The sequence below is a fragment of the Solanum pennellii genome, chromosome 4 (genome assembly GCF_001406875.1).
Source record: "Solanum pennellii chromosome 4, SPENNV200".
In the NCBI taxonomy this organism is placed as follows: Eukaryota; Viridiplantae; Streptophyta; class Magnoliopsida; order Solanales; family Solanaceae; genus Solanum; species Solanum pennellii.
Genome location: NC_028640.1, coordinates 7,863,879 through 7,935,967, shown reverse-complemented (window position 1 = coordinate 7,935,967; position 72,089 = coordinate 7,863,879). Strand labels below are relative to the sequence as shown.

The 72,089-nt window shown below is 31.3% G+C and overlaps 6 protein-coding genes across 9 annotated transcripts; 2 read left to right on the top strand and 4 right to left on the bottom strand.

Annotated features, from left to right (window-relative positions):
- Positions 1-12,289: 12,289 nt before the first annotated feature.
- Positions 12,290-13,601, bottom strand: LOC107015966 (protein GAST1-like). The gene is made up of 4 exons (XM_015216424.2): positions 13,449-13,601; positions 13,207-13,266; positions 13,076-13,109; positions 12,290-12,654 (listed from the first exon to the last, which is right to left on the bottom strand). Exons 1-4 carry the CDS (start codon positions 13,515-13,517, stop codon positions 12,473-12,475), a joined length of 345 nt encoding a protein of 114 aa, XP_015071910.1. The 5' UTR covers positions 13,518-13,601; the 3' UTR covers positions 12,290-12,472.
- Positions 13,602-15,783: 2,182 nt separating this feature from the next.
- LOC107018066 (zinc finger CCCH domain-containing protein 49-like) lies at positions 15,784-21,057 on the bottom strand. The gene is made up of 5 exons (XM_015218430.2): positions 20,900-21,057; positions 20,648-20,766; positions 18,863-19,132; positions 18,182-18,405; positions 15,784-16,809 (listed from the first exon to the last, which is right to left on the bottom strand). The coding sequence occupies exons 2-5, from the start codon at positions 20,750-20,752 to the stop codon at positions 15,966-15,968; spliced, it is 1,443 nt and encodes a 480-aa protein (XP_015073916.1). The 5' UTR covers positions 20,753-20,766; positions 20,900-21,057; the 3' UTR covers positions 15,784-15,965.
- A 17,929-nt stretch (positions 21,058-38,986) lies between these two features.
- LOC107015711 lies at positions 38,987-45,667 on the top strand. 2 transcript variants are annotated; one of them, XM_015216068.2, is made up of 9 exons: positions 38,987-39,438; positions 40,831-41,223; positions 41,321-41,461; positions 41,543-41,646; positions 41,736-41,957; positions 42,133-42,627; positions 43,775-44,187; positions 44,744-44,837; positions 45,242-45,667. In XM_015216068.2, exons 1-9 carry the CDS (start codon positions 39,229-39,231, stop codon positions 45,375-45,377), a joined length of 2,208 nt encoding a protein of 735 aa, XP_015071554.1. In that variant the 5' UTR covers positions 38,987-39,228; the 3' UTR covers positions 45,378-45,667. The 2 variants fall into 2 exon arrangements, with proteins under 2 accessions (XP_015071554.1, XP_015071555.1); XM_015216069.2 differs by having other exon boundaries at positions 40,831-41,227; positions 41,325-41,461.
- Positions 45,668-50,007: 4,340 nt separating this feature from the next.
- LOC107018091 (protein EARLY RESPONSIVE TO DEHYDRATION 15) lies at positions 50,008-52,201 on the top strand. Of its 2 annotated transcripts, XM_015218464.2 has the most exons (4): positions 50,100-50,155; positions 50,327-50,420; positions 51,290-51,654; positions 51,757-52,201. In XM_015218464.2, the coding sequence occupies exons 3-4, from the start codon at positions 51,312-51,314 to the stop codon at positions 51,900-51,902; spliced, it is 489 nt and encodes a 162-aa protein (XP_015073950.1). In that variant the 5' UTR covers positions 50,100-50,155; positions 50,327-50,420; positions 51,290-51,311; the 3' UTR covers positions 51,903-52,201. The 2 variants fall into 2 exon arrangements, with proteins under 2 accessions (XP_015073949.1, XP_015073950.1); XM_015218463.2 differs by lacking the exon at positions 50,327-50,420 and having other exon boundaries at positions 50,008-50,155.
- A 4,546-nt stretch (positions 52,202-56,747) lies between these two features.
- Positions 56,748-61,349, bottom strand: LOC107015728 (54S ribosomal protein L22, mitochondrial-like). 2 transcript variants are annotated; one of them, XM_027916795.1, is made up of 8 exons: positions 61,253-61,283; positions 61,064-61,152; positions 59,866-60,036; positions 59,574-59,656; positions 58,827-58,982; positions 57,621-57,731; positions 57,311-57,377; positions 56,748-57,227 (listed from the first exon to the last, which is right to left on the bottom strand). In XM_027916795.1, exons 3-8 carry the CDS (start codon positions 59,981-59,983, stop codon positions 56,947-56,949), a joined length of 816 nt encoding a protein of 271 aa, XP_027772596.1. In that variant the 5' UTR covers positions 59,984-60,036; positions 61,064-61,152; positions 61,253-61,283; the 3' UTR covers positions 56,748-56,946. The 2 variants fall into 2 exon arrangements, with proteins under 2 accessions (XP_027772596.1, XP_015071592.1); XM_015216106.2 differs by lacking the exon at positions 61,064-61,152 and having other exon boundaries at positions 61,253-61,349.
- Positions 61,350-64,923: 3,574 nt separating this feature from the next.
- On the bottom strand, positions 64,924-66,366 carry LOC107017456 (probable F-box protein At5g04010). The gene is made up of 2 exons (XM_015217678.2): positions 65,912-66,366; positions 64,924-65,465 (listed from the first exon to the last, which is right to left on the bottom strand). The coding sequence occupies exons 1-2, from the start codon at positions 66,364-66,366 to the stop codon at positions 65,096-65,098; spliced, it is 825 nt and encodes a 274-aa protein (XP_015073164.1). The 3' UTR covers positions 64,924-65,095.
- Positions 66,367-72,089: the final 5,723 nt, after the last annotated feature.

The window sequence follows — 72,089 nt, the reverse complement described above, 5'->3', positions numbered from 1 at the left end:
GAACATAGGAAACCAGGAGGTATGACTCAAGAGATCGATATTCCTACTTGGAAGTGGGATGTGATTAATACGAATTTCATCACAGGGTTACCTCGTACTCGCAGACAGCATGACTCAATTTGGGCGATAGTTGATAGGATGACTAAGTCTTCTCGCTTTTTGGCGGTCAAGACTACATATTCGGCAGAAGACTAAGCCAAGCCTTACCTTACTGAAATTGTGAGGTTGCATGGGGTTCCTTTGTCTATCATCTCAGATAGAGGTCCTCAGTTTACCTCTCATTTCTGAAAGTCATTTCAAAAAGGTCTTGGTACTCAAGTTAACCTTAGTACAGCATTTCATCCACAGACGGATGGGCAGGAAGAGCGTACCATTAAGACCTTAGAAGATATGTTGAGATATTGTGTGATCGATTTCAAAGGTAGTTGGGATAATCACCTTCCTCTTATTGAGTTTGCCTACAATAATAGCTAGCATTCCAGCATTCAGATGGCCCCTTATGAGGCTTTATATGGGCGTAGATATAGATCTCTTGTTGGTTGGTTTGAAGTAGGTGAAGCAACTTTGATAGGGCCAGATTCAGTCTTTTATGTTATGGATAAAGTGCAATTCATTAGAGATAGACTTAAGACAGCCCAAAGTCGTCAGAAATCTTATGCAGATGTAGGAGAAGGGAACTAGAGTTCCAAGTTGATGATTGGGTTTTTCTGAAAGTCTCACCTATGAAAGGGGTGATGAGATTTGGAAAGAAAGGAAAGTTCATTTGTAGATATGTAGGCCCCTACAAGATCTTGAAAAGGATTGGCAAGGTGGCATATGAGTTAGAGTTGCCAGCAAAATTAGGAGCAGTGCATCCGGTTTTCCACATCTCACTATTGAAGAAGTGTGTGGGTGACCCAACCTCTATAGTGCCATTAGAGAGTGTGGTGGTGAAAGATAATATTTCTTATGAGGATGTACCAGTTGGAACATAGCATTCCAAGTGAATCCACTAGCTAGTCTTCCTATAGGAGCACATAGTTAAGGAACTAGGAGATTTGCTAGAAACTCTTTTATGCATATTGCGTTGTAGTCTCCATCTCATGTCTCTCATCCAGGTTTACCCCCTAGACGTAACCTGCGCCGATGTCCTTTTGAAGGACTAAGACTAGCCTCTTAGTTTCATGTAATTACATTCATAGGTTGACAAATGCAGAAAAATTTAAAAACTTTTATTATCTCTACTACGAGGTTTACACAGACCTCTACATACACATAATATATATTCATATCGAGTATACATAGACACTTCATATAGGAAGGATACATAGCCTTCTACTTTTATTGCATATATATATATATAGAAATAGTCTCAACAATTGTCTCTCTCACACAATCTAAACGAATATCAAAATATGGGCAATATCCTTCACGTCAATTCAACAAGACCATATAGGTCATACGAAAGTACAATATTCAAATAACAAGGAAAGAAATGATGGATTCAATAAGCTCATAACAAAATCCAAAGTTAGAAGATGGCATTGCCCCCGAAAGTTGAGGACCTACCCCAGTTGGATGAAAGGAAGAATCCAAGCTTTCAACAATATCACCTTTCAAACTCTTCAACGACCGGAATCTAATATGTTTGGGACAAGGGAAGAAAATGGGGTTAGTACTCCACATGTAATAAGTATGAGATCTTATGAACATAAACAAGCAAAACATGCAAAAAGGAACTATTTATCAAAGCATGCTATTCTACCCCTTTAAGGGGCTTAATGCAATCTCAAGTAAGTCATATTAATCAGAACCTCTTTTCTCTTCTTAGGTTCAGGCAACAGAATTTTAATAAGGCACTTCCACATTTTTAAATATTTCAAATTAGGTCTGTAATCTTTCCACAATTCACAATGAGTTTTATCAGTTCTTTTATGAGGAATTCTATATTCTGTAATTGACATGCAGATAATATAGCTTCACCCCATAATTATCAAGAGCATTAGAATTAATTATCATGAAATTTATCATTGCTTTCAAAGTTCTGTTTTTCTTTTTTTCTTTTCACTTACTCCATTAGACTTGAGTGAACAAGGCGGGATTATTTCATGAATAATTTATTCTTTTTCACATAAAACATTTAAAGATATATATTTTCTACCTCTATCAGATCTTATTCTCTTGATTTTTGTACTAAGTTGATTTTCAATCTCAGACTTATAAGCAATAATAACATCAAATTCATCATCTTTATTACTAAGAAAATATAACTTAGTTAATCTGAAAAATCATCAATAAAAGTCACATAATATCTTTTCTCACCTATAGTCATAATTTGTTTCAAATCACCCGAATCAGTGTGGATGAAAGATAATAATTCAGTTTGTCTACTTACTGAAAAACACGACTTTTTAGTTTTAGTTTCAACACATATTTCACATTTATCACAATTATTTAAATCTAAATCATGTATTAAATCAAGAGATTACATATTCTTTATATATGAGACATCAACATGTCCCAATCTAGAATGCCATAATGAAATGGGCTTAATAATATAAGCAGAAATAGATACAATTTTACTGAAATTATCATAAATATTAAGCACAAATAAATCATAGTTACAAAACTCATTTCCCATAAAAATATTATTATAGTCAATATGATCTCATCACCTTCAAAAGAAATTTTCATTCCACATTTTCCTTATAATCCCACAGAAATCAAATTAATTCAGATATTTAGGAACATGCAGTACATCACTCAATGCCAAAATTTTACTAGATGTAAGTTTGAGAAGAATTTTTTTTTTCCAAGAATTTTAGTTGTCCTTGAGTTACCAAGATAAATCTTCTCCTTTCTCAACTTGGGTGTATGTGACAAAATCATTTTTATTTACACAAATGTGTCTAGTAGAACCAGAGTTTATCACCTAGTTTCTCACATTAGTCATAACATTTGTTTCTGAAATGACTGCAATAATCATGTCATCCATTTCAGCCAAACTTATTTTTTACTTAGCAAATTGACATTTTTTTTAAATATTCTTTTGCATTGAGGCGTATTTTTCATGAAGGTTTTATTATTTGCATTGAACTTGTAACCATGACTATTACATACCTGTGATTTTTTTTATCATAAGCCTCCGGCAAAATGACTTAAACAATATCAGTCAGGGTAGCAGCAACATCAGTAACTTCAATACCATCAGTAATTCAAGACACATATTTTATGCCATAACTTCTTAGATTGATAGGAAAATAATTGAAACTTAACATAATTGTTATAAATTCATTGAATGAGTGGATAGTCCATAAAGTAAGTACATGAAGAACCATCCATATTCACTAGGTTTATGAACCTTTTTGGATAATAATGTATCTATTTATTATGATACTTAATATGGTGACTTTTGGAGTGATTTCTCAACCTATAAATAGGGTTGATCATTCACTGTTGTATGATATACAGATGTGACTAATATACACTTGAATAAGAAGAAAATTCCTCTTTTTCTATATACTTCTATAGTCTTCTTCTCTTTATAATTATATTCTTATGAGCTTGATTTTATAACAATGATAATATATAATTTTATTATTTAGCAAAATAGTAATCCTGAAAATAGATAATTATTACTACGCTGATACTATTAAATAATAGTGTATAAAATTAATACTTGAATCATGTTGAACATTATCCTAAGAAACTATTCAACAGTGTGAAATGTTTCCCAAGAATTAAACAAACACTTCCCTATGCCAAAATGCGATGATCATATGTGTTTTATTGTCAACTTACAAATTGGTGTTTGTAAGGTTGTTTGCTCGAGTTGTTAAATTAAGAGCACAGTTTCAAACTATGAAATTATATTGATAATGCTGGTTGATTTAGCAGAAATTGTATGCCTCTAATTATAGTTAAATCATGGTTATGAGAACAAAACTCCCAAATAAGATTTGGTATGAGATAAGTAACATGTATCAACACATGTATGCATCAAGCCAACAAGGTTTCCCCATTAAAATTGGTTCAAGGTCAGGAACCAAATAATTTTCATCTAAAAGGTTAAATGTGCGGTTATGATCTAATTTCTCCACCACGCACAAAGATGAATTCCCAAATAAGGTTGGGATGAATGATAGATTTGCTACCATTAGGGGGAGAGATGACTGACAACTGAAAATTATGTGTCAGGTTAATGATGAATTAACTAGATCCTCGCTAAATAAATATGTGAACTTAAAGTTCAAAGAATAATTCATTTGCATAATTTTGCAAATCAATTGCCAGATGAATGTACTGACCCTATGAAATAATTCAGCTGCAAATGCTCCAATGTGAAGTCCTTGAAAGACAAAGTCTATGATACGCCGGAAGCGTAATGGACCAATCGGTTCCAAATATAAAATTTATTGAATAAGGAAGGAGCAAATGATCAATATCGTCATGATAATGAGGCAAGTGCTATAAAACAGCACATTGACATAACACTTCGTAAAACCTTGGAAAAGGTTCAGGTACCTGAAAATGAAGAAAAATGAAGAGATCTCGATAAGTTATGTCTTGTTGGAATTGATATCAAATAATCGTCGACGGTATCTTTGATATAAGGTAGCACTCAATGATATAAATTGTGATGAGGATCTTGAATTCAAATCTGTCATAGAGTGGGACAAATAAATGATTGGCCAAGTAAAATTCTTCTTGATGATGAAACTCCATATCTTGGTGCAATCAGGGTTGCTAACAATATTACCAGATATTTGTTTTGCAGTAAATTTACTGGCAAGATTCAGTTTCTCCCAGATAAAAAGACATTGAAATGGTGTTGAGCACATGATTGAATATCCTCGAAGGACCATAGTTATGGGTTATTCTATTCCGAGGAATCCAAGACAAAATTGATTGGTTACGCAGATGCAGAATATTTATCTGATCCGCAATAAAGCTCTATCTCAAGCACGCTATGTGTTTGCATGTGAAGGCACAATAATATCCTGGCGATCAATGAAGCAAATGTTGCTATGCAGAAATAAAAGTCCTCCATGAAGCAAGTCGAAAGTGCGTCTGGTTGAGATAAATGACACACCATATTCAGGAAATGTGTGGTTTTTCTTTGAAAAAGAATATATCAACCACAATGTACGAAGATTGGAGACATCATCACAAGAAATTAAGTTATGTTTTAATCAGGGAGAGTATAATACGTGTTGCACTCTTTTTCCCTTGACCGAGGTTTTTTTCCACTGGGTTTTCCTGGCAAGGTTTTTAATGAGGCAACAAATAGTGCGTATCAAAAGATATGTGTACTCTTTTTCCTTCACTAGAATTTTTTCTCACAGGGTTTTTCCTAGTAAGGTTTTAACGAGGGCACAATATTTATGGACATCCAAGGGGGAGTGTTATAAATCCATTGAATGAGTGGATAGTCCATAAAGTAAGTACATAACAATCATCCATATTCACTAGGTTTCATGAACCTTTTTGGATAAGAATGTATCTATTTATATGATACTTAATATGGTGACTTTTGGAGTGATTTCTCAACCTATAAATAGGGTTGATCATTTACTGTTGTATGATATACAGATGAGACTAATATACACTTGAATAAGAAGAAAATTCCTCTTTTTCTATATACTTCTCTAGTCTTCTTCTCTTTATAATTATATTCTTATGAGCTTGATTTTATAACAATGATAATATATAATTTTATTATTTAGCAAAATAGTAATCCTGAAAATAGATAATTATTACTACGTTGATACTATTAAATAATAGTGTATAAAATTAATACTTGAATCATGTTGAACATTATCCTAAGAAACTATTCAACAGTGTGAAATGTTTTCCAAGAATTAAACAAACACTTCCCTATACCAAAATAATTATAATTAAAACAACCATAAAAAGAGAAATGGTGAAAACGAGAGATTCATAAATAAGGCAGAATGTTTGTCAATTTCTATGTATTCCTAAAGCTAAAAGAACAAAAGAGTAGTATTTAAAGAGTTAGAAAGAAATGGCATCATGAGCCACTTGTCCAAACTCTTCCATGCAAAGTGAACATGTATGTAAAGGTGTAAGATGGACAAAAAATCTTGGCTTAATAAAAGTAATTGTCATTTCTCCGAGAAATAATTTTAAAATATTTTAATTATTTAGCTTTGTAAATATATTTAATAAAAGAATCTTTTGAAATAAAAATATTTGTTTGCTGTTAGTTATGAACCAAATTCAACTTAATATGAATATCAAGGTCACACAAGTAGTTAGGTGGACAAGAGTTGTTCGATTGAGAACAAGCAATAAGGCCGGATTAATTTGAAATCCGAACTGAGTAGTGGGTGTGAGAACAGTTTTATCAAAATGAGATAGTTATATGTGATTCAGGGTTAATGCATATCGAAGAAAAATTGTTGTTCTTTCTTCTTCTTCTAGAGTTTACGCTTCTCATTCTTATTTCTATCATTAGTTACTTGTTGTTTCCATTGTTATTCATAATAGTTTAGGTATTACAATTACTACTCTAAAGTTATAATCGGGTTTCAGTTATGAACAATTCAGGTTAGCTACTGATTGCACCAAGATATGGAGTTAGAGAGCCTGAACAATATATAAGAGCAGAGTACCATAAATGGTGTCTAATGGTATAGTCAAATATCATGTTAGCTACTGATTATTTAACAATAAATTAACTAAATATCATAGTTGATTCATGTTATTTTATAAAATCTAGAAGATTTGCATTTGTCATATTTCTCAATAATTATTGTTATTATATATCTTAAAATAAGTTGTGACATGAATAAAAGGCGTTTAACATCCCTCGCTCTAGTGACTTGTTCAATTAGTTTAGTAAGTATAACATGTATTACAAAGTGCAAGAATATTATATAGTATACACAATTAAATAAAAATGTTTGATGACAAATTTAATTTGGTAAAGAAATAGATACTAGTCAAAATCATGCCTGCCTTTAGCCAACTATCCAGAAGCAATGGTTTTTCACTTGGACAAGTGTCACAAATTAAAGCCAATTAAAAATTATGGAGTACTTGTTCTTCCCTAATACTAATTAGTATGTGGATTAATTATTCGAATAATCTAGGTATACACTTCGAATATTGACTCAAACCATGATTAAGCAATGTTTATAAAAAAAATTTTATATAATATATACACAATAGTGACTTAATATTAATTTGTTTGATTTTCTCTTTTCTTTTTCTTTTATTTCTCTCTACTATTTATTACTTATTTATATCCTCCACACCAATCAATAGCCAATTAGCCATTGACTCTTCAAAAATCCCAACTTTTTTAGTGCCTATAAATATAAGTGCACAACCCATCCAATTCTTTAAAACAAAACAAAACAAAAACATTAAAAAAAAAACTAAGTGATATTAACACTTTTCATGGCTGGCCTTCAATACAATTTCTTCCCAACAGATCTCCTTTATCCCCTCCAAAAAACAAAGAAAGACATCAACACTTCCCAACAAAACTCTCTTCTAATCAAAACCAAAAAGAATAGTGATAATGAAGTTTTAGATGATTCGAAATCATATAATAACTCCACCAATAACACGAACAACAATAATAATGTCCTTATAGCCAATTCCTCTTTTGCCTTGACTCCTATTATAAAACACGAGGAAAATCAAGATTACGATCAAAATCAAGACTTCTGATTTCAATTATAAGATCTTGACTCATATGGTAAATTTTAGATAAGTACATAGTATTGTGATCCAAGTGAAATCTTCTAAGGATCAACGACGACGACAATAAGGCTCTCAAAGTCATCTCAAAAGAAGAAGAATAAAGATTAAGATTGAGTATATTATTGTGGTTTGACATATCGTTTTTTTTTATATCGTTTTTTTTTTATAATTGAGAAATCTCTGAATATCAAGTGTATGCATGTACCTCTTTGTTTCATTAATGAATATATGTGTATTTGGAAACCTTTTGGTGTTGTAAAAGGCTTCTCCAAAGTCATCAAATGTTATTGATGTATCATATTAATAATAGTTTGTATCATATTAGTTATGAATATTTTCTAATATTCACATTTTTAGGCTAAAATAGAGGTAAAACTTATAGTGTATAATATATATATCACCCTTCATTATTATTAATGAATTAAAAAAAGGTGATAAAAATATCATTGTGAATCTTCTTCCTTCCATAAAATCAATTCAATTATGCTCATAATCAATTAGCCAATTCCACTTTCTTGCTCATTATAGAATGCATCAAAAGGAAATAAGAAATGAATATTCTAGAATGTATCTAGAATATTCAAGAAGGATAAATAAAGTTTAGTTTATTGATCTTTTGACTTCATGAAAAGAAAGTTATGTTTAATTGTTACAAATTAAAAATTGGTTATAAATGAAGTTATCAGTGATTGGAAGCAATATATTCTTTTAGTGACACTATTTATTTTATTCGTTTATAATTAAAAATATTTTTTTAATTTCATATTTATTGTTAGTATCATCCTTTGATAGCTCTTACAAATTTCTTTTTTTTTCTTTTGGTTAAACATATAATTAAGCTAGTTCACATAAAATGAAACACATCAATTATAAATATTTGTCATTTTTATAAAGTAGAAGTAGATTTTATTTTATTTTATTTTATTTGTATATTTTACACAAATCTCAATGTTAACAACTAATTACATCATGACTTTATGAGTGTGTTTGGTATGAAGGAAAATATTTTTCAGTAAATGTTTTCTAATTTTTTTATGTTTGGTTGGGAAAAAAGTTTTGGAAAATATTTTTCAAATCAACTCATTTTCCCCAAAATTAAGGAAAATGACGTCCCTTCAAAAATTAAGAAAAATATTTTCCAAAATTCTCCTCCAATTTCAAATTACATTTTTTCTTTTGGAAAAACATCAATTNTAAAAATAAAAGATGTCTCTCAAAAATATTTTTCATTCATAAATCAAACACTAAAAATCATTTTTGGAAAATATTTTCTACTCACCAACCAAACATGAAAAAGTAAGTCCAAAATCTACTTGTTTTCGATAAAAACATCTTCTAGGAAAACATTTTCATTCATACCAAACACACATCATATCTCTACTCTTTTTCAAGTTACAAAAATCTCTTAAAATTTAAGAATTTTGAATACATTATTCAAACGCCCGATACATGCATTTCAATTTCAGATATATTACTCAACGTCTGATATACAGATACATTATTTTTGTTGATACAACACACATATCACAATACATCACTTAGAGCCTGTTTGGCTCAGCTTAAAAGCTGATCAAACTGACTTAAAAGCTGATTTTTGACTTATTTAGCTGTTTGGCAATACTCAAAATAACTTATTTTAAGTTAAAAAAAAACTTATTTTAAGCCAAAAGTTAAAAGCTGGGGTAGAGGTGCTTTTCTTTTTTTAGCTTATAAGCTGTTTTAAGTTGATCACATTTTTATCTTTTTGCCCTTAATATTTTTATACAATCTCCAAATTACAACATAACCCTAACATCTCTTTCTTCCATTTTTCCCTTTTCACATTTGGCATAGCAACTTCAGCACTTTTATCCAAACACATAACTGCTTATTTTCAAAATAAGTTTCAGCACTTTCAAAAGTACTTTTTTAAAGTTGCTTTTATTAAGCCCATCCAAACGGGCCCTTAGCATCCAGATACATTACATTTATTGATACAAGACACACCTATCCTGATTCTCAAAAAATAAAAAGAATAAAAAAAAATTATAATTTTTTTAAATATTTTAGAAAATATAATAAAATAAATTATCTATTTTTTAAAAAAAAATAAGGGGGAGGGGGGCCGCAACCTAAAGAGATTATTACTAGTAGTTAATTGACTTTCTAGAATTACAACTTATAAAAAGTTGTGGTCCTCAAAGGACTTTAACTAAACAATGCACGTGAATGGAAAGTGGTCTATATTTTCATTCTAGAAGGTTGGTTTATCATTAGAAACTTAGCCTCATGTTGATCGATTGGTAATTTCAATTATAAGGGGTTTTATATTGAACATAGTAAACGACATAAATTACACTACTTTAAATTTAATTAAGAAATTTTGATAGTTTTTATATTATTTTTTAAAAATATATCATTATCTTTTAAATTATATTTTTTTAATTAAAAAAGACATTAAAATTTTGCAAAGATCCTAATAGCCTTTTATTCTTGTTCAAAATGGATTTATCACCCCTCATAATTCTAGTAGCCGGTGGCTCGTAGAGTATATTTCACTCACTATTAGCGAGTGATCGAAGATAAAAAAAATTATTTTGTTCATTTCAACATTTATTTAATTAAATACTTTTATTCTATTAATTTTATTGTTTTTTCAATTTTTCTTGTCCTTTTATCTTCCTTTATCCAAAAGATTCAGGTTCAAACTTCTGCTTCTTTGAGGGAAATTGGAATTTAGAAGATTATTAAAACGAGAAAGTATTTTGATAAAAAAAAATTTGAAAGTATTAAAACGTTTCAATCTTTGCAGATGTAATATATTTTAATTTTGAGCAAAAATCAAAGGTATTTTGGTCTTACTATGTTCATTGGCCATTGATTTGATAATTTTTTTTATTTATTTTCTAATTTTAATTTTGACTATGCGGTAGAAAATGATTGAGATGGCCACTTTTGGTTGGGAGATATCATGACCCATGTGATATATGTATCCGTGTGATTTAAAAGGTCGAGATACATCAATTAAGACTTTTAAAGTAGGAAAACATACAGAGTTATACTGTGATAAAAAAATATTAATTAATTATAGTAGTAATATTTTTTTTTTACTTACTATTTTTAATTTATTTATAATACAAGTTTAATACATATTACGAAGAATAATTTATTATTCACATATAATACAAGTTTTAATGATGCATAATAATTTATCAAATATTTTAATATAATTATAATACAATCTGATAAATTTTTTACCAAACAAACATAATATATTTCAAAAACAATTATAAATTCAAATATATTGCATACATAATTCACTTTTAATACATTTTTTTCACAATATTACTATAAATGTTAATAAATAAAAAGTATCACTAAAATTAGTAATTATTTTTTAAAATTTATTAATTTATATAATTTTTCCTTTAAATTAAACGTTGTAACTTATTATCTTAATTAAAGGAGTTTAAAATGAAAAACTAACAAACAAAACAGATTTTCTGGGTCCATTTATATCAATTGTTACTATCTTTAATTAAAAACAATATAAATCATGAACATTATTAGTAAATCTCATATTGTAAATCTCCTCTTCATCAATTCCTTCCATTGGATCTTATATTTTTACGAGTTTTCTTTTTTTTGGCCGACGGCGGATATCACAATATTGTTGAGACATGAAAATTCATGAATTTCTGAAATTAAATACGAAAACGACTAAATCAGTTAAATACAATAATAATTTTTTAATACGTATAACATATTATTTCAAATACATGTGACAATTTAAAATACTCATGTTTCATGATTGAGATACACATTAATAACTACTAGTATAAAAGGCATATGGATATCCTGTTAAACTGTAAGAGATACATCATGTATCTATTGGTATAAAGACACTAACTCTAAAGCTATTGAAATAATTTAAAAAATTAAATAATTGCGTCATCATTCCACTAATTACCAGCAAATGACTTTGTGTAAACTTATTTTTTCATCTTCGAAAAAGTGATAACAAAATCGAGAGATACATATAAATATTGAAGATTGGAGAGGAAAATGATAGATAGTATGAAAGAGAGATAGTAATTTAAATTGTTGATGTCCTATTAAATAAAGAGATTTAATTATAAGATAATTATTTAATATCATAAAAAGGAAATTGTATATATCTGATTTAATTTTTAAAATACATGGTACAATTACTAAAAAGTGGTACTATATATAATGCTTTTAAACTAGAGGTAAAATGTATATATGGTAGTAAACTATGTCTAGATAGATAGTTTTTTCTTAGAATTATTGAAGCAATATTCTCCCTTTAATTTTTGTTTATTAATTATTAAATTATGAATAAGTTACAAAATTAACAATTCTATTAGAAAATCAAATTAATAATTTTTATTTGAATTATTAAGTGAATAAGATTGATCTAGTGGTCTTAGTTTGAAGAATAAATAGGGTATGGACCATGATATTAGAAGAATGAACTTTACTTGGTTGCCGACATAAACATTGAGTTATATTTTAGCAATTATCTACCTTAACTAAGTAGAGTGTGGCCAAAAAATATTAGCCAAAAAAATAATAATTTATATAATGATAAAATAAAATAATTTTATTCTATTCGATCCCTTAAAACATAATTACATGAGATGGTTTATAATAAGTGAAATTCGTAACTTAAAAATAATACAAACATTATTCTACAACAAATAATTAATTTACTAAACGCGTAATATAAAAATTCTTTTCATCGTCAGTGCATATATGATTAAGGGCATTTTGGGCCTCCTCTCTTAGTCTTCCAATTATTGTAACAAGGGCAAAATTGTTTGTTCCCATAAGTCCCAGCAGGAACACAGAGACACTTTGCGCAACATTTTTGGCAAAAGAACATACATGGCTTCCTATATTGTGTATTTGAGCATCTATATGTGCACTTTGGTAAACAATCTGCAAAAAATCAATCATAAAAAATTTAAGTTCATATAGTATAATACAAATTCAATGAGAAGCTCCTTTTAGTAAAATCGATCTTTTTCACCTAAACATAAAGAGCTTAGATAGTTTCACTGTGAAATATTTGCATCCAAGTCGTTATTTCTTAATGAGAATAGGCATAAAGAGATAATTTTGTCAAACAAAAATTTCGCTAAGAATATTCAACTAACTACCCTTCGACTACTGTAACTCTATCTTATGAGTTCAGTAGCCAAGAGATCACAATTTGAATCATACATAATAATAAATATAAAGGATGTTTAAGGGGAGTTCAAGAATTTTTTGATGTACATACATTATAAATTATGCTACAATTTTTTATGAAAGATCACCTTTTAATTTTAATATAAGAATACAATTTATTTTTAATTACCTTGAGGATGGAGACTACCAGGAGTAGTACCATTCTGCAGAAAAATAACACAATTTTATAAGTAAGAATTGGCAAATTTCATAACCAAAAAAGAGAATACAAAAATAAGTGAAAATTCAAACAGTACTTACCATTGGTAAAGTGTTAGGAGGTTGTGGCTGAGGTGCTGGAGATTCTATTATTATTTTTGCCTGACATTAAAAAAAAATTTAAACAAATTGTTGTAAGAAACAGTTAAAAGAAATAATGTCTCTATTAGTTCAACTAAACTTATTATTTCGAAAATACGAATCACTTTATAATGTATAAAATTTACTGACTCTAAATTTTGAGTTCGACTATAATTACGAAGATGTGTGTGGTAATAGCTTACATGAGTTCCAACAAGAAGAAGCATTATTAGAAGAGGGAGTATTAGCACTAAGCTAAGTGTCTTCTCCATTTTGTTGTTTTCTTGATATATTAATTGAACAAAAGAGAGAAATGATGTCTGATGGTTTATGTTGGTTGAGAATGTTAGATAGATGAGGTATTTATAGGCAGTTGGAAACTCAAAAAGTGTAGAATTATATGGGTATTTCACAATGTTCTTTGATAGCAACATGATTATATATATATATATATATATATATGTATATATATATATATATATATATACACCGCTATGGGTTGTGGTGGGATGAGAAAGATTTTTTCATCTTTAAACAAAATTTTCAATTTTAATTTTAGATACGAGTATTCTTTGTTAGAAAATAATAAAATGTCCTAGTAGGCTTCTATCGCATGAATTCAGGAATCCTAACTAATCAAATCGATCAATGAGTTTCATATACTATATGGTTTCGTTAGTTTATTATTGTGTTGAATAAAGAAAAGCGAGATTAATTAGATCAGTGGATTATATATCTCAAATATATTTTAAAAATAGTTAATTTAATTGTATTGGATCAAATTCAGCACTATCTATGTATTTATTGTACTAGTAAATTTTCAAGTAATTAGTAATCAGTAACCTAGTAAAAAATGATAACTAACCAGCTATCAAAAGTTGAACTATCTTGATAATGTAAAAAAAAATTAGTGTATTATACAAGAAAACAAAGCAAAAGAAATTGGTGGTCAATTTACATTGGGAAAACAGCCAAAATTCCATGTGAAAATCCAGAATATNATATATATATATATATATATATATATATATATATATATATATATATATACACCGCTATGGGTTGTGGTGGGATGAGAAAGATTTTTTCATCTTTAAACAAAATTTTCAATTTTAATTTTAGATACGAGTATTCTTTGTTAGAAAATAATAAAATGTCCTAGTAGGCTTCTATCGCATGAATTCAGGAATCCTAACTAATCAAATCGATCAATGAGTTTCATATACTATATGGTTTCGTTAGTTTATTATTGTGTTGAATAAAGAAAAGCGAGATTAATTAGATCAGTGGATTATATATCTCAAATATATTTTAAAAATAGTTAATTTAATTGTATTGGATCAAATTCAGCACTATCTATGTATTTATTGTACTAGTAAATTTTCAAGTAATTAGTAATCAGTAACCTAGTAAAAAATGATAACTAACCAGCTATCAAAAGTTGAACTATCTTGATAATGTAAAAAAAAATTAGTGTATTATACAAGAAAACAAAGCAAAAGAAATTGGTGGTCAATTTACATTGGGAAAACAGCCAAAATTCCATGTGAAAATCCAGAATATGAAAATGAAAGTAGAAGAAACTTCACATGTGTTGATCACTAGCTCACATGTTCCCTATAAGATTTTAGAGGTCTGCAATATTCTTGAAGACCTAACAGATAAAAACTTACATAAACCATAGAACACTCGAAAGAAAACAAAACTCTTTATCTTCAAAATAACTACTTTTATTTATTATTAAAAAAAATGTCTTCATAGACAAGTGGTAGCTAAGAAGATGATTCAATCTAAGAATCTATTCAAACTTCTTGTGAACTATTGATGAATCTATTCAAACTTCTTGTGAACTATTGATGAACAGAATCAGTTGCGCTCATCTCAACCAATTTATTGAATAACTGATATGGGGTTCATAAGACACTTTGACTATGTACTGAATAACTTTGTCCACTAAGTCTTGAATAGATAAAAACTACTTAAGGTTTTTTTTTTTTTTTTGTATATATCGATGTTTAAAACCTACACTGTTTCGTTGATCACTATGCTAAACTTCTCGTGAACCATACTAGCATAATTTATCAGTTTGCAGGAAAATTCTAGTTATTTGTTATCTTCTGTTATTAGCTTTTTTGTATTTTCTTGGAAGTTAGTGAAAACTTGGAGTGTGTGTGAACCATAAAGTGTTTTTGGTATTTAGCAAGTTATGGTATGTTCGTTCACTTTAGTAGCCTCGTGACTTGCTTTTTTAACCATTTTAGCTTGTTGTCAATCAATAGGTATCAAAATTATGATATATATTGTAATAGGACCAAGATTGAAAGATTTCATGTTCTAGCATAATCATTTAATACAACAATAATATACACGGTATAATCCCACTAGAAGGATTTAGAGAGAATAGTATGTATACCTACAGTACAAACTTTTAAAGGCGTGTATAATCGTACAAGCAGGACTTGGAGAGGGTAGTGTGTATACAAACAAAATGGACCTTTAAAGGTAGAGAGGTGGTTTTTGATTGACCCTCTCTTCTGATGGCTGCAATAGAGGCACCTGATAATTACTAATATAATAAAATTTGCATTGTCAACAGAATCAAATTACTAAATTCAAATGGCTTAAAGCAGTAACAATTTTTTTCTGCAGTAACGAAAATATGAAACACTAGTTTACATAAATTCTTCTTGACCAAAGCAGCTTAGACAAAACAGTCAAAATTAAGGTTGTTGTGCTGCAGCTCCTGCTGGTTGAGGTTTCTGCTGAAAAGCAGCTTGCTCACCGGTAGGAGGTGGGGGAGGTGGTCTGGCACCTTGATAAGGGGGGGGATACTGCTGATAATGTGGAGGTGGTGGTGGTGGCATATACCCATAGGGTGGTGGTGGATAGTAAGGCGGGTAAAATTGACCTTGAGGTGGAGGCGCTGGTGGATATGCATAGTGTTGTCCTTGTGGGTGTTTCTCAGAACCAATCTTGTTTTCAGGCCCTGACCCTGCAGCTGAACTAGAAGCCCCATCCTGAGATGAAACTACGGCACCCATCCTTTGGGGATCCATTGACGGATAATATGCTCTTTCCTGCTGAAGCATTGGTGGAATGTTGAAGTATGGCATTGGTTGTGGGGGTTGTTCCTGAGTGCCTGGGGGTGGAGGAAGCTGGTTCTGTTGTGATATGACAGCTCTGGGCAACAATCCACTGTGAGTCACTGCAGCCTGCTGACGTGCTTCATCAGACAGTTCGGTGTCTGGTTTAGGAGCTTGTGGTCTCCCCCAGAGCAGCTTTAGTCTCAAGCCCTTTATCACTAGCTTGTTTGCTAGTTCCTCAGCCGCCTTTACTGCACCTTCTCTTGTAGTGTAGGTTACAAAAGCACAACTACGCTGCAACACCATTTTAATCGACTCGATTTCTCCATGTGCGTAAAACTGGTCCCTTAGGTCCTGCTCACTGATTCTTGCATCAACACCACCCACATAGAGGGTTCTAATGCTCTCGTCATCAGGGGGCTCCAATGAAGGCATTTCACCTGCTTTATTAAGTAGCTTCATCGCCACAGGATCATTAACTCTGCAAGCATTGCAGGTAACACAATGACAACACTTCTCGAGCCAAAAATATGAACAAGATAGTAATATAGCTTTTTTAAGTTAATGAAGATCATTAGGAAAGAGGAGATGCAACAAGATGTCACTAATCTAGCCACAGTGAGGGTAGACATTTCAAACTGTAAACGGTACAGTATTAGCTTCTTGGAGTATGAGAAAAATGATTGTGCTCCAGCATTGTCTAATAAACTTATAATCCAGAAAATAGAACCATGCAGTCACTATGACCTCACTAGTCCCACCTTATCACCTGTAATTGACCTAAATCACCCAGACCCGTTAAGGGATGCCAGACATCCATGTCTGCAGAGGTGATAAATTCACCAAGGTTTCATATTTAGGAAACAAGAAAATTAAAAGATCATTAACACTGATGAAAGGATATGACTAGTAGGCAATGACTGTGATCTTTGACTATCAAATACTTCTCAGGGAAACAATGTGAATGGGCTTTTACATGCAGAGACATTGATTGTGATCATGTTGAAGAACTTAGGAAACAAGGAAATTAAATGATCATTAACACTGATGCAAGGATATGCCTAGTAGGCAAGCAAATTAAGGTTAAATCATAAATGTCTGTGATCTTTGACTATCAAATATCTTCTCAGAAAAAAAAAATGTGAATGGTCATTTACATGCAGAGATAGCTATTGTGATCATGTGGCTCAGCCTTGAGTCTATATTGAGGTGCAGACAACATAGTCCCAAACCACATGTGTGATCAAGCAACTTTTTTGATGTCCACAGGTTTATAAGTAGGCAACATTTGAGCAAGAAAAAACACAGGATCACTATTGAGTCAGCTGCTGTTGCCTGTTGCTGAGCTAGGTTCCATCTTTTCCTGGTAATCCACAGGGCATTTGACTCTGGATGACAGATTCTTATCCCGCACCTCCCGACCAAGCCAAGCATCAAACCTCTTTCTAACTATCCTGTATGTTGGCTCTTTTGTTCCATGTTGAAATAGAACCTTAATTGTTACTACTACTTATTATTGGGTCACTTAATAATTAGATTTTAGATTAATATATTATTAGATTGTATAAACATCTAAAATTAATACTACTTAATGCTGAAGAATACAACTTTAACTTTATCAAAAAAGATTGTATTAGACAAGATCTATGAAAAAATTATTTTTGAATTTCAAAAATTATTTATACAACATAAATTATCAAACAAAAGTATGAGCAAGCAATAAGAATATGCTATAAACAGCCAGGAGATATTGAAAGTTCGACACCAGGAGATTAAATGTCAAAATGATCATATGAGATTTAAGAAAACAAAAAACATTCAAATTAACAGGATAAAGATTAAGTTGCACATACCCATAGTAACGGTCCTTAATGTTTTGCTGTGACAACTCCCCAGTCTCCGGCATTTCGTGCCTATAAGGGCACTCCAAACCTCTTGTGCATTGACCACGTATATAAAAACTGCAAACATGTGCCCGATTTCTCTTGTAGTATGGAGTAGTTCTTTGGAGCTTCAAAATAGTGTCATTCGCACGGACTTTTCCATATGAAGATTCATAATCAATCCCTGCTCTTGCCTGTTCAGAAAGAAGCATAGGTCAACAGGAGAAAATAGAAAAACAAAGTGATTATCATAGAACAGTTTTGTCTGAAGCGAATCTTTTAGGTTCACTTTCTATCAAAGGTTCTACATATATATATGTCATTCTCATTCCTTATGTACTCCTCCCTCTGAGATGAGGAAGGAGGGAACCCAATAACAACACAGCCCAATCAATTTTGGCTAAAAGAAAGTTTCGGCTCAAAAATTTAGCAACTTTTCAAATAAGCTAATTCACATTTGCACTCTGAAAGTTGCAAGTAAAAATTATTCATGGTAACAAGCACATACCCTCAGTAATAGATGAGTATTATTCTAAAATTGTGTGGGGTGGGGGATGACCTTTATATGCATGTAACTGTGCATATGCAGGTGGAGCACAAAGACATGTTATAATAAAGTATTAATAAACTTCAAGTTGAAACTTCACATACCCTGCGGTCATGCTCCTCTGCAAAATATTCTCTATTAACGTCACTCTTGGGAATTGCATCATTAGAATTGATACTGAGAGCAGTGTCTCGGACCTGAACTGGCAAACCATACTCAAGATCCAAAAGACAAACTTGACAAACATTCTTCAACTTGCTGCAGGTCTGACAGATCTCAGATTTTTTGTATCTTGCATCCCGACCAGGTCTCCATCGGAACACTGTGAAGGGTCGTGTGCATATCTTGCACTCCTTATCATAATCTGCTTTCGTCTGAAAGGAACAATGACAATATCAAAAGGTTCAATACTTGACAAATGAAAAAGTAAATGTAACTTGACCACGTCATAAAACTCAGATCAATCTATATGCCTCATACGAAGAAAACTGACATTTTGACAATAGGAATGGCGAGAAACAATCAAGTAGCATACAGCTATGTCTTAAGGGAAGTTGTCAACAGTTAACAACATGCAAAATGAATATAGAATCTATTTTGATTAGAATGTGATGCAAGCAAGTGTATTACCTAAACAATTATCAGCAAACAAAGACTAGAAAGAGAGTAATAAGCCTAATAGGCCAATAGCCTTTTCCTTTATTGAGAAAAGACAACTTATTCTTTCCCTATGACTCAAATAAAATACTTGTCTTGTTATCTTCATTAAATATGAGCGGCCAGATCAATCACACGTTATAATTACTTCAGTAAGAAGCTGGGCTGTGAGGCGTATCAGATATAAAAGAATGGCGCTCTAACCTTTGAAGTTGATTCCTTGGAGAAACAAAACTACACCTTTTAGTTCCTAACTGAATAAAGTTACCCTGTTTATCTTAGTTTTTAACAATTAATGCAAACCTGATTGCTGAAAAACATATAATTTATCTACTTCCCTAATTCCTTAGATGCCAACCCACTATACAGAAACAAGCTTTTGGATGTTATCAATGTAAGAGTGCTATATACAGAGGCTGACATGCCAATGTGCAACATAGACTCAACGAATTCAATTTTTCAATAGCTCAGCAAATACTAAGTTTTAGACCCATAATTGTAGAAGTGCTATGGTTCAGATATGAGGCATAAGATTGAACCCATTTGGTTTAAATCCTGGATCCACCTCCGACTATATTCACTTAAACTTAAGACAAATGACTTCCTCAAGTTAGTACGTATGATGTATGGTGGGTGCACGTAACAAGTTAGAATCTGACTTGTGGACAAGTCTAGCATTTACGTGGAGGCATACCACTATCCACCTACTGTTGAAGTATAATTTCTCTGTGGTAATAAGAACAACTTCATCAACTTTTTTTCAAACACTAGAATGTATTAACCAAAGTGAGGTTTTTTCTCTTTAATCGTTTTACCACCTTGCTAAAGCAGTTAATGAGAACATAGCAAAGACCAAAAGATCTCAAATTATGTCCAATTTCATGCTTGCATTCTCTCTGCTAGCATGCTGTTTCATTTAATTTGTTGGTATAAATACCGTCAACACATTCCTATGCATAAGAGGGAAGATTCAAATAAGAGAAGGGTGTAACCTTTTTAAACCAAAATTAACTAATTTGAATGGAAAAAGCTCAACCAATTAGGAGGACATCAAGCACAATATCAGTTCCTAAATTCTATAAACACACTAAGCCCTCAATTCTAGTTCAAAACACCATAAACATAACAAACAAACCCTAATTCTATTCACAAATGAAAACAACAATGAACACCAAATCATGAAATTATTCACAAAATAATAGATTTCAAAGAAGAGAAGTTCAAAATATTACCATTCGCACATAGGGACTATCCCCGAGACAAGACTCACATATAATCGGAAAATCAGATCGCTCCCATCCATCAGCTTCTGCATCTCTAAGCAACCTATGCGCCATTAATTACTATATTCCTGTTTCACAAAAAACACAAACTTATCAAATGAAGCTTTTTCTTCACACCCACTGCATAAAAAATTTCCAATTTATCAAAATATAAGGTACCAAATTTAGGTTGATTTTATCAAAACGAAGCACAAACTTTACCTGAGTGAAATACAGCGACGGAGCTTACGGCGGTGGAAGAAATATAGCGGCGACGCTTACGGCAGTGGAGGAGATACGGCGGCTGAGCAAAAGGGAGGAGAGGAGACGAGAGAAAAAACCCACTAAAGTATTAATGTGAAGAAGAGGAAAAAAATCGAATTTTTAGCAAAAGTTTAGTATTAGTACGTTTAGTCCTTCTAATATCAATATATTATATTTTTTATCCATATATTTTCAATAAATTGATTTGTACACTTTTTAATTCCTCAAAAGTCAAAACTGTGAATTTCCAATTTTAATGTGCTAAACTACTCAATTATCAAAGTGTTGGGTCAAATTTATACTCTTGCTTTATATTTGGAAATAATATATTATTATCGTGAAAAGTAAAATATGTAAGTCAAACTCAAATATTATAAGATTTAAAATTAAAATTTTTATAAATTTAAGTTCATAAAAGGCAAGAAATGTAGATAGAAGATAGAACTTTTTTTCTTATTCAAATGTATTTTCAAATGGTGAGCGATATCTCTATTTATAGTCACCAAAGTAGTAGATACATAGTTATCCCTTAAATTTCTTATCACCTTGAAAACACTCGTACATGAATCCATTTAATTTTTGAATAAATCGAATGAATAATTCACACAATACAATGGATTTATAACACTCCCCTTGGATGTCCATAGATTATGTGCTTCGTTAAAACCTTACTAGAAAAAATTTTGTGGAATAAAATCTCGGTGAAGGAACAAAAGTACAAAACCTCGATCAAAGAAAAAAAGTGCAACACGTATTATACTCTCCCCTGATCAAAGAATCACTTAATTCTTATGAATATGTCATACAATCATATATACCAACTTCTCAGATATTGAAAATGTCTTTGTGATCAAATCACATTCACGAAGATGTGCATGATTGAACTCATTTCTGATATGTCATTTTCTAATTTCATGCATATGATGAGCTTTTGAGCTTAGCCGAATATATTCTTGAAAATCACTTTATTTGTGACCTCGTTACTGCAAGTAAATTGCTCATTTAACTTGCTATAGCAACAATCATCTTGTGGACACTTTCATTTGCAGTTGTTAATCTTCGTACATTCTGGTTGGTGTATTATTTTTCAAAGAAAACACATATTTTCTAAACATGGTGTGTCATTGATCTAAATCATACGCACTCTCGACTTGCTTAATGGAGGACTTTTATTTCTGCATGGTTTGAAGAAGTGATTATCAACATTTATTTCATTGATCGTCAAGATATTATTATGCTTCTACATGTAAACAAATAACCTCTCTGAGATCGAGTTCAATGCGGATCAGATAAATATTTTGCATCTGCGTAACCAATCAACTCTAACTCCTCGAAATAGAATAAACACATGTCTATGGTCTTTCAAAGATCATGTTCTTAACAGCATTTCAATGTCCTTTTGTTGGGGAGGAACTAAATCTTGCCAATAAATTTACTGCAAAATAGATATTTGATTGTGTATTGTTAGCAAGATGCATTGGTGCCCTCATTGCACTAAGACATGGAGTTTCATCACCCAAAAAGCTCTTCATCCATCTTTTGAGATCAAAGTGAATCTTTATTTATATCAAGCGATCTCATAATTACTTGTGTACTCAATTAATGTCATTTAATTTATCCATAAAATCGCATCAAAAAAATTTCATGTATGTTGATTGATGGCAAATATTTTCATTCGTCAAGTCTTCAATCTGTAGGTCAAGAAACTTTTTTGTCTTTCTAGGATCTTTTCATTTTAGATTCCCTTCTCAAACACTCAATAGCTTTTAAAAAGCTCTTTAAGAGTATTAATCGGTGTTTTAAAGGGCGGAGGGCGTGAGACGGGACATTTTATACAGTACAGGCGAGGCGTAAGCCTCGAGACACGGGCGTAAGTCTCATGGATCTATGGAGCGTATTCATATATATTCAATTTTATGAAAACGTTTTATTGAAAAAGTTTCCTTCAAACTTTTATATGCTTCAGACACCTTAATTGCTTCAAGCATTTTTCATATAACCTTTAGTATTTTTTAAGGTAGACCTGATAATTATTCATTATATGCATTCAAGTTTTTATGTATCACCAGATCAAAATAAATCTCATTACATCCACGATAAGAGAAAACATCTCCAATAATGTCAAATTTTTTGCGATAAATCTTTATGCCCCAAGGCACAAGCCGTACTTGATATTTTACAATTATACTATGCATAATAATTGTACCCCACTGATATTATAGCTTGATTTATGGATTATCAATTCAAAACTCACTTTTCTAAGTGAAATAAATATACTTAAATTATGCATTTTACTTGGCCAATCATTTATTTGTCCACACTCTATGACATATTTGAATTCAAGATCTTCGTCACAATTTATTTCGTTGAGCTCTACCTCATATCAAAGATATCGTCGACGGTTATTTGATATTCATTTGAATATGACATAACTTATTGAGGTCTCTCATTTTTCATCATTTTGTAGGTACCTAAACCTTTTTCAAGGTTTTATGTAGTGTTATGTAAATATGCTCTTTTACCCTTGCATCATTATCACGACCATATTGATCACTTTCTCCTGTCCTTTTTCATGGAATTTTACATTTGAAACTGATTGATCTATTACACTTCAGGCGTATCATAGACATTGTCCTTCAAGGACTTCCATTGGAGCATTTGCAGCTGAATTATAACATAGAATCAGTAAATTCATCTGACAATAGATTTACAACATTATGCAAATGAATTATCACTTGAACTTCAAGTTCACATTTTCTTTTAACAAGGATCTAGATAATTCATGATAAACCTCACACATAATTTTCAACTGTCAATCATCTCTCCCCCTAATGCTAGAAAATCTTACATTCATCCCGACATTATTTGGATATTTATTTTTGTGCGTGGTGGAGCAAATAAATCATAACGGCACATTCAATATTTTAGATGAAAATTATTTGATTCCAGACATTGAACCAATTTTGATAGGAGACCTTTGTTGGCTTGATTTGTACAAGTGTTAATACATGTTAAATTAATTCATCTCATACCAAATCTTATTTGGGAGTTATGTTTATATACTCATGGTTTGGCTATAATTAGAGGCATATAATTTCTGTTAAGCCAACTAACATGGTATGTATAATTTCATAATTTAAAATTGTGCTCTTAATTTAACAATCGAGCAAATAATCTTACAAAAATCAATTTGTAAGTTGAAAACAAAGCATATGTGACCATCTCATAGATGCAACTTACTATGCAACTGTACAGATGGTCCACATGGCAGGTGAATGGGTCCATATTCACCGTTTAATACATTCCAAAAATCAGAGGAAATACAATCCCAACTTTAACTTGTATAATGATAATTTTATCATGAGAACAAGCAACACATGATAATTCTTGAAGAATCTTTTATTTCTTCACTATATAACCACGTAAATTCTCTATTACTTTTGCATCATATTTTAATCGGAATGGTCAACCGATCATGCTAACTAATCTTTATTCTAGTACACTTGTAATTTACTTTCACATGTAATTTCATCAGTATGTCCATGTTTGTCTGCAACAAACAAGAGGAAAAAATGAGCAATCTTTTACATATATATTTATAACCCACTTTGATTGTAGTAATCTGAAGATATTAAACATTTTCATAATTAATAGTTTCAAAGTTTCTTTTCAATTCATCTGAAAATTAAAAAGTTTCTTTTGCGACTTACTACAATCTCAATATTTTTACTATGGTAATAACACAACTCGTTAGAGCTTACAATTAGTATTGTGTCCTATCACATATTTCATGGCATCATTCGTATGGTGAGCATCTCCTTCAAGGAGGAAATTATATTATTATTATTTTCATGGCCAAAATCATTACAAGCAAGACATATTACTTGTTTTACTTTTAATGTACCATAGGTACACAATCAACGATAAATTTATATTGACACACAATAATATTATTTTGATCATGGTCACAACCTTTATAGGCAAAAATTATTTCTTTCTTTTTTGAACTTTCGGTAATTCACAAATAAACATACCATAATATTTATGACGTATAAACGTATAATATCATTGATCATTTCTGCCAAACAAAATTTATTTATTTCTCTCAAACCTTCCGTAGAGGTGAGTTGTGGCATATTTCCAACCATACATGAATATGTTCTTATTCATATTTTTTCTACATTTGACACATTCACTTTCAAAAATGGTTGAGCATTCATGATGCCTATCACACGTCACATTCTTTTCAAGGAATGGATTAATCATTTGTATGTACTTCAAAAATTTACATTATGAGTATATTGTCATGTCTTTGAAATTCGTCATATTTCCATGACACACCTCAACATTACTTTGAAGATCAAGTGTACCACTAGTTTATTTTTCTTTTTTTTTAATTAAAATTATTATAAACTTATCAACCATTAGGTAGATAACAACCACAAGTTTAATGACATTTCGTACCATAATGATGATAAAAATGACCTTCACCTTTTGAAGGACTATTTAGAGAACCCACAATGTTCTTTATTTAGCCATAACGATGACTACTATAATTTATCTTTTTCTCGTGCACATATTCATTGTATAATCACAATCATCATTGTCAAGGTGAGACACTTGGTGCAATGAACAAGAATGAGCTAATGTCATTACTTGAATCTGATTTCACCTCCTGATTGTTTTGCACAAACACATTCGGTATCGTTCATTTAATTATCTTCCATACTTTGAGGCTAACCTCATTCTTTCTTTGGGAACTTTAACCTTAACCGACATAGATCATGTGAGCATCATGAAATCCAGTGTCTGCCCCACACTGAAAAGAGGTGGAATCACTGGCCAAAGTGACCCGAACATGCTAGCGTATATATGGAGTCGAACCCTGCTAGATCCCTATATTGGCAGTATAGGTTCAAAGATTAGGAGATATAAGGAGACATATATCCGGCATTCCGGACAATCTCATATCATGAGAGTTACGTGAACCTATGCCCTTCCCGAAGAAAAGCATCACCACTCATAGCTAGCCTATCGATGCTCAGTATAAAGTTCTATTACATTCAACTCATACATCATGGAAGCTGACTTCTAGAATGAGGGCATCATTGCTCATTAGATGATTTCTCATCTCATCATTAGTATTAAGTGTGAATTGTCCTTACACTTACATATAGAGTATGATTGAGACTTCTCTCTTGATATTAAACACTCTTTTAGGTGATTTCTTTTAGTGACCTTTACTTAGGCTTGGTTGAGACTTGTCTCACCATTCATCCAAGCCTCTTATATTGTTATCACCATTTTCATTAGCATCATAGATTAACATAATTACTCATCTCATTACGTGAATGTTCATTTCTTCTTTATCTTCTAGTGTTGGCTCAAGCATTATGAAGGCTTGCTTCTAGATTGAGATTTACTTACTCTATTGATGACTGGTCATCGTTATTTTACATTGATGAAATGTGAATTTTTCTTACATATCATCCTTTGGTGTTAATGAGACTGGTTCACACATTCTAACACCTTCATATGTGAGTATTCTTTTAACATAGTAGCTTAGGTGCAAGTAAGACTTGTCTTACTTCCTTTAACACCCCATCTGGTCACTTAATTTAGATCCCTTTAATTATGTTATAACTCACGTTACTTCCTTACTTTAGTGTAATAGTTTCATTTCATCATTTATGGACGATGATCACTTCTTTCAATGAGTTACATATGTTCATAGTTCATTCTTTTAGAGCATGTTGGGAGTTGTCCCAATGAATGGCATGCCCTTGGTTATGGATTCATTGAATTACATTAGAAGTGCTTATAATATAATTTGATACTCTAACTACACAAGATTGACATATGATTAGTATTGGCCTCAACATTTTGGATATTAAACTACATAACTATTTGTGTTAGCATAAGCCAATTTCACGTATGTTCATATTTGAATTGAATATTTATGAACCATTAGCCAATCTTTCAATGATTTACATAAACTCATAGCCATTTGCATGCATCCTTTTTGACAAAGTAGTGTTAGCCAATTTGTTAGCATAAGATAGACAATTCATTCAAAATGTGATTTCATAGATGTCTTTTAAGCCAATCTTAGTTTTTGGGTTTTAGTGATAACGTTTTTAAACCTCTTGGACAGCATCATATTAATATTCGATTAACTTAGCATCTTCACAACATCACAATAATAGCAAGTCAACATTCGTTCAAAACACATAAATCACTTAACACATCACGGACGTAACTTAGCATATCATCGATTCTTGATTTACATGTTAATATTAACTTTACACGACTACAAGTTCATAGGTTCATTCATTATTAATCATTCAAGAACAATACATGTTAACAACAGACAGCACCACATACCAACAACATGATCTCTAACCTATTCATCAATGAATTGAAAAGGATACTAGGGACAAGGGAGTTCGACGACTATACGGGAACAACCCTAGTTTTCAAGATCTTTGAATCTTTCGAAAGAAAGTTCTCTTGGAGAAAGGAGTCCAGGATAGAAATTCATAACTTATGTAGAACTTAATCTACAAAGATCACCTTGAATGAAACCTTGAAATCGCCTTAGAGAAATCGATAAATTTTCTGCCTTTTTCTTGCGTTCATTGCTTACTGTTTTTGCGTCCTTTTTGTCTATGAGTTTGAACATGATTTTTAGGTTTAAGAAATTATCTTGACTCATTCAAATTAGGTTTTAATAAGTTAATTAAATAAATTAATTAACTAATTACTAAAAAGCCCCTCCTAGATTGACTAGAACTAGAAAAACACAATACTTGGTCAAATCTGAAATTTTTCCTAAGAATTTCGTTTTTCCCCTTTAAATTAATTAATTTAAATGGATAATTTAATTAATTAAGGTACCTAGGGTAACTATTAACGTGCCCCTAAATCATTGGAACAAAAATTAACCCTTTTGGACCATCCAAGGTTAAGTACTAGGATGTTTCTTGATTTTGTACTAGGTTAGTGTAAGAGTTTTGGTTTGTCCCCTTTAATTTAATTAATTAAATAGCTAATTTAATTAATTAAGTGACCTAGGGTAATTACTAAAATAACCTTAAGTCTTTATAACCATAATTAATCCTTTGAACCATCCTAGGTTAGGTACTAGGTTGTTTTTTTTCTTTTTTTAACCGAAATCTGAATGTTGCTTTGTGATTTTGGTTTTGCCCCTTCAAATTAATTAATTAAGTTTCTAAATTAAATAATTAAGTATCCTAGGGTAATTACTAAAGTACCCTTAAGTTGTTAGGATATTAACTAACTCTTTGGACCATTTTAGGTTAGGTACTTGGTTGTCCCTTTCTTGTCTTAACCGAAATCTGAAAATTTCCTTTTTATTTTCGGTTTTAGCCCTTTTATATTAATTAATTAATTAAATTAATTAATTAGGTAATCTAGGGGAATTACTAAAGTACCCCTAAGTTTTTAGGACCACGACTAACCTTTTGGACCATCCTAGGTTAGGTACTAGGTTGTCTCTTTAACTAGTACTAGGTTAGTTTCAACCCGATTTTGGTCCTAGGTTGTCGGGTGCACTAATGGGTCCAATTCGGTTAGTCCTAGGTTATTTAGTTATTCAGGGTAGTAGGTTAGAGTCTAGAATTAGTAGGTAGGTTAGGCCCCACATTAAGTGGTCCCTTATGCACGTTTTTAACACCTAACTACCCTAACTTTCATTCTTAAGTATGATTGTTTTCTTCTGCTGAGTTTAGTAAGCCAGGATAAGGGTTTGCTCGACGCCAGCAATGGTCACTGAGCCACGTCCAGGGTGTAGGCTCCGAGCGTGACAAATGTCCCTCAAAATTCCTTAAAATTTTTGCTTTCATAGCCAATGCCTTGGCTTGGCCATCTCGCTTCACCCCCTCCACTTTTTTCACAAAGTTTGTTGCCTCATTGAAGCCTTTTCCTGCAGAGGTCATATAAACAGATAATACTTCACCTCAAACTCTAATGACCTTCTCCTAACATATGTGTAGGACTTTTGGCGACATTGTTCCGTCTTCAATCCTTCTTGAATCACTTTCACCTTCTCCATATCTTGGTGAAATAGATATGGTACTATCAACCCTTCTTCATCAACTTCGAACCACCTAATAGGAGACCTGCATCTTCTCCCATACAGAGCTTCATAAGGAGCCATTTCGATGCTTGAATGGTAACTATTGTTGTAAGCAAACTCAATAAGAGGTATGTGATCATCATAATTCCCCTTGAAGTCGATCACACAAGATCTCAGCATATCTTCTAAGGTTTGGATGGTACGCTCTACTTGTCCATCTGTCTGAGGATGAAAAAACAGTGCTCAAATTCACCTTCAAACCCAAACCTTTATGGAAATATTTTTAGAACTGTGTCGTAAATTGTACTCCTCTATCTGAAATAATGGAGATCGAAACTCCATGAAGTCTTACTACTTACTAAAGGTACAACTTAGCATAATCCTCGGCTGAATAGGTTGTTATTACCAGCAAGAAGTGGGCTGACTTTGTCATTCTATCGACAATCACCCAAATAGAATCATGCTCACATGAGGTGTTGACTTGCCTTTGATGAAGAATTACCCATGTTTTCTCATGAGAGGAGGCCCCATTTACCAAGTGGTATGAAGAGGGGTGAACTATCTCTTAGTTCCATAAACTATGCTTGTCACAAAGGATCTAGCAAGGTGAATTCACTTAGAATACTAGCATGTACGTTAATGTTCTACCTTGGCTAGGTAGGAATACCTTCCATTGGTGTAAGGCTCTACAACACCAAATTCTTTGTTTAGCACCCATGGTCTTAGCGTCGGTTAAGGCTATAGTTTCTAACATATCTTTCAATTTTTCCCTTAGCTCTTTTAACTCTGCTGGTGCCATTCTGTATGGCGGAATAGAGATAGGACAAGTATCTGGGATGATGTCTATGCCGAAGTCTATCGCTCTTTCAGAAGGAACTTTGGTTAGATCATCAGGAAAGACTTCTGGAAACTCTCTGACTATAGAAACTGACTAAAGGGAATGTACCTCAATACTTGAGTCATTAACTCAGACTAAGTGATAGATCAACCCTTTGAGACTAACTTCCTCGTCTTAAGGTACGAAATGAAACGATCCTTAGGCACTGGGTACATATAAAACCAATCTATATTCCTCCCATAGAACCACTGTTAGCTCAATATATCATGTCATTCTTCAAAAGGGTTAGTTGGTCCTGGAGTGCTTCCCTCTGTTCAAGCGAATCAAGTTCCCGTCAATCCCCCTATTGCTATCACTATTCCCAAGGTGGGTGGGAATGTAGATAATGATTTTTCTTCCATCGTTTGTTGGGTCTTGTTATGACTGGTAATGAGCATGAGATGTTGATCAAATTCTTGAAGTTGAAACCGCCTGTGTTCTATAGTTCTGAAAGTGAGGATGCATATGAATTCATCCTAGAATGCTATGAGAGACTTCATAAGTTGGGAATTTTCCATCAGCATGTAATTGAGTTTGTGACTTTTCAGCTTCAAGGTGAGGCTGAAAAGTGGTGGAGAACTTATGTGGAATGCATATTTTCAGTTGTACCCCCACTTACTTAGACCAGTTTCATGCTCTGTTCTTAGAGAAGTATGTGCCTCAGACTTTGAGGGATTGCAAGAAGGATGAGTTCATAGCTTTGGAACAAGGTGGTATGTATGTGGCTTCTTATTGGGATAAGTTCCATGTTTTGTCTAGATATGCTACGCAACTGGTGACTATTGAGGAATAGAGGATCCGTTTATTTATTAGGGACTAAATTTTGAGTTGCAAGTATTATCTGTTTATATGACCTCTGCAGGAAAAGGCTTCAATGATGCAACAAACTTTGTGAAAAAAGTGGAGGGGGTGAAGCGAGATGGCCAGGCCAAGGCATTGGCTATGAAAACGAAAATTTCAAGGAATTATGAGGGACATTTGTCACGCCCGGAGCCTACACCCTGGACATGGCAGACACTCGGTGACCATTGCTGGCGTCGAGAAAACCCTTAGCCTGGCTTACTAAACTCAGCAGAAGAAAACAATCATACTTAAGAATGAAAGAACTTAACTTAATTTCACAGTTTTACTATCTGGAATGTTTTAAAAGTTTAAACATTCAAACAGGCCAAAATGACAACTCAAGTCATTAACATCTCAGCCAGTTTAGAGTTGTCTACGGACCCTCTAAACTGATTGAGATGGATGTCGGGACCCCACAACATTCTAATGAACTAAAGTAGTAAAGCAAATGAAAAGGATGTCCTCCAGAATGAAAGGAGGCTCACAACTAACTTTGGAGGTCGAATGGGATCGACGAGGCACTGCATGCTGATCTTGGTTACCTGTGTCTACATCATAAGACGATGTACTGGCTTCAGTACATTGAATGTATGAGTATGCGAGTTGGAATGCCAAACATATCTATATAGTTTGAAATGGATTAAGGATGGACTTACCTTGACTCTGCTTGACTCACAAGATTACAACTCAATATAAAGCAATAAGGACATATGCAATATTATAAAACTGGTAAAACAGTGTAAACACTTAATTCATTAAATATAAAACAATAATAAACTCAACTTTACTTATATATGAAAGAAATATAATTTTTATGGGAGTTTCTCAAACCGACAACCACCATTATGAGCCTAAGTGGTGACACAACATCTCGCCCACGCTGTCAGAACTATCATATACTTTGCCGTCGCATAAGACATCCTCAACTAAGTGTATCCACTAGCTAACCTATGATATACTGTGGTTTCACGGTATAATTAATACTTTTTCCTTAAGTTTAGTGTGTCCAAAAGCCTTTTTTGTGCTAATATTTATATAAGTTTCTCTTTGTTTTGGCAGATTTCCAGCAAATAGAGTCCTTGTTTAATAAGGTTTTTATTTTTTATAAATAGTTCGAAAAAACCTCGTTTTTGAGGTTAGACACCCGATAGTTAGACTCTGTTAGGTTAGACTCTTGGATTGTTAGACATCATATTATTAGACTCTTTGTATTAGTGTTAGATTATTGAGTACNAGACTATTTTCCTCGTGGGAACGATCCCAACCTCACTAGTTGGGTTATTTACTTGAAACGACCGTTGTACTTCTTATTTGAGAAGTAAGTTTGAGCGTTATCAACCTACGTGATCATCTAAAAAGTATGACACGTTAATACCCATGATGGCTACATGGTTTACATAGAGACTTGACTTAATCTGAACTTCTCATCCCCACATCGGTGCTTAATACTGCTCCCAATAAATACTGTAGCTCATGCTTTTAAAATATCCTCTTTCCTCTAAGTTGAGATAATTTGCTCAACTCTTTTAGCTTTAAAAGCTCCTCTTGGAATCAATGTTCCCCTTTTTATTCAAAACTCTTTTGGAACTCTTAGTTTCCTTTTAATTTAAATGTAAAAACATTTATAAACTTCCTAAAGATTACTTAGTTCCCTTATAGCTTTTGAGAAATGAACTCAACCTTTAATATTTTTCGTAACTCGAACTTGAGACTTAAAATGAAGTTAAAAACGTTTAAGTAAGACTTTAAGAACTTTAAAAAGCTTTACTTTAACTCACTTCATAGCTTTGGACTTGACGTCTTAACTTTCTTAACCATGATTCTAACTTCCCTTGAATTGGATTATGGATTCAAGGATCATGATCCCATGTTTATGGATGATTTCATGATATTTGGATGTACTTTAGAGTGTCGGAATCAACTATGAATGATAGGTACATCACTTAGGAACTAGCACAAAAAGATAGGGAAATAACAGGGTCTCCAGGTGACCTTGGCGCTTTGAGAGGTGTGGAGCGCCAGAGGCCAAATCCCGATGGACAGACTCCGGTCTGAGGTACTCTGTCTGGGGCGGCACACCAAGGCATGTCAGATAGAGCCTTTTAGAACAATCAAAATAATATTCAAACTCATGCTATTAAAATTTTATACCTTCTTCCATTTAAGAAATTTTGCATAACATGTCATATTCAACCAATAGTAATATATGCATTTGCTTTATGGTAATTGTTACTGACTGAACACTTTTGTATCCTAAATTATAAAAATATTTTAGAAAATACATACATGATTTTATGCATATAATACCTTGATTCTCATAACGATATCAATCAAAACATGAACTAAAGAAAAACTAAAACTCAATCTCAATTTCTTAGGATCTCAAGTTGATAACGTGTTATAAAATCAAGCTCAAAGCAATATAAGTACAAAGAGAAAAAAGACAAGAGAAGTAGCTGTAGGAGAAAAATTTTCTTCTTATTCAATTGTGTATTACAAATGGTGAGTAATAACTATGTATCTACTATTTTGGTAACCTTTGGGAGTGATATCTCAACACTATAAATAGAGATAGCACTCACTATTTGGAATATACAATTGAATAAGAGGAAAAGTTTTCTCTTCTCTCTTCTATCTACTTCTCTTGTCTTCTTCTCTTTATATTATATTATTCTCAACTTACTTTTATAACATGTTATCAGCACGAGACTCTATCTAATTGTGGTTGAGTTTTAGTTTTTCTTTAGCTCATGTTTTGGTTAATCTGGGTATGAGAATCAAGGTAAATATGCATAAAATTAGGTATATATTTTCTAACATATTTTTATGATTTAGAATACAATAGTGTTCGGTTACTAAAAATTACCACTAACAAGGACACGTACTACTATTGGTTGAATATGACATGCTATATAAAATTTCTTAAATGGAAGAAGGTATAAAGTTTTAATAGCATGAGTTTGAATATTATTTTGATTGTTTTGAAAGACTCAAAAATGTGAGTCATGTTCTACTTCGGTCTATTATATCGTTGGTTAAGGGTAAGTCTGTGGATACAAGTCTCATCGCACCAAAAGGGTAAGACATCAAGTTAAAGTTCAATGCACCATTATGAAATGTTTGAGGGTAAGACAGTAGATTCATGTTCTATTGCACCAAGAGGGTATGACATCAATTTGAGTTTTGATGCACCATAAGTGGGTTCACGTCTCATAGAATTATGGCGTACCACGCCTTATATGGATAAGACATTTAGTTTGACTCAATGCACCATAGTGATGATAAAATGATAAATAAGACAAAATAATATATTTTTGATGAAAAATCTTGAAATTTGTCTCATTGAATTTGTTTTATTTCCCAAAGCGAATGTCGTAGCAATATATGATAAGTTCGAAATTCTCTCAATTCCTCCATTCTATCATATGGATGTGGTAGCAGTAAATAATAAGTCTGAAAGATGACAAGTGATTGAATGTATAAATAAGGGCGTGGATGAATAAATTTATAATAGTCATCATTGTGGTAATTATAAAAGGAAGAACAATATAGATTCTCCAAATGATATTAAAATGGTATGAAAGGTCTTTGAACTTGTGGTTGTTGTCGACCTAATAATTTGATAAATTTATAAAGCTACCATCAAAAGAAAGGAATATAAAGTGGTAGTACACTTGACTTTTCAAAAAATGATGTTAAGGTGTGTCATGCAAAAATGATAAATTTTCAAAAGTATGACAATTTGCTTATAATACAAATTTATGAAACACATATAAAGAATTAGTCTATTCCTTGAAGAGAATGTGACTTGTGATGATCGTCAATTCTCGACCATTCTACAAGAGAATTGGTCAAAATGTGATAAAACCATTATGGGTTGGATATATACCACAACTCACTTTTATGAGAGGTTTGAGAAAAAATGATATATGCGAAACTCATCTCTACAGGAGGTTTGAGAAAAATAAATAATTTTATTTAGCAGAAATAGTCAATGGTCGTGTATGTATATGCGTCATGAATATTATGGTATATTTGTTATGAACTACCGAAAGGGCAAAAAGAAAGAAGTAATTCTTGCCTATAAAGATTGTGACCATGACCAAAATAATATTACTATGTGGCAACACAAATTTGTCATTGATTGTGTACTAACGGTACAATAAAGGTAAAGTAAGAACCATGTCTTGCTCGTAATAATTTTGATCATGACAACAATAATATAATTTCTCTTTGAAGGAGATGTTCACAATATGGATGGTGTCATGAAATATGCGATAGGACATAAAATTAATTGCAAGCTTTAACGAGTTGTTTTATTACCATAGGAATAATATTGGGGTTGTAGTAAGTCTCAAAAAAAACTTTTTAAGTTCTGAATGAATTGAAAAACATTGAGACTATAAATTATGAAAGATTTAATATTTTTAGATTACTACAATTGAAGCGGGTTATAAATATTTATGTAAAAGATACCATTTTTTCCTCTTGTTTGTTGCACATAAACATGGACACGCTGATGAAATCACAATGTAGAAGTAAATTATATGTGTATTGGAATAAAAATTAGTTGGCATGATGGGTAGACCATTCCGATTAAAATTGATGCAAAAATAATTGAAAATTCACATAGTTATATACCGAAGAAATAAAATATTCTTCAAAAATTATCTTGTGTTACTTATTCTCATAATAAAATTATCACTGTACCAACTAAGATTGTGATTGTATTCCCTAAAATTATTTGAAACAATATAAAAAGGTGAATATGGGCTCATTCACCTGCCATATGGATCATTTGCAACTATATGATAGATGCATCTATGTGATGGTCACATGTGCTTTGTTGTCGACTTATAAATTGATGTTTGTAAGGTTATTTGCTTGATTGTTAAATTAAGAGCACGGTTCCAAAGTATGAAATTATACTAATAATGCTGGTTGGTTTAGCAGGAATTGTACGCTTCCAATTATAGCTAAACCATTAGTTATGAGAACAAATCTCCCAAAAGAAATTTTGGTATGAGATGAATTTATTTAACATGTAGCAACATTTGTACACATCAAGCCAACAAGACGCCCCTATAAAATTGGTTCAGGTTCCACATCAATTAGTTTTCATCTAAAATATTGAATGTCACGCACAAAGATGAATTCCTAAATAAGATTGAGCTGAATGTTAAATTTTCTACATTAGGTATAGAGATGACTGATAACTGAAAATTATGTTGGGGTAGATTATGAATTATCTAGATCCTCGTTAAAAGAAAATGTAAACTTGAAGTTCAAATGATAATTCATTTGCATAATGTAAATCAATTGTCAGATGAACTTACTGATCCTATGATATAATTCAGTTGCAAAATGCTTCAATGAGAAGTTCTTGAAGGACAGAATCTATGATACGCCTGAAGCGTAATAGACCAATTGATTCCAAATGTGAAATTCCTTGAAGAAGGAGAGGAGAAAATGATCAATATGGTCAGACAAGTGCTATAAAAGAACACCTCGACATAACACTTCATAAAACATTGAAAAAGGTTCAGGTACCTGAAAAATGAAGAGATCTCGATATGTTATGTCATATTGAAATCGATATCAAATAACCGTCGACGATATCTTTAATATGAAGTAGAGATCAATGATATAAATTGTGACGAATATCTTGAATTCAAATATGTCATGGATTGTGAACAGACAAATGATTGGTCAAGTAAAATTCATAATTCTAGTATATTTTGTTTCACCTAATAAAGTGACGTTTTGTACTGATAGTCCATAAATAAATGTATAATGTTAGTGGGGTACAAATAAATTACTATGCGATAGTATAACCGTACGATATAAAGTACGGCTTATGCCTAGGGGCATAAAAGTTTTTCGCGAAAGTCCTGACATTATTGGAGATATTTTCTCCTATGGTGAATGCAATGCAATTTGTTTTGATCTGACAACATATGAAAAACTTAAATGTATATAATGAATAATTATCATGTCTAGCTAGACAATACTAAATGTTATATGAAAATCCTTGAAGCAACCAAGGTGGCTGAAACAAATAAAAGTCTGAAAGAAACTTTTTAATTAAAGTTCAAGAATTCTTATATGAATTGAAATAATCAAGGAAGAAAAGAATACCAAAAAAATGACCCTAATTGTCCTTGTATTTTTATGAAAAAGAAAATGTATAATTTTTCTTTGAAAAAGAATATATCAACTACAATGTACGAAGATAGTCAACTGCAAATGAAAGTGTCCTCAAGATGATTATTGTTGTAAACAAGTTGAATGAGCAATTTACTTGCAACAACGAGGCCATTTTCAATAATGTATTCAGCTAAGCTTACAGTCTCATCATATCTATGAAATCAGAAAATGATATATTGGGATGAGTTTAATCATGCAATATCTTCGTGAATGTGATTTGATCACTAAGACACTATCAATATTTGAGAATTTGGTATATAAAATTTGATGACATCGTCAAAAGAAATTAAATGATGTTTTGATCAGGTGGAGTATAATACGCATCACACTCTTTTTTTTTCTTGATTGCGATTTTGTCCCACTGAATTTTTCTGGTAAGGTTTTTAATGAGACAACTTTCCTTCACTAGAATTTTTTCCCACAAGATTTTTTCTAGTAATGTTTTAATGAGACATATTATCTATGGGCATTCAAGGGGGAGTGTTATAAATCCATTGAACTAAGTGGATTGTCCATGAGTTTATTCATGGATTATTTGAATTCATGTATGTATATTTCCAATGTGATATGATCCATTGTGGACATAGGCGTATTTAGAGGGGGTTCCATGGGTTCACGTGAACCTATACTCCCCTCTCTAGATAATATATAGTAGTGTTATATTTTTCAAAAAATATTTAAAAATAGAAGTGTGAACCCATATTGTAAGTAGCTTATAATAATACGATGATGATTGAGTGTACCTCTCTAAGCAAAGATAAAAATTTAAATCTTATCTATCTTATTTTATTTAGTAACACTCCTCCGTGGTTATCGACAACACTTTTGGTGTTTCAGTCATTTTTTCTTTAATCCTTCAAAATTTTCAAGTGTGTTACATTGGAAATTCGTAAAAATAGCACTGCAAATTTCTTATATAGTTAAATCAAATGTGTATATTAAAATTTTAAACTAGGTGTTTTATATATGTTGACCTATAATTTTTAAAATTTAGTGGTTCAGTAATAAGAACTTAAAGATCAAACCAATCAAATTTATATCTTAGATGCATTTGTTCGTAATAGTGCACCAATCCTTCCAAAATTATAATTCATACGCCCGCATTTGTTCGTAATAGTGCACCAATCCTTCCAAAATTATAATTCATACGCCCTGATGGCCTGATTGTGGATAACTATGTACCTATTTGTTTGTGTATTTAACATGATGATCTTTGGGATAATATCTCAACACTATAAAATAGAGATATCACCCCCAAAAATCATCATGTTAAATGTCCAAACAAATAGGTACATAGTTATGTACAATGAATCATATCACATTGAAAACATACATATATGAATTCAAGTAATTCATGAATAAATTCATAGACAATCTACTTAGTTCGATAAATTTATAACAAAAATATATTTATAGTTGAAGGTAAAAATACAATTTTCTTTTTTCCTATACGTACTAAATATTTCATTTATTTTGTTATGTTATCTTATTGTCATTATTTGCTAATCATCATTATTACTTTCTTTTCATCTTTTCCAAAGACGACCTATAGAAAATAATTTTTCCATAAATAAATTTATATATATATATATATATATATATATTTTATCCAATTCTGTCCTCACATTAAGTGTATAATGTGACTTGTCATCTTTTGTTCCAAAATTTATCTTAAGAAAAGAAATTAATGCAACTTATAAGTCATATTTGTCAACTGAGATATACGATTCCCAACTTAAAATGCGATCACCATCAAATATTATTTCAAAAATGCAATTTATAATTTGTATTTGTAAAATATATTATACAAATTCTGTCCATTAAATCTATCTTACAAATTTTACTAAAAAAATCTAATCACCATATTAATACTTGACATAAAAAAATCTCAATAATAAAATGAGACGTTTTATTATTATATTAATAAGTTCTCCATTTTCATGACTCGAACAGAAATCATGGAGACGCAAATTTATATTTTTTATTAAAAAAAAATTAAAAAGAAAAAAAATTAGTAAGAGAGATATAACCAAGAAAGAAACATTCTTCCACTTAACTTCCCTACTACTCGCAACTTCCAAAGCGAATCTCTCTTCCCCAGTCAGTCCCCTCCCCTCCAATGTTTCGATCTGTAATTCTTCTCTTTGCAGAGCTTTCAAAATCCCACAAAGATCTGTAATTTTCTCACAAAAATCCACCAAAAGCCACAAAAATGGAAGATTTAGACACCCAAATGGTCAAAAATTTGAATCAAAAGTAGAAATGAATAGACAAATGAGAAGAACCAATAGAAAGTGCAGGCTTTGGTGGCCAACCCATCTTTCTTGTTTAAATCAATTGAATAATTGGCATTCCTATGCTTTCTTGTTTGGTTGGTTTATATCTTCATCTGATGCGTCTTTTGACATTGTTGTTGCTTTCGCTTGCGATGAATCTTCACTTCTTTCTATGACGACCCATATGAATCTTGAGGTAAAATTTCTTAAATAACCCTTCAAAGATTCATAATTTTGCAATCTGGGTTTACGTGAATAATGTAATTTAGTGTTTTTGTCTGTTTGTTGTGAGGAAACTTGAAAACAAATGCCTTAATGTGAATTGGGTTAATCTCAAAATGTGAAAAAGATGAGACATTGGTGAGCTGGGTTGATGTTCAAATTTCACAATCTGGGTTGAATAGAATTTAGTATCCTAGTTTGTGTTTTTTTAAGTTTGTTGTGATGTGAATTGAGTTTCTAAGTTTTTTGTGATGTGATTTGAGTTTATAAGTTTATGTTGTCAAGTTTGTTGTGATGTGAATTGAGTATCTAAGTTGTGTTTTCAAGTTTGTTGTAAAAAGTGGATGTTGCCTTACTCTAAAAAGTTTGTTGTGGAAATGGTGGAATAAATGGTGAGCTGGGATCATTTTCAAATATGAAAATAGTAAAATAAAGGGTGACATGTGATCATCTTCAAATATGAAAAAGATCAAACATAGTGAATTGGTTAATGTTTAACTGTGGAAAGGGGAAGTGGGTAAAGGTTGAGCTTCCTTCCCTCTCTTATTTAACTGTTTGACACCATTTTATGGAGATGACCTTGGCAATGAAATTTTGCCTTTTTATTTTGGAAAAGAGATAATGTTTGGCATCTATAGAGTATAACTTGTGATGAATTAGATTTTTCGTTGATTGCTAAAATATTAGGAAACTTTGGGACTAATGAAACTTTATTGGGTATATTTGAGGAATGTGCATAATAGATGGTATGAGGACATGCAGTTAATATGAGGGTGGTTAATGTGGATTTTCCTCCTTGTTCCAAATATAAACCACATTTATGCTAAGAAATAACCAATGAAATTGTGGTAACATTCTTTGGGTATGCTGCTTTTAGTAAAATACCATTCTCCCCTTAACACACTTAAAGCTTAGGTACTAAAGTAAATGCATTTAATTAAATGAGATAAAATTTCTAAAAACTCGTGCAAATGGATCAATATGGTTGATCTGAGCAAGTTCCTTCTGGTTTTTATTGATATGAGAAGTCTGGATAATAATCATTGAACATATGTCAACTTGGATTTAGAAATGTTTGGGATCAATTATGTACTGTGTAAGTGGCTTTTGTGAGTGATAACTCTCTGTTGGTTATAGCTTTGTCCAGAACTATAGGAATTCACGTTCTTATTACTTATACTTTGTAACTATCCATGCTAGTCATGGCTTTGATTCATTTGTACCGATAACTATGTTGTATTTCTTTATATATGCGCTATATATATTATATGAAAACTGTTTCTTATTCTTTTACAAATTTGTTGCAATTATTTTTTACTAGTATTTTTGTCTAATTTATTTTATGATTTCTGTCTCATTTTATTAGAGGGTTCTTCAAGGCATAAACAGAAAGATGCCTGTGCTTCTACAAGACAAAAGCAAGTTATCTCTGTTAGGTTATTATGCAGCAGATTTCAGCAGCAATGGGCAGTTGCTAATGGTCAGAGGCAAAGGGAAAAAACATGTCAACTCTACTAGTAAGAGGACATGTGTGTGTGCTGAACAACATGCACCTGAAGGGAAACGTGGAAGATGGAAATGTGGATGTCACAAATTGGATGCAATACTAGAGCAGAGTAGGGCATTCTCTTTAAAGGATAATATTTGGGCACAGATCGTTTGTGATAACTCTCAAGCTGTTAGCAGAAAAGTAGAGCTAATACCAAAAGTGCATCATATACATAGGATGGGAGAAACCATATTCCAATTAGATGTCCACGTATGTAAGTCATAATCACCCATAAGACATCCTCAGATTTGCTTGACTTTGTCTTGCAAGTTCCTTATTGTTCTATTTTTCCTCAAAATAAACTCAGGTAGTGTTTTATGGAATTCCTGTGTTTGGTGGCCACCATTACTCATTGGGTTTCAAGAGTTCATCTGAGCAGGTGATAAACCATTGCAAGAAGCCTGAATGGGTTAAGGATCTTAACAGGAAGCGGCCATATCTTGACTTGGTATACTAATTATGAAGTTTAATCTTACCTGCACTGTTGACTGATTCTAAACCTCTTTGCTTTCAATTATCTGAAAAACAGGATGCTGTAATTCTATCTATCAACACTGCTAATGCGGCTAAAGTCTTTACAGAAGCAAATAATTCTGCCAAAAGATCCAGGGCTCCCTTCCATTTTTTTTGCATGTAACATCTTTTAAACTTTGACATGCTTTGATTTCTGCTGCTTCATTGGTTTCTCTGCCATTTCTAATAGCTATCCAATGTCTTGCTAGGTTTTCTATTTTGACATGGCAACTGCTTGCTATATTGCTTGCATCATTCTCTACTATCTTCTACGTCATCCTTCAGTTCTTCCATGCCTGCTTGATCCATGTGTCCCACTCGTATATCTATGTTGCATTGGAGAAGGTATTCTCCAATACATGCAAAAATATGGAAATTCGATGCTGCCAGCTCCTCTATTGGCCGGTTATTCTCAAAGATTATGGTCTCAGGTAAACTTTCTTTGATAACCTTTTTTTCAGAACCATCCTGCTATGTGTGTTCTGTGTATTCTGGATAGAGCAAAATGAATGCAGGGGATTTATATAATGAACCTGGCGCAATCGATTGGTATGTGTGCTATGCTTTCTTATTATAATTTCTGCACTAAGAGAACTTGTATTTTAGGTCTCAATCCTGTGTGGAGTATGCTGAGAAAGCGGCATTTCACAAACATTCCATGTGGGCAAGCCTTGTAGTTGATCTACTTCTGGGGAACTTCCTTGGCATCATATTGTGGTCTCGAGCTAGAGCAGCTTGCGTGTGGGTTTCAAGTTTTTCTGAAAATGCCACTAACTATCTTCTGCGTACTGGTTGTGTGTGGCTTATGGGAAACCCAGCAGGATTCAAGTTGAACACTGAGCTAGCCGGAGTTCTTGGGACAATTTCCCTGATTGCAATTCAAATTTGGTCTACCCTTTGGTGGTTATTGGGTTTCTTCTTGATTCATCTAATAAAAGTAGTGGCTGTATTTGGTTCATTGTTTGGTCTGACAGCAGCAGCTGCTCTGATCATCGACACAATTTCACTAGCAACTACACATGTTTCTGCTCTTCAGTGGTTGCTTACACTGTTATATTCATGGCAAATACAGGCAGTAGATGCTTTATGGCGACTTTTCAGGTATCTTTCCTTATAATGCTATCTGCACTCTAAAGTATCTTGTGGACTGGTAATGATCAATTAATCCAGTGTTAATCAACTTTAAGCTTTTTGAGGTCACTACGTTATTTAGACATGCGACCAAAAATATATAGTCCTTTTCTTTTTGGCATACAACAGAAATTGATTCATTCTTGTAGGTTACTTAATGACATCGGAAAGAGGAGGTAAACATTGAAGCTTCATCACTCAACACTTAGTGTTCCCTATGACCATTCAATCCAAACACCTTAAAAGCTAAAAAAAAAGAATGTTCTTTTATCATATTTTAGTGAAATATAAGTTGAACCAGTTCTCCCCTTTTAAACATAAAAAAGCAGGGATCTTTACCTTTGTCTGGAATTAATTTAGTCAATAATTATACTTCCTTTGTGACTGGATTAAATTACGGATACTAACCATGGGGTAGGGGACTACTTTTTGCTGGACAACAGATCGGAAAAAGCCACCATGCTAAAGCAGGAACTGCAGGAAAAGAAGGAACAGAAAAAGGGGTATATGGAAAATAAGTATGATCTATATTCGGGTCATTCATTGAGGAGGAATGAGGTAAAAGAGGGAAGTGAATTTTCGCAAGGTTAATATTGTCCAACAATATAGAAGAGGAGTGTGGTTATCAAAAGGGGAGTGTAATAGCTTCACACTTTAATTTGGTTATTCATCTGATACCGTGGGGAGTTTAGCAGCTGAAAGGAAAGATGACTAACCAAAAATACCTAACCTCGCTGTCTATGTTCTGGTTATAATCATTATTTAACTTCTATGGACCAAATGTTCATTTTTTACGGCCTATTTAGTCTATGCTTTCTATTATATTTACTTGTGTCTTCATTTTTTTTCCCATGGTTGTTTTTCCCAAACTGCGTTCACCAAACAACTCCTTCATGGACACCCACCATAACTTTGCTTGTTTTTTTAACTGGAAATTACTGCTTAACTGAGCTATTTTCACAAAGTCACTATATCATTTTCTTGCGAAACCATTATCTAGCATGTTGTGTTTGGTCTCTCCTTTTTATAGATCTCTTTTGTCTTTTTTAGTCACCAATATGCTTCTGTTGTGGTGGTTGCTTAAAAACCACTAACAGTTTGCCTCCTTGAATTGCAGGGGTAGGAAGTGGAATCCTCTTCGTCAAAGACTAGATAGCTATGCATACAGTGTGGAACAACATGTTGTTGGGTCTCTCCTATTTACTCCACTTTTACTTCTGCTACCAACGACTTCATTGTTCTATATTTTCTTCACCATTATGAAGACAACCATTAGCTTTGTTTGCATAGCCATTCAGTTTGGCATATCTATAATTCATGCCACACCTTATATTAAGATTCTCTTTTGGTTCATGAGGAGGAAACGGTTTCCTAGTGGATTATGGTTTGAGATTGTTTTGTGTCAGAGAAATGCCACTAATTCAGCAGAGGTTAAATCTGATGATAAGACAGCATCGGGATCTGAGAATCCTCACCACTGTAGATCCGCAGTTCTGGTTTCATTTCTTCACAGCAATTTTTTGAGCTTAAGTAAGTCCTTGAGCATTACTATTTAATTCTTAAGATTTTGTGAGTTGTGACCAAAGAGGTGAAGTTTAACATATTATTGCTTCTAGAGTTTGTTTTATTGGATAGGAGCTCTCCTTTACGTGGTTTGATCATTTTTACTGCAAATCCAACTTTTAAACGTTAATTCCACAACGTCCTCACCTTTTTGTGATAGTATCATTCATGTAGTGGTATCTAAAACTCGGGGAGCAAACTTTTTTTCAACAATTGATTGAGCAAGTTATTATTTCTCCCATAGTGACATTTCCCCTTTCCATGTAATAGAACTTTACCACTGTAATGACACCAGTGAAGTAAACCGACAGAGAATAATGTGCATGACAAGTTTTCACATAACTGTTGCACCATTTAACCATGTCAGTGAGTCAAGCTGGAAACTAGAACTAGCTTTTATCTGTTCCCAGCATATCATACTTTTGTCTTACTTGCTCATGGTTGTATAACATCTTTGCTTCTTGTTTATTCTTTTTTCAAGTGTGTTTATTGTGTTTGCTAACTCCGCAAAAATATGTTGCAGGACAAGTAGTTTGGCCACACTATAGAAATGTTTTTTCTGATGTATCTAGATCTTCTATTGCATTGTCAGCTTATGGAGTTCTGACAGGGAAAAGGTATTTCAAATTTTCTTCAATAGATCTTCTCTTACACCTTTTAACTAATTCCTGGAATGTGTTTGGTTTGACAGAAGTTCTTTTTCAGAAAAATGTTTTCCATGACAAAGTCATTTTCTAGTGTTCAGTTACGAGAAAATGTTCTTCCAGGTCCCATCAAAAGGGGGGAAGTGACTTTTCTCCTTTATGGGAGAAGTCATTTTTCCTACTTCATATTACTTGCTACTTATTATTATAAAATATTAGTCGTCAATATATATTTCTTAGAAAAAAATTTCCACTCATCAATCAAACACTGGAATACATTTCACAGGAAGTTTTCTCTATGGAAAATGACTTCCGTCATACCAATACACTCTTACTTTGCTGGACTTCTGACTTCTGTTTACTTTCCCTTTATATAGAACTCCATCTGCTCCAAAGATTGGTCTTCCTCCGATACTGCCATGGGTGTCTATTCCATACAAAGAATACTGGCGCCTTTGCCATGAAGCAGTCCTCGATTGCAGGCAAGATTGCTACTGCCAATTGCACCAATAGTTTTCAAAAAAGGTAGGACAACAACAGAAGACAAAGAATTCTTTAGCGTGCTTATGTTTCACACTGCCATTCCATACGCGTATTCCTTTCATTTTTCTCAGTGTCAGGAATTGTTTCATAAAATTTTGTACACGTAAGGGTGAAAAGGTAGTGTGGAAGAGTAAGCTATTTGTGTATAGTTAGAAGGGTTTTTGTTTTTTGGCCATCTTCTATCCATGATACAGCAATTTTGTTTTGTTATAGCACTGAATATTTGATGAATGGAGTAATTTTCTTTTCCTTGATTCTTAGACTTACTTGTCAAAGTTCATTTCTATATGTGTTATTGCAATGAACAAGTGTTAACAAGGTTTCTCTGAAGTTAACTAGGCGATTTGCTTCAATCTGTCTAAGTCTTGAAGGACAGAGACCGAAGTTATGACACATATGGATATGACTTCTCTTTTTCCCATCTCCAATTTTGAAGTATTATAGTTTCTTTGTGCTTCAACTTTGTAGCTATTTTGAAAACAAAAGACATTGACAATACAATTTGGTATAAAGGGAATGAGTCTTGTGACAAAGTTACTTTATACATATGTGCCCTAGGCATAGCTCGAGTGGCAAAAGGTGAAGGATTTGTGACTTAGGTCGCAGATTTAAGTCTCACACCATGTAAAGCGAAGTCTGATATTTAAGTGGAGAAGGATAGAGGGACAAAGTCATTATTCATTGAGTTTAGAAGGTTATGATTGTTCCGGGGGGGCGGGTTACAATCAAATTCTTGATTATAAAAAAATTACTTTATACATATATTAATATCGTATAATAGTGTTATATAAATTTATGTCAGAATAGTTTAGGTGGGTTCATACTGGTTTAGTTTAGATATAACCATTTTAAAAAATAAACTACATGTAACATCATCAATAAGGTAAATATATACTATTTATTTTGTTTTCTTTGTAAAATCAAATCAAGACTTTTAGAGGAGATGAAATGAAAAAATAGCATAAGCATTAAGTAGCCAAATGTGGCATAACCTTAGTATGTCCTTTTATTTTAGGTGAAGATAATTTTATCTTGTTAGGTCTATAGTACTATGATATAAAGTAATAATTAATGACTAGAGAAAGTAGCATAATAATCTTTAATTAATTATTAATTATTTATTAATTAATCATGCATCCCTATAAAGTAAATTCAATGAATTGATTTTGGCCGTTTACCTACCAAACTTAGCCACGTGACCAAATGTTAATTATAAGGATGCAGTTGTCAATAGGCCCCACATTGCACTATTTTTTTTAATAAAAAATTATTTTAGAAAACAAACTAGTGATAGCCGCGTATCAATCAGGTTGATTCTATTTTTATCATTTTTGTAATCGATTTAATTGTTAAGATATATCATATAATTATTTTTTTATTAAGAATCACTTACAAGTAAAGTGATAAATCAAATATGGCATGTTACTCAAAAGCAAACACTAGTACATTAAAGAGTAATTGAGAGTTTGAGACCATCAAAAATAAAAGTATAAAAATAAATTTTAAATCAAAAAGTTTCTACACTAAATGGTATAAATATAATTTCTTAATTAAGTATTAAATTATTTAATCCAAAAACCTCAAATCATTAAGTATCAATAATCAGATAATTTTTTAAAAAAATTAAAACCAACACTCCTAAACTAATAACCCACAAACGATGAACCAATAATTTTTTTATATTATACATATTCGTAATACATATATTGTGCTACATTTTAAAATTAAAGTATTGAAATAATAGCATTGTTTATGATTATTTTTTTTCTCCTTTTTAAACACGTCATCATAACTACCCAATCCATTTTGAGCCGTTAGATTAAATAAGGCCTTTTTATATAGTCCGTTGAATAATTTACACTTGGCCCACAGTAACAAGCCCATAACATGCGGTATCGGGCCCAATAATTTTCTCTTTCTCGACTTGAATATGAACACGTGTACATGTCTTTAACACTTTACCGGCTACTTTGTCTCCTCGATCACTCCACTGCTAAATAAATACGTATCTTGATTAATTTTACGAAATCATCTTTTATTATATATATCACAAAATGAGTAACGGGTTTTACTAGCGGTTCCAATATTGAACCTATTAATTTTTGCTTAAAAAAGTATTTTGTAATAAAAAACTTCATTAACCATATATGTATATAAAATTTTGAATATACAAATCTCGAGTTCGAATTTTCTCGAATATAAAGTCATTTTTAAGAGCATTTATGAAACTTTTGGTAGGTAAGGAACATCATTAGGGAAACTAAAAGAATAAATAAATAAATTAGAACATGGTTATGTATAGTTAAAGTTGGGAATACAAAAACAGATTGTAAACTTGTTGAGTTTTTTTCAGATACTTCAACTATGTTATTTTTCTATTGAATGATTAAACCACTCGTAATTTATTTCTTTTTAAACGCCGTTGGTTGATGTGAAACCAGATTTTGTGAGCAATATTGATAGAGGATACATATGTTGTTCCAAAACTCTTTAGTCCAATTAATAGTGAAAATGTTCAAGAATATTGTGTTTTATTTTAAGTCATATGAACACATTAGAAAACAAACGGCACTAACACACATTTTGTGTTCATTTTTCATCAAAACCATCACAATATGAGTACAGTTAAAGGCATTTATAGTAGAAAAGGCTATCTAAATTAGCTAACAGTATTTAAATGAAACAAATTATAAATGATTCAATGATTTAATAGAAAAATGGCGTAGTTAAAATACATGAAGAAAAAATTCAACAAATTTAAAGATCTTTATCAGTTGAATGAGGCCTTAAAGTTGTATTAGAATTTCATGCTTTTACTATCTTAATTTATGTAATGTAGCAAAAGGACAATTAATTCTAAATTAAGTTAAAGATTTTTATGGTGGAGTGTCTTTTTTCCTTCTTTAATAATACCTTATTATCTAGACACTGTACTTTGCGTAATAATATGCTTTATCGGCAGTCACTAAATAAAGGATTAAGTAATTAATTTGGCTTAAAGAATATCACACAAGTCTATTTATTTACTATTTTCTCACAGACAAAAAATGTCACCTATCATGTTTGTCTTCATCTCTTATTAATTAATATCAAATCAATGTAATTTTTAATCTAAAGATACATCCCCTATCAATGATGCTTTGAATTAAATATGTAAACGAATGTATCACCACCTGTGAGGTGAGAGAGATGATATTTCTTTATTTGTAATTAAAGTTTTTAAATTTGAATTTCGAAAATATAATACTTTTAATTTTATGAGTTGAGAAAAAGACGATATTTCTTTATTTGTAATTAAAGTTTTCACATTTGAATTTCGAAAATATAACACTTTTAACTTTATTCTTTTTCTGAGACATTTGTTGTTCTTGTATCGACCAGTCCTCAATTCATCTCAATGTTACTTCTTATCAATTGAAATATCCTCATTAATTAGCTACAAACGAAATCCATTTCTTTATCAATCTTTCTTCAGAATTAGAGAGAGAAAGAGAAGAGAACAGAATGAGAGTTTCTCGTCTTTAAAGAGTAGAGAGTACGAAGAAGTATTGATTTAATTAATCGAATCAACATATTTTGAATATTAAATAATTAAACAAAAAACAAAGGCTAACAATTTTTTTCCTCCAAAACTCTCTCTCTGCATGTACCTATTATTTTCAATTTCTAAGTAGTCAACCACTATCCTATGTGAATTTCGAAATATACACTTTTAATCTTTTTTCAAGATATATTTGTCGTTTGTCAAACTCGTATCGATCAATACTCCATTCATCTCAATATTATTACCTATGGATTGAAATTTCCTCATTAATTAGCTAGACACTGAATATATTTCTTTCTCAACCATTTTTCAAAATTAGAGATGGAAAAAGAGAGAGAAAAGAATGAGAGTTTCTCGTCTTTAAGAATAAAGAATATGAAAAATTATTGATTTGAATTAATCGAATCAGTATATTTTAAATATTATATAATTAAACAAAAAAACAAAGGCTAGCAAATTTTTTCCTCCCAAATTTCCTATTTATATAGTTTATTATTACATGATAAATAATTGCCTGAGTATTATTTTCATTTTCTAAGTAGTCAAACACTATCATATTTCGAAAATATTTTGACTCAATATGAAAAATTATTTGACCTATTAATATTCTCTTACATATAACCCAAAAAAAAAGTTATTGTCCCAATTAAATCTTTGATAAATCAACAACATGGATACCACTACCTTTGCAGTTCCAATATGGATAAAATCATTATCCACAAAGGTACTAATATTTATTTCACGAGAAATTACATGAAAATTACTATAAATAAATAAAAATATATAATATAATTAAATAACATATTTTAATTATAATGTAATGTATTCATGAAAATAATCTCAATATTTTTATTGATTATTATATTAAAATATCATCAACAAAAATAATAAACAAATGCTATGATTATATTCTTTAAAAATTATATATACTAACAACGTAAAATTGAATAGCCGGTTGGTGATAACAAAAATCTAGATTTAAAGATTTTTAAAATTTAGAATAAGTTATTATAGGAATATAATTTAATTGTTGCAAGTCAATCATTAGGTTGCCTTGGTCTTCCCCGATCCTATGCTTCGGTTACGAACCTTCTAGGCTTGGTATTCTTGCTATAAATAGTAGGCCTTTTCCCGATTGGAGATAAGACTTCATACGTGTACGAGTCGCTCCTGTAGTTGAAAGATATTTTTCTCTTCGTTTAAGGTACTGTAAATATCACTATTATGGCTATTAGTTTCGAATTTTCTGGTTTTTGATTTGCGATTTAGTCTTTCCGTCTACCGATCTGTTGAATTGTGTTTGAAATTTGGATTTTTTTAATGTAATTTTTGCTTATAATGATTGATTTTTGGTTGTGATGAACTTTTTTTCTAGCGATCGTGAAGAACATTTGATGAGTATGAAGTTTGAATTGGAAGTGAGAAGTTTTACTGGAAAATGATTGATTTTTGGTTGTTTGTATTGATTGGTGAGCATCTTTTAGCTGAACTGTAATTGATCAGTTGGAAGATGGAATTGAAATTTTAATATTACATTTCCGCTTTTTGATTTGAGATTTTGTCTTTTGTTTTTCCGATCTGTTGAATTGTGTTTGAAATTTGGATTTTTTTTGATGTAATTATTGCTAAAAATGATTGATATTTGGTTGGGATGAGTTGTGATGAACAGTTTTTCTAGCGATCGTGAAGGATATTTTGATGAGTATGAAGTTTGACTTGGAAGTGAGAAGTTTCTAATGGAAAAATGATTGATCCAAATATATTTTCCAAGTCAAGGTCAATCAATAACTGAAAAATGTTTGACTTGAAAAGTTTGATCAGTTGGAAAACTGTGACTATAGATTGTAGTTTTAATTATACTTTTCATTGATTGATTGACCTTGACTTGGTCTGTGGCGATTTATAGTCGTTTATCTAAATTCCAAAAGGTCTTTTTGATGATTATGTGAAATTTGTATGAGTAGATCTGTTGGATTTGAGTAGTTTTCGTGGTTGGAATTCATTATTTTAGTTAAATCTGAAAGAGTGATGGAGAAAGAATAGTTGTTATAGTAAGTTGATATTGATGTGGAAGCTGAGTATTCACGTTTGATAGATTTTATTCGTTAATTAGAGAATATTTGTTTGTAATCGGTTCCATGGTTTTGGTTATCATCGTAGAATCATTCCTCAAGGGGGGTTTGTTAAAGTAGTTTTGCTGAAATTTCTAGTTTTCTATGTTCTAGATATTAGTTGAATGTTTGAGTTGCAGCTTCCTAGATTATGTGATCATATCTTGACTCTTTGCTGTATTTATGCACTAATATGTTGGATTCATTCTTTTCTCAAATGTCTTCAGATAGCAATTTGGAGAAAGAAGAATGGCGTTAGTTTCTGGAGGAAGGTCGTCAACACTGAATCCGAATGCACCTCTCTTCATCCCATCTTATGTGCAACAAGTGGAGGACTTTTCACCTGAATGGTGGAATTTGGTAACAACTGCAACATGGTTCCGCGACTACTGGACTAGCCAGCATCAAGGAGAGGAATATGGTGATGATGATTTTGGTTTTGCTGGAAATGATGTTGCTGACTTGCTTCCCGAAAACATTGATCTTGATGTCGATGAGGATATTTTGAATATGGAAGCTCAGTTTGAAGAATTTCTTCAATCATCTGAAACTGAGCAACAAGGCATCAAGTCATCACTCTCTGGTGTCAATGGTATGTTGCAATTTAGTATACACCAATCTCCATTATCTACGATTCCGTAGACTATGATTTTCATGTCGTTGGTTCTTACTCGCATTTACCTCTTGACTACAGGTTTACCCAAGGGTTCTGAGGCACTCGTAAGGACACTGAGCATGCCAAAGCCAAAATCTCCTATCGAACCTCCAAAGTTGTACGAGAAACCAGCAAAGATTGTTAGCCCAAAGAACAGCCTTCGCCGCATCCAGCAGCCCCGCTAAATGTAGTTCAGCTTAAGCAGAAGTTCTTGGTTTGTAGTTTGGGTGTATGTTAGTTCTTGATCTGCAGCTTTTAATCTTTCAAAAGCAGCAATTGAGAAAGTTTCAAGAGTCTTTAGTTCTTGTTTATCTTTTGCATAGAGCAAGGTAGACGTGGCACTTTTGTATCTAGCCTTGTTCATAGTTTTAGTATATCCTTTTCATCAGTTTTTTAACTTTGTAAACATCAAAACTTGTCTAAAGTGAAAAAAAATATATATGTAAAAATCAGTTGACAAAAAGAGCATGTCTTTTGAGTTTTATTTCTTGAAGAATGTTCTAAATTTCTGCCTTCCCTCTTTAGTTTCAGCCTTTGGGGATGCAGGCCATTATAATTTTTGGCAATTCCTTCGGTCTTGGATGGTCTATCGGAAACAACCTCTATAACTTCAAAGGTAGGTATAAGGTCTTGAGTATACGCTCACTTGTGAAATTAGGCTGTTACGTTATTGTTTATATATTTTAGCGTTGTTTTGAATTCAAATCCTGAAGCTATTAGTCTCAATCAAGTGTTGTTAATTGATAGGTACGCTCTATCAATCCTTTCTTAGCCTTGTGTCTAGGTCACTTTTATTAATGGTTAAGTAAGCTCTCTATCAATAATCTCTTTAGGTCACGATTCAAATTTCAGTATTCTATTTGTCTGAACATTAGTAGGTCATCTTTACTCAATATTTATATTAATTAAAAGATAATTAGATTAGGTACAAATTTATCTCCAAAAATCAGTGTCATTAGATAATGTAGCTTACCAAAATAACATGATTATTTCTTTGAAAAAAGATAAGCTTAATGAAAGGTCCATTAGGCTAAAAAGATTTTCCTCATCATTGGGCACTAGCTAGGAAGAGTCCAAACTCCACTTTATTTCTTTTGTTTGGTTTGGGTCTATGTTCATAGTATTAATTAATAATTAATGAAAGCAATACTATGTGAAAGTGATCCCACATTGTCTCTAATTTCATTAACAATAACATTTAACTCGTAGAACCCAACAAGTAACAAGTGGACAACACTATGATTTTCATTTGCTTTAATATAGGTATAATTACATGTTTTATTTTTTATTTATTTCATTAGGACAGACATCTTCATTAATATATTCTTCTTGGTATATGACTTTTGAAATATTTTACTTAAATTAAATTTTTATTAAAAATATATTTTATGTTTTCACAAAATAAGAATAAAATCTGTATTAATAGATCCATAGGATTGATCAAGTGAATAGGACTTTTGAGGTCACAATTCTGCAATTTGAGATTATTAGTTTTTCATGTGTTAATATCAGTCCATAAATTTTGCAGATATGACCGTTTTGCCCCAAGTTTTATGGGTCAATTTGAAATGACCCAGTGAATGATACTCATTGACTTTTTAGGCATAACATGGTGTTTTTGGAGTTTTGTGGTCACACACAATGACACAACAAAAGAAATTCAGAATTATCTTAGTTTTATCATGTATATTAGTTCATGAATTTTATGAAATATAATTGACGCTTTTGCTTGATCCCAAATTTTGTGGTACGGCAAATCACGATATATATAAATTTAGTTAATCAGGTAAAATATATTTTTAAGACTATCAATAATTTAAAAATGAAATTAGTAATTTACGACTCAATGATTCTTGTTATTTTACACTATTTTCATTGTTACTACCCCCAATCCCTCACCCCCACCAGCCACCAAGAAGCTTTTTCTGTTTAGCAATTTTGTTGACTTCACAACATTCATGGCATCAGCCAGCACCAGTAAGTACTTTAAAAAGTTTCTCTTTGTTTTCAGCATTTCTTTATTTCTTTTTCTTATAGTGTGCAAAATATGATACTCATTCACTTCTGCTTTTTTTGTGGTTCTTTAAACATCTTTGATTGTGCAAACAATTTGGATTAGTGAAATGGGTTTCAATTGCTTCTTAATAGTATATACTAACAATGTAAAGGCATTGTCTTTTTGCGTTTATTTAGTTGGAAACTGAAATATATCTCTAGTTCAAATTCATAAAAGAGGGAAATATTGAGAATTTTTGTGAAATTACTTCATTTGTCTAGATTTATATGACTTGCGACTAGCTAGTCCAGTGCACAAAATATTTCACGTTCAAATAGTGTCCGGGGAAAGTGTTGCATCCATACATTAATGATTAATTCCATGGGTCAAACCCAAAACCAGCATGAGATGAATATACTGCAAAAATTCCAACTTTGTTGCCATGTTGCATCCTGCAATGCTAGTTAAATGTCTAATCAAATGTAAATCGTTGCAAAAATCGAAAGAAAAAAAAGAAGAAGAGATCATGTTAGACAAAAATATGAGTAAAGATCGTGGTAGAATAGAAGGTTGGTAAGTAATCAAGCGTTTTTTGGTTCTCTTTTCTCGAGTTTTAGTACTATTCGTTTCTTTCCCTTATTTTTAGAATTATATCACTACTTTTTGTATCACTTATTATCTTGTTGTTGTTTCTATTTGTTGCTATTGCATCGTTTTCACTGTTTGCTTAGTCGAGGGTCTTTTGAAAACAATCTCTCTGCCTTCTCAATGGTAGGAGTAAGGTATACGTATACTCTACCCTCCTCAGCCTCTCTACACACTAGGTCTGTTTACCTCTCCTATAGTATAGTCTTAGTAGATTATAACCACCAATTTTAGGAAGGATTGGTGTTAGAGTGGATAAAAGTCTTAGGCATAATACATAAATATGTATTTAACTTGGCTTCGAATTACATTTATGCCCTTCAAATTTGGATGTGCACAAGTAGACACTTAAACATGTATAAAGTTGAACAAATAGACACACATGTCCTACATGTAGCCCTACATGTCATTTTTGTCCTACGTGTATTGTGCCATGTAGGATTCATGTGTTTATTTATTAGAAAGTTGGACAGTTAAATTGCTTGTTTGTGCATTATGAAAGCTGGAGGTCAAAATTAAAATTTGAAGCCAAGTTTAGGGTCCAATATATGTTTTATGCCTAAGTCTATAATTGGTTCGGGAATGGACTAGTGGTCTCCTTATATGGACTCGGACAATCCTCTCCTTATAAGCTAGCTTTTGGGGTTCTGTTAGGCCCAAGTGTCATATCTTTACAACTGGTGTGGTTCTTCCTCTATGTCTAGGACACCAGGATATCAAACCATGAACTAGGGGTGTGCATCGGTCGGTTCGGTTCGGTTTTACATATAATCGGTTCGGTTTATCGGTTTTCGGTTTTAAAATATGCTAACCCAATAAGAAAATTTTTATCGGTTTATCGGTTTTTGATGTTATCGGTTCGGTTTCGGTTAACCCAATAAGAAAATGTCGATCAAATAATATATAATAGTACGTATGTTATAATTACATGTTACCAACTTACCGCCAAAACATAATAGAAAACTTTTAATGCTGATCAAATTACTAACATTCACAAACTTGCAAAAGCTATCGCCTACAATTACGAACTAGAATTAAAACTAAAATAAAATATTTCAATGAGACAATCTTGAACAGTTGCTTGATCCACCAGATAATCAACAAAGTTCTCACCAATTTCCTAACCAAAAAATCACATAGCCTGAAAAGCTAATATTGAATCTATTTATGTATTAAATTATGTATATTTAATATTGAGGAAGGGTAAAGTAGTAAATAACTATCGTCTTGTTGGGTTATCGGCTTACCCAATAACCCAATAGGAAAAACCGAAACCGACCCAATAACCCAATAATTATTTTTCTAAACCCATTAAAAACCCAATAACCCAATAACAATAACCCAATAACATTTTATCGGTTCGGTTTATTGGTCGGTTCGATTTTTGCACACCCCTACCATGAACGAAGAAAGGCATGAGAAAAAAACATATTAGCTAGAGAATGTGGCGGAGCTCATCGCATCTACAACCCTCAACATGTATCCGCAGGTATCTGCTGTTCGTGTTCAAGTTGCAAAGCCTCATGTGGCTGTTCAAGGACCTGTTGACTACTTAGGCGTCGAGATCAACAGACACAGAGATCTTGATGTGTAAAGCCAAGACATGTTGCTTGTATTAGTTTTTATTATTCGAAATCATGTTGTTCAATTACTTATTTTGATTGCAAAGCTAGTTTTTTCTCTTCATCTGTAGAGTGTTTAGAATCTTTTCCATATGCATTTGTTGAGAGCATGATTGAGAAAGAAAAGAAAGAAAAACAACAAAAAAGTTGATTCGTTTATATATTGTAGGTTGTAACCCAAGAGTTGTCATTTCTCATAGGTGATTTCTTTTCAACTGCTAAAGTATTGGTGGTTAGAGTTACTCGATACATGTGCTTGCAACAGTGTTAACACTCTCATGGCACATGGACTATGGATAGTTATTACAAATTAGGAAGACTTTTTATGTACTTCATTCATTTCTGGGAACAAAGAAATAATCATAATGGCAAAACATTTGTTTGTTTAACCAAAATTATATCTTTGATTCATGAAAAAAGATAACACATCACATGCTTATTTATAACTATTAGAAAGAGGGAGAATGGAATATTCCCTTTCGAAAGGAAGGGTGTCAACCCTTTAGGGCTTAACGTGTACCTGAGGCATTTTGATACCCAAAGCATCTCAAGTTCACACAAGATCCAAGTGTGACACTAAGAATCTACCCTAGTGCTTGCATAGGATCTAATGCAATGACTCTGAACTATGACCAATCACATAGAGACAATTTTATCATTACTCTGAGACTCCCCTTCAACTTTTAGCGTGTACCTATCCAATACGAGTCAAAATTTATCAGGCCAATGAATTTCAGTTACCAGATACTTAAATCGAGAAAAAAAAATAGAGGTACTTCAACAACACTATAAAAAGGAGAGGGTATTGCCTAGCAAGAAGAAAACAGAAACCAGGGATTAACTTTAAGTTACAGCTCTTACAAAAAAAAATGTGATGAGATGCAATGGATTTTCATCAACCACTGATCTTTATGTAATTTGCATTGGTTTCTAAAAACAAAAAAAGTACTACAACGAGGTCGTGGCTCATTCAGCAACAGTACCTGTGCCACTACTTCTAGCTTTGCTCTTGCGGTTCCATATTGGAGTAGTCTCAATGAGCTTGTGAGGGACAAGACGTCTTTCACGTTTAGTTAGCTTTTTGAAATTGTGTACTCTCAACTTAGCTATCTCGGCCTCCTCTGCCGGTGTTATCTCCCTAAGAACCACTGTCAATCTACATTCTGGCCTCACCATCATTCCACACTTTCCTTTGGCATGGTAGGACAACCTTTTCTTAAAGAGTCCCTTCCCAAGAAATGCCTCAGCTGCATCAAACATGAATAAGGTTGAAGTACTCCAAGGGTAGAAATGAGATGAAAACATGTAAAGTTATTGTCCGTCATTTTACCAACAAGAAGGCGATCTGGATCAAATCCATAGTTATGCACTGCATTTGCCCGAGCAGAGTGTATAACCTACACGACAAATGTACACTTGAACTATGAGTAATCAACTTCTTTGTACTTCTCATGTTAGACAATAGTAGTACAACTTAGGGGCTTGCACTTTGGTGTTTGGGGAAGAACACTGTCGAGGTTAGCATACAGCTTGGTGTGCTTTCTTCTGGATAGATGTGGTCTCCTGTTTTAACGGAACCATAGGCAATATATTTGTCATAGAAGCAATTACTTTTGATATCGGAGCGGCAGTGGCCTTACCTGATAGACAGTTTTGGCAGCTCGCTTTACCGTCACTTGCAACTGTAACAATGCATCTTCAACACGCATACCACGAACTAATGCAGCAACCAAGTTCACCTTCTTTGGGCTCTGAAAAGGACAACACGTTAAAATATAAAAGATTAGCAGGTCTAGGATTATTAGCAGTTGCTGCTGGTGGGGGTAAAATCAATAAAGATTGTTAGCGATCTCAATTCAACAAACAGCAGGATTTCATAACTACCCCATGGACTTCCAAGTTTGGAAAATTTATCTGAAAAATCAGGCAAGATCATGGACCAGGTAAAGGGGGAGATGTCATGACTTGTAAAAATACAGACAAGTTATAAATGTAGAAAGTCCCAACAAACTGCTTGAAATGATAAACCACTCAAACTCCACAAAGCATAGCTAACTCCAAGCTCAATTAAAGGAGGGTTGTAGTAAGTTAATAGTCGCCAAGAAAAAGTTTATCTGTAGTTTAACTATGATCAATTCTTTGAGAATAGATGAGTCATATAGGCAACCACAACTATTTCTAGACTCAAATGTAGTTGATTTGATATAAAAGTTGAAATAAGTCCTTTTTAACAGGAGAGAGATTTGCTGATACAAAGGATTACAATAGATTGGGAACAAAATTTGTCAGGAAAAATCGAACGAAGATGATAAAGAGAGAATTCCGAAAAAAAACAAATGTTTCGGTCTCTGAGGGGCTGGACTAGTGGTCAAAGAGAACCAAGCGAATCCCAGTAAAGTGCAAACTGTGTACACTGGTGAATTCTTCAGATCTGTCTAAAGCCTTGGTGAAAACAGTTACCCGATAACTACGTTGGTGAGAGGTAACATGTAAAGGATGGATTAAATGAGGTGCATGTAAACTGTCCCCAACACCAAAGATATCAAAAAAGAAAAGCAACTCACCCAATTTTAATAGTGAACTATTTCCTGTAAACAAGGCCAACTCCCTTGGCCGACAGAGAGAATCTGGAAGAAAGAATGTGTGGATGGCTGCCCTGTAAGGAGAGAATCTGGAAGAAGACATTTAGGAGTTCGGGAGACTTTCCTAAGCAGGTAATGCTAGGTTAAGGTAGCAGCAAGTGGATGCTATGTAAGATGAAGAAGAAAGATCTAAGAACTCCACCTAGAAAGAAGCAAATAAAACATATAATTCTCATAAAACCAGAAGGCTGTGGCATCTCATACCTGTTTTATACCCTTCAAAATAGCTTGAACTTTTGAAGGTTTAGAAATTGCTTTCTCTGCTTCTGTACTTCCCGTACTTGATGGTATCATTGGTGTTAATGGAGAAGAAACTGGTGTTGCATCGTCTGCAAGTAATGTCCTTGAACTAGACAAACCCTATCAAAAGTAAAATAAACATTTAAAAACAATGGAACTGTTTGAACAAATTAAATTCTAGTTTTGCAGGTGAACCATTTGATAGCTAAAGAACATAAACCCCGACACAACAGTTATCAAAAAAGTAAAGAAAAAGAAGCATAAGTGCCTTTTGTAGCTTGCAAGTTGTAAGTCATTATAAGTAATTGAATAGGCATATCTATACTGGAGAAGTAGATAAAATAAGAAAAGCATTTGTAAGAAAACATATTGTGTTAATGTTCTTATAGATATAACTATTAGTGCATGTGCATAAGTCTTTCTTGATAGTTAGTAACTAGGTGTACATTAAGGTACTCACTCATATTTAGATCGTTCTGTAAATATCTCAAAGCAGGAGTTAGCTGCTTGAATGACGCATGCTTTAGTCTAACGCCCTAACAACTATGAACATAAGATAAGATCTCCAATTAATGAATTTTTTGTTACCATGAAGCTCTACCACATAAAATGTTCATCCCACTGAAACAAGAAAAACACAATCACAGAATATCAACTCAGCACACCATAAATGGGCACAAATAGATCAAGTAAAGGACATTAAAGTATTACCAGATGTTGTAGATATTGGTACAATGGCCTTGAGATGCAAGGAGAAGGTGTATTCTGCATCCTTGGTAAATAAGGCGCCTCACCTAGAAAATGCATTATGTTCAACTATCAAATAAGTTGATGTATAACTTGAGACATAGTAAATGAAAAGGACTTGAAGACAAATAAAAGCAGATCTTTAAACCCCATAATCGATTAGCTTTTACTCTTGTTGCATCATCTATTTACACTGATCATGAGACACTCCTAACATCAGTTTTATCATACTCCACACAGAAAAACTAAGATTTACCGAGTACTGGAGTTGCCTTTGAGTGAAACAATGAATTGAAAGGAACAGTTAGATTTTGTTGATATCTCTTCCCAGCCTGACGAAGTATGCACTGAAGATGACGTTCCCAGCCCACCATTTCTTCAGCTAAACAAAATCCCCCTCAATACCTCTAGAACAATCTCAGTTTGTCTACAAAGCAGAGAAGCATAATAATTATTTTAGTCTGTTAATGCAAGTCAATGTTCCCTGTGAAAACATTAGAAAAAATTGAAAAAGTAAAATAAAATTCACTAAGAGCACAATCGAGAGAAAAGTATGATCTTCCATCTGCAGAGGTACAAGTACATGTAGAAATCTCCTAGCATTTTTCCACTATTGAGATTTGCTAGATCACACACTTGGGTGCAGCTAATAGTTTCCCAATAGTTTATACAAGCGATAACAGAGAACATTGTCACTGTAAGCTTAACAAAGCATAATTGGACGTAAAAGTTGTCTACCTATGGTCACTTTATATATACACTAGAAAGATGATGCCCATGCATTGACAAACCTAACATCTTAAGTATTCAATGAGCTTATGAAGGACAACCTTTTCTTAAAGAGTCGCTTCCCAAGAAATGCCTCAGCTGCATCAAACTACATGTCTAATGTAAAATTAGTACCTTTTATTTACTTATGATGTTCCTTAAGGACTTAGGCTAAGAGATCCACTCCCACTTTTTGCTGAAAACATAGCTAATTAGAGCGTCATTAATCAGTAGTAGTGTTCTCTCTGAAGAAGTGTTCAATTGAAGTCTGGAAATATCTTTTGATGTGTAACTAGGGAGATATGGTGTAGCCCTCCTCTCAATTATATTTTGAAGTTTTATTAACAAGGTAGGGGGTCAATGCCCAAAAAAAAAAATGTGTTCACGAGCGCGTTCGTACTCCTTCGCCACTTACATATAAAAATAAACAATAGAATCGAAAAACTAAAGTCTGAGTAACGTAATAAGTAATAACTAAACCTATAGTTAATGTATTGACTGATTGTAAGACTCTAGCAATGAAATAAACCCAAATTCTTTCATAGGCATTTCATCAAACAGGTTACGTACACAACATAAACTGAACAAATACAACTTATGACCAATCAAGAATCAATTTTTCCTACATATATCAAGAAATAGACACAAAACAACAAAAACCCAAGTATACACTTCCATTATTTTACCATTAGAAGTGCATTGTAGCAGCTAAACAAACACACTTTTGGGGTACCATTGAAATCCAACTATTTGAACAATCAAGAACTGATTTTTCCTACATATATCATCAAATATACACAAAACTATAAAACCCAATTTGCAATATTCACTAAAAGTTCATTGCGAGAAAAGTAAAATCAAAGAAAAAAACTTACATCAGGTTTCGCCGGAGAAAGAAATGGAGAAGAGCAAACTGCAGTTGATTAGAAATTTGGGCCCTCGTTTGTAGTCTCTCTATTTTATTTGTATATTTATCCAATTTTAATTTGGGCCTATAGATCCATAAAGTATAGCCCTTAGCCCAAAATATTTTTGATCCAAAACATAGTTATATAATTAGAAAAATTAGTAAACTAGTCAAAATAAATAACATATTTAGTAAAAATATCCATACTTTATAAATATTAGCAATAATGTCAAAAATGTCATTATTTTAAAAAATTTATGTGTCCCAATTTTCTTCCTATCTTATCTCTCTTTTTCAATTAATTCTATATATCCTTTTTTGAAAAAATAAAAAATCATTCTCTCTCATATTTATCTTTTCAAATTATTAATTCTCTCTCTCATTTATTTTTTTTCTCTCTCATGGTTATCTTTTCTGATTTTCCTCCAACATTCAAGTTGCAAATATTTTTTTGCCATATATTTTGGTTGTTTTTTTAATCCAAAATTGAATCAACAAGAATTCCTTTGATTAAGGTATCTCTAATCTTTATCCTATTTTCAGATTTCTTTTCTAATTTTATTTTTGTTTAAATCTTAAAAAAATGTTGTTTGTATTTTTCAATTTCCGTTATGATTTACTCTCCAATGGCTGAATCCAAGAGGCTTACTAGAGGTATTCATCTTAATCAACCAATTTCTGGTGATTTTTCATCCTTTAATTTATTTATTACTTAACAAATAGTGTATAATGTATGATCCGCTGCTAAAATGAGGGAAGAAAGAGGGTAAGAACATTTACAAGACTCATTGGTGTGCAAAACCTTCCTCAAATTCAGAACGCAAATGTAGAATCTTTGTCTACTCGTGAGGATCTTGAAAAAGACGACGAAGATCGGATAGTTGTCGAACAATTTTCTATTAGTTTGTTTTGTATTTATAGTTCTTTTTTAGAATTTGGTATGCTTTCTTAATTTGTATTCAAATCACTATGTATACTATCAATATTTGTATTTATTAAAAATTTCATGTTGCATGGTTTATGAATCTTGTATTTGTCCCTAATTTGTATTCATCCAAATGTATGTCAACTAGTTATGTATTTTATTTATAAGAAGAACAACTTTCTATTAGTTTATTTGTATTCGAATACAAATAATAGACATATTGGAATGAATACGACTTAGAAAAGGAAACAAGATATTGAAAAGAAAAATAAATACACAGTGAAAAATATATACGAATACAAATGTATTTCTTAAATAGCTACATTTTATTTGACATACATATTGGAATGAATACAAACTAATAAAGGTATGTCAACTGAATTTGACATTTTTTTCTAATTTGTATTTATTCTAAAGGTCTGTCAACTAGTTATGTATTTTATTTAAGAATGAGTACACCAAATATTCAATTATTTATTTTCAATTTTATATTTCATTCACTTTTCATCATACTAATTTTTTGTTTTTTATATATTATTATACAAAATTCTAAATAAAAACTAGAATAAATAGAAATACAAATAAAATACATATTGAAATGAATACATACAGGATTTTTGAAGAAAAAAATAACTATATAGGAAAAAATATATGAAAATACACATATTTTTCTTAAATGACTATATAGATAAATTCGGCATACCTATTAGAATGAATACAAACTAATAAAAAACTATAATAAATATAAATAGAATATATTGTGGAATGAGTATAATTTTAAAAAGGTAAAAATTCTGGAGAAAAAAAAAATTAATTTTATTTGAAAATGTAACTGATGAGAAAATTAAGGATGCTTGCCTTTTTCTGAAATATTCCCCTCCCTTAATTTTCTCCTTTTTGTTATTAAATAATTATATTCTTTAAATAAAAATAAATAATAAAAACATAAATAAGACACATAACAAACTAAAATGACATTTTTACTAAATATTGAAATTGTTGCTAATGAGTCCTCTTAAATGCTAAAATATTGACATTTTGAAAAATTTCCCTATATAATTTTATGGAAGAAATTGGAAAATATATCATTTTTGGACAGTTAAATATTAGTAATTAAGTTTGAGCAGTTTTTAAATTATTCGATTTTTATCACTTCTTAATGTGAAAATTAAATTTTGGGAGAAATATTTTTAGTTGTAACACGAAAAAACTCATTATACTAGGTATTTTATGTATATGTTATTGATGAAATGTTGAAAATTTATATGATATAGAACTTAATTATATGATGAATTTTGATTTTGGCCAACATTGCCAATTACACATAAATCTCATTTGTCGGTACCTATTTAAATTGTATTATTAGTTAACTACTTCGAGTACTCATTATTACTTAAAATTAATCCATAAATTACTATATAAATCGTATCACTTGCTAAATACTTGAATGATTCGTCATTAATTAATCCATCGATGACCTACATAAATCGTGTCACTAGCTAATTACCTAAGTTGTTTGTCATTAATTATATCTCATCTGTCGATACCTATATATAATTACTAGCTAATAACTATTAAGTCGTTCGTCATATAATTAAATCTCATCTGTCAGTATCTATCTAAACCGTGTCACTAACTAACTACTCAAATGATTCGTCATTAATTAAATCACATCCATCGATACCTACAAAAATCGTGTCACTAGCTAACTACCTAAGTCGTTTGTCATTAATTAGATCTCATCCGTCGATACCTACATAATTACTAGCTAATAACTACTTAAGTCGTTCGTCATATAATTAAATTTCACCAGCCAGTATCTATCTAAATCGTGTCACTAATTAACTACTAATAATTCGTTATTAATTAAATCACATCCATCAACACCTACATAAATCGCGCCACTACTACCTAAATTGTTCGTCATTAATTAAATCTCATCCATTAATACCTATATAAATAATATCACTAGCTAATTATCTAAATCGTTCGTCATTAATTTAAATACTATCCATCAATACCTACATACATAAATCATGTCGCTAGCTAATAACTGATTAAATAATCAGTCATTCATTAAATCTCATCCATCAATTATCTCTAACTAATTACCTAAATTGTAGCTAACTAGTTGTTCCGACTCTTAACATTATTTTAGCATAAGTTTTATTGTCCAACTAGGATCTTCTTTTTTCTTACTTCCTTTCCTTTTTTTTTTTCAAAAAAAGATACGTAAATATCATTCGATCCTACCTTCTAATTTCCAATTTGATTCATTTAATTAAATACAACATTTACTACGAATTTTATTGTTTCGCTATCGCTACTTAACACATATATAGTGATGAACGAGTTTGGTAACACAATTTATCACTATCTTTATAAAAATCGCCTCATTAGTTAATTATTATTGATCAGCAATATAATTTGACATCGTTAAATTTCTATTTTCTAACAAGAATTTCTTTTACTATGTAACGTTTGTCGTTCAATTTCTATTTTTCTGTTTCACTAAAATGTTGAAAAAATAGAATTCAGCGTAATTAAATTTTCTATTTCTCAACAGTAAGTATGCGATCAATTCCCACTTATTCATCGCTAGGTCCTACCGATAATCTGTATAAATATTTTTCTCATAATAGTTGCCAATAATTTGAGAAAATTATTACATTGACATCACTCATTTCCTCTCAACACTTTTAGGTTATACAAAATTTAGAATGCAAAATTCATCATTGACATCTCATTAATATATAGTACTCCAACAACAAAAATTAGTAGGAAATATCAACTTAATAACAAAAAAGAACTGCTTTTTTTTCCAACTAAATTTTCCAAAAGGGCACAAACATTTCCTAATTAATTAGGACAATATTTACACTTTTTCTAAGATGAAAGAAAATGTTGTAAATACCTAAGAGCATCTTCAACAAATAAATATCTCCAACTTATTATACTCAAAATTCCAGCACTTATATTCTCCACCATTGCTTTTCCATCTTCAAGCTTCAATCCTAACCGTAAATCCGCCACGAGACCGCTAACGGTCTCGATCGAGCAACACCCCGGCGGTGGTAGCTCCTCCGAAAACCACCCTTCTAACCCTAAAACAAACCTACCTTTTCCTTTACAATTCATCACATTGAAAACCCCTCGATACCCTTCCAAAATTACGTCCCACATTATTATCACATCTCCGAGGGTATCGAACGATCCCAAATCCCCGTTCTTGATATCAGTGGCGGAGCCAGGAATCCTAACAAACAAAAAACAAGGAATAAAGTATCCATAAAATATGTACATATATCAATATTCATGTCAAAGAATGACAAAAGTCACACATCTGTTTATGAGATGGGTGGACTTGACAATTCTCGCTTAGCTTTCGGGGTATCATTTTTCACAATTCAAACATAAAAACTACTTAATCTTTTGAAATAAAATTTTCATAATTAAATACTAGTTAATATAAACTATGGTCAAAATTTGTAACATAAAAGACTTCTAATCTTTTGAAATAAAATTTATACATTTAAAAGCCAAATAAAAAACATCATATTCCACCCTAATTAACCACTTTAAATGTTATTTTTTTAAAAAAAAGGTATATTAATAACAAAAGATATTTAAAAACTTGATTCGACTCTCAGAAATTCAAAGAAACAACTGTCCTACAAAAAGAATTCAACTGAACACACTTACCTCCTCCGATATTGCTCAACATCGATATCGAATCGAAAAATGCCTTTCTTGTCGAAATTAAGTTGATCTCCATGTTTGACAAAACTCACCACACACGTAGAGTTTTTATAAATGTTTAGTGCAAATATGATGTTTTTAAGCAAAATACAAGGTTTTGATGGCGGTTTCCATCGACGGTTACTGGCCCTCTGACCGAGGGCGAATAACCGCCTATAAGAAACATTTGACCCATTATTATCATTATTATTATTATTAAAATTATGAAGTGTTGATAGAGAAGGATAATAAGAACAACAAAGGGGTTGCCATATTTGATCTAAAGACATAGAAATTAACCATGATTTGCAAACACATGAAGAAATTGCTAGAGTTTTTGGATCAAGATGATTTGCTACAAGAACAACAACTTGCCATGGAGGTGGTTGTTTTTGTGATGATAATGAAACTATAGACATTTTTATTTTTATTTTATGAAAAATAAGATAAGATACTCTAGAGACTTAGATTTTATCCAATTTTAGTTAATTTTTCTTTATATAAGTTTTAGTCAAGTGTATAGATGTATATTTAAGTGAAACGTGTTGAGTTCTTGAAAATTTTGCATGTTTGGTGGCATGCCACGTATATGTGATTTGGCTACTCACACATTAGTCCTTTTATTGACACGCTTCAAGGAAGATTGTGTTTTTTTCTCTTTATTTTGGTGTGCTGTGCACTATTTTAATTAAATTAAAAAATCATCAATTCTAACTTGGATTGTTATTTTCCTGATTTAATTTTAAAATTAATAATTATATTGTTTGATTTCGAATTTAATAGAGAAAAGAAAAATGAAAAGATGGACTTTACATATAAGTTTGGAACTAAGTTGGAGTTAATTATTTTTGTTTTTTTTAATTATTGTCTTTTATTATAATCAATTTATATTTTATATTTGAACATCTATAATTGATATACTTATAAGTTTTGTATTTTAAATTTTATTTATGATTTATATTAAAAAGCATATTCAACAGATTCAATACTCACTTCTCGTAGTATATATATATTGAAATTACAAATAAAATTATGATATGTTATTAATTAATGACACAATCGAATAACTAAATCAAAAAAATATAAATCAAATTTATTTTAATTCAGATTGAATAAAGTTTTTCAAAATAGAAAATTAAAAAGATCTAATCAAATAGCTAGTATAACAAAAAATCAAATACACTCTTAAATTTTGATACCAATAATGAAGTCCTATAAATCTATTTTATACTGAAAAAATTGGAATAAAGCGTTGTGTTTTTCAAAATATTTATAGTTCATTAGCATGGTTCACATATTTATTCTTCTCCCTCTCGACATATTGGTAGTAATTGTTGGGTATGTAGCAAGAATTGATGGAAATAGAGGGAAAGAGAGGAATTTGAAAAGTTTAGATCTTGAAAGGTTGGAAACTTGAAAAGTCCTCTAATGCTTTAATGAAAAAGGCAATAGTCCCTCATCGGTAATGGAAATGAAAATAAGAGAGTTTAAATAAATAAACACTCCTATTAATTGTTAAAAGGGTTGGAAAGAGGGACCCCCCTCGCGCCGTCGTCGTCGCTCGCTTCGGCTTTGGCTTTGGCAAATGATCGAGAGATAATTTTTTGGATAAATTTATTTTAATTATTTATTTAATTAATTAAATGGCCAAAAAATTATTTTCAATTAATTAGTTGATAACAGAAGTTAACCGAAATGTTTTCAACTTTTTAGTTAACCTGACCCGACTCGGATCCGCGCGTGTGACCCGTTTTAAATTCCGTTATATTTAAAAATTCCCGCCATGACTGTTCTGAAAGGTTGCAACTTTCAGGAACAGTCAATACCATTTGAAAGTTTGCAACCTTTCATTAATGGTCGTGTCAATTCTGAAAGGGTTGCAACCTTTCAGAATATATTCTTCTTGCCTATAAATACCATTCAGTCTTCAAAATATTTCTCTACGAATTTTCTGATCTTCCTTCTTCTTAAAAAATACATATTTCTTCGTGTACTTTCCTGTTGTGGATTGATTCGCTGACAGTAGAGTTTTTAGTATCTATACTCTACTGATTAAGATCATTTTACCCTGGGAGGTTATATTTCAAATCAAACCTCGGATACTAGAGGGGAATAATTTCCTTAAGGGGACACTGTGAATTCAGTAGACTTGATTTTCTTCCTAAATTATTAAAAAAAAAGTATTCCAGATTCTGGTAAGTTTTTACATATTCAATTATTTTTTTACAAATAAATTTCTGTTCATCTTACTTACTGGTTCTAAAAATCTCAGTTACTTCGTGTTTCTGAATGATTTATTACAACCAGTAATTTTTGATTTTCATAAAATAGATTGGCAACAATAATTTTATCGTCTTCCATAAATATTTATGATTTTTAAAATATTAAAATGAATTTTTTTTTTATATATATATATATATAGTCAGTTGTGATCAGTTTATTATCTTTAATAACTGTTTATAATCTTTAAAATATTTACATAATAATTCATCTTTTCTCTTGACATATCAAACCATGATCAGTTTAAATTTTAATAAACTTTTACTGCCATTAAAATATTTACATAAAAATTTATTTTCTCTTTCTACATATATATTAAGATTAGTTTGTTGTCTTCAATAAATGTTTATAATCTTATCAGATTTGCATAATGAATTATCTTTCCTCTCGACTGTTTCAACATATCAAATCGTGACCAGCTTATTTTTCTAATAAAATTTAATTTTTGAAATATTTAAAGATTTCATGTCTTTCCTTGTGATATTTCAAATCGTGATCAGGTTACTGTCTTCAATAAATTTTAATCATTTTTAAAGCATTTACATAATGATTTGTCTTCCTCTAGAAATATTAATTATGACAAGCTTATTGTCTTCAATAAATATTTATAATGCTTAAAACATTTACGTAATTGTTTGTCTTTGCCCTCAACATATCAAATAATAATTTTGTTATCTTCAATAAATATTTACACAAAAATTTATCTTTTCTTTCGACATATATATCAAATTTTTGATCGTGACCAGTTTATTGTCAATAATATTTACAATTTTCAAAATATTTACGTATTGATTTTTCTTTGCTCGGCGTATGAAATCGCCACCAGCTTATCGTCTTCAATAAATATTTACGATCCTTAAAACATTTTACATAAAGTTATTTGTCTTCGCTTCCTACATATATATCAAATACTAGCTTATTGTCTTCAATAAATATTTATAATTTAAAGACATTTATAACTACTACAAAATTGTAAATTTCCTACGAAATTTACTTGGGGATTACTTTCGTAGCAATTTCCTCGTGTGAAAATATGAAGTTCCTAAATTCTAGAAATTTTTACATGCTAAAAATTTCTATCCAAAAAAATTGATAGGTAAATTTGGCATCATTCACAAAACTATTTCCTGAAAAATTATTTTAGCGGAAACAATTTGCAAATATCATTTCATAGGTAAATTTATGAGTGATAAAAAAATATTTTCTTTTTCTGTTTGCCAGAAAATTCATAGTTTAACTTATTTGTTGATTTAGTTAAAAAAAATTATCTAAAAATAATTTTGTATGTGTAATTTCTTTTCAATTTTTGGGGAATTTATTTCTTAGGAGTTCACTTGAAAATTTTTCTATTTAAAGTATAACTTGAGGATTTTATTGTTGTGAATTTGATTGGAGATTTTCCAAGAAATTTACTTGAAAATATGTACTTGATTTTTAAAAAATATAATTTAAATAAAAAAAATTCTTGAAATCTAAGAATTTTTTTAAATTTAGAGTCTCCGAGGAATATTTTCCTTAAAATCATATTTACCACAATTAAAAATCATAATAATATAAAAAATGTCAATGATATTAGAATAATTTTAGTATTAAATATTTATTCTACTTTTAAGGTTAGATAAATTAGTATACAATAATACCAATCTAATAAGATGTTGGAGCATTCATTTACAAAAAAGAGTCATTTTGTGGAGGTTTTTTTATCGATATTGTGGGAGTTTTTGATCCACACAAAATTAATTGGGGCGGTTTTAGATACTGGCACAATTATTTATGTCACGAACATATTTATGACGGTTTCATAGATCCTCCATTACATCCGTCACAAAATGAATTTAAAATTTGTGGTGATTTTTAAAATCAATTTGTGGTAATTCGTAACCCCTTAAATATGATTTTAGAACTTTACAACTATACTCTACATTGTGATCATTTGAAACCCCTTCAATATGATTTTAGAACTTGAATAACTACACTCTACAAGGGTTTATATAACCCACACAATATAGTCTCAATATTTTATTTAATTCTTTTTAGAGGGTTTTTATCATTTATTTTTTTATCCCCCCACCCCCACCTCGGAGCTCACACCCCTTTGCTCCCTTGGTGACTGAGGGGTGCTTGTCATCCAACCAATTTCATCTCTTCATTAAAAAAATTGAGTTTTGTCATTTATAACATAGATTACATTTAAAATATTCAAGTTACAAAACAATATAAATCTTAATTCATGACAAATTGACACAATTAGTAACTATGTTTGATAACTTAATGTTTAAAACTTCAACAAGTGATTTCACATTAAACAAATGTAAAAAAGATAATATAATAATTTAATTATAGTGATTTGAGTTTATTATTTTAATTTCATATTTTCTTTCATCACAACAACACCATATATTCTTATAACAAAATAATATTTTGTTGATATAATAAATTTATATTCATTGATTTTTAGATAAAGACAAATTTATACATTCATAAGTAAAAATAATTTTAACTATATTGTAATTGGGTCTTAATAGAACATCCTAATATTTACAACATGTATTTAAAGTCAAATATTAAAATTAAATGCACAATTTAATTATATTCAGATTTTGACATTTTAATCTTATTAAAAATAAATGATACCTAAATCATCTCAAATGATTTCTTATTTTAAAGTCAAAACGAGCTACTAGCTAGTACCTTATGGTGAATGTTGTTTATTTTTTAATCTTACCTAATATTGTATGATTGCACATCCAACATCCAGTTCTTTGAAATATTCATCTCTTGGAAATATATTAAACTTTACCGATCTAGTGCTTATAATCATATAAGTGTCATCATATAAATTTACCTTTTACTTTAGTACATATATATATATATAAGACCTCAATAATTTTTTTATTTTAACCATTAAATTACATTTTATAGGAGTAACATTTTCATCTATTATTTCATTCTCTTGAAAGAATAAACCTAAATATCTAAATTATTTGTACTTTGATGCCCAATTCAATTTACAACTTAATTTGCTCTTCTCATGCTAATTAAACATGCAATGCATACAATCAATTGTATTTCTACTTTCGATGAGAACCTTGTTTTCTAAAGTGTTTTCTATAATTCAATTTTTTTAATTTATTTTCTATTTTGTACACGTATAACAAATTGTAATGAATTGTGACATTTACAAAGCTTCACAATTTAATGTAATTTGCAGAGGTTATCACAAACATCCACAATAAAATTGCTATAAATTATAATAAATTGCGACTTTCACAAAACCTCACAAATTGATACAATTTCCAAAGGTTGTCACAAGTCTCGATAGTAAAATCGGCACAAAATAAATTATATCACAAATATTAAAATAAACGCTATAAAATAATTTTATAGTAGAGTTTCTAAAAAAACCCATAAATAAATCTCTACAAGTTAACCTGTTTTTGTATAGTGATTACCAAAAATGTCAGGATCAATAGCTTATATAAAAATAATACTTTATCTCACTAAGAATAAAACATTCCAAATTTATTTTTATTTTTTGATTTGAAAGATACAAAACATTAAAATAATATTACTAGTTTTTATCTAATAGAAAAATAATTATCATAAATGTAATCAATTTTGATTTAAGATTGTTTTATATTAAATTGTGTATTATTATATATGTAAATCAATCATAATTTTTAAGTAGAGGAAAGTTCAAGTATATAAATTATTACGTGAAGTTTAATTATCGCTCTTTGATAAAATTATATAAAATGAAAAATCAATATTTTTTTGTTATACACCCAGTAGATATATCTTTTGTTTACGAGCATTAAAATAATTTAATTTATCTATAATAAGTAATTAAATGATATTTATT

Excerpts from the sequence above, each read along its gene's own strand:
- LOC107015966 (XM_015216424.2), bottom strand. The coding sequence starts at position 13,517 with ATGGAGAAGACACTTAGCTTAGTGCTAATACTCCCTCTTCTAATAATG. Across the intron at positions 13,267-13,448 it reads TTCTTCTTGTTGGAACTCAT|GCAAAAATAATAATAGAATC; the intron begins GTAAGCTATTAC and ends TTTTAATGTCAG. Across the intron at positions 12,655-13,075 it reads TGGTAGTCTCCATCCTCAAG|ATTGTTTACCAAAGTGCACA; the intron begins GTAATTAAAAAT and ends GATTTTTTGCAG.
- LOC107018091 (XM_015218463.2), top strand. The coding sequence starts at position 51,312 with ATGGCGTTAGTTTCTGGAGGAAGGTCGTCAACACTGAATCCGAATGCA. Across the intron at positions 51,655-51,756 it reads ATCACTCTCTGGTGTCAATG|GTTTACCCAAGGGTTCTGAG; the intron begins GTATGTTGCAAT and ends TCTTGACTACAG.
- LOC107015728 (XM_015216106.2), bottom strand. The coding sequence starts at position 59,983 with ATGGTGGGCTGGGAACGTCATCTTCAGTGCATACTTCGTCAGGCTGGG. Across the intron at positions 58,983-59,573 it reads ACCAATATCTACAACATCTG|GGTTTGTCTAGTTCAAGGAC; the intron begins GTAATACTTTAA and ends TACTTTTGATAG. Across the intron at positions 57,378-57,620 it reads CTGCCAAAACTGTCTATCAG|GTTATACACTCTGCTCGGGC; the intron begins GTAAGGCCACTG and ends TTTGTCGTGTAG.
- LOC107017456 (XM_015217678.2), bottom strand. The coding sequence starts at position 66,366 with ATGTCTATAGTTTCATTATCATCACAAAAACAACCACCTCCATGGCAA. Across the intron at positions 65,466-65,911 it reads GTTGAGCAATATCGGAGGAG|GATTCCTGGCTCCGCCACTG; the intron begins GTAAGTGTGTTC and ends TTTGTTTGTTAG.
- LOC107018066 (XM_015218430.2), bottom strand. The coding sequence starts at position 20,752 with ATGGCGCATAGGTTGCTTAGAGATGCAGAAGCTGATGGATGGGAGCGA. Across the intron at positions 19,133-20,647 it reads ATAGTCCCTATGTGCGAATG|ACGAAAGCAGATTATGATAA; the intron begins GTAATATTTTGA and ends TGTTCCTTTCAG. Across the intron at positions 18,406-18,862 it reads CAGAGGAGCATGACCGCAGG|GCAAGAGCAGGGATTGATTA; the intron begins GTATGTGAAGTT and ends CTTTCTGAACAG.
- LOC107015711 (XM_015216068.2), top strand. The coding sequence starts at position 39,229 with ATGAATAGACAAATGAGAAGAACCAATAGAAAGTGCAGGCTTTGGTGG. Across the intron at positions 39,439-40,830 it reads CGACCCATATGAATCTTGAG|AGGGTTCTTCAAGGCATAAA; the intron begins GTAAAATTTCTT and ends TCATTTTATTAG. Across the intron at positions 41,647-41,735 it reads CCCTTCCATTTTTTTTGCAT|GTTTTCTATTTTGACATGGC; the intron begins GTAACATCTTTT and ends ATGTCTTGCTAG.